Source organism: Artibeus jamaicensis, unplaced genomic scaffold, assembly GCF_021234435.1.
Source record: "Artibeus jamaicensis isolate MK-2021 breed Jamaican fruit bat unplaced genomic scaffold, CSHL_Jam_final contig_944, whole genome shotgun sequence".
Classification (NCBI taxonomy): domain Eukaryota; kingdom Metazoa; phylum Chordata; class Mammalia; order Chiroptera; family Phyllostomidae; genus Artibeus; species Artibeus jamaicensis.
Window position 1 is genome coordinate 5573412 of NW_026522020.1, and position 52935 is coordinate 5626346.

Genomic DNA, 52935 nt, shown 5'->3' on the forward strand with positions numbered 1-52935 from the left:
GGGTGCCGTGCACCCAGGGGAAGGTGGAGGGCCCCGGGCAGAGTCCCCGAGAGCACAGACGGCGCCCGGAACACAGGCGGGTCCAGAGCCATCGGGCAGGACTGCAGCCTGGAGGCCAAGAGGGGCCGGGACAGAGCTGCCACATTCCTTTGTGGCCTCTCACCCTCTTCCCCAGGTGTCCTCCATGTGACCCGTCTTTAGAGGACACACCAAGACTGAGTGTCCGGTTCACACAGGCCCGTCTGTCCGGGCGAGGACGGGAGCGGCTGAGCAAGGGTGGGAAACTCGAGCCTCACACAGGGAAGTGCCCAACTGTCCTGCACGTTCCAGGGTCCCTTCCCCTCGCCGAGAGGGTCTGGGTCGGGGGTGGCACATTCTGGTGCCCCAGGGCCAACAGGGGACGGGAGAAGGCCAGCCCGCTGAGTTCTGCCAGGCCTGACCCAGTCCCTGCCACTCATGAGCCTGGCAGGGCCAGAATGGGGAGCTGCCCCAGGGGGGCTGGGACCCAGAGTGTACAGGTGGTGTGGAGGGGCGGGAGTGACACTCAGCAAGGTTCCCTACTTGGGGGAGAAATGGTGACAAAGCCCAGCCACGGGCCACCTCCACATAGACAAGGGGAGGCAGCCTGAGCTGGACAGGCGGTGGTGGGGGGCCACAGCAACCCAAGCGCTGAGCACTCTCTGCAGCCCCAGGGAGCAGGTGGGTTCAGGGACCCTGTCCCCCCAGCAGCGCACCAGGACCCTGAGGACATCAGGACAAGGACAGAGCACAGGTGCCCCTTTGGTGAACTCGGTCTGAGGACGTGGTCCAGGCCCCGACGGGCTCCCGAGAGCAAGGCAGCACCAGGAACAGACGCGCTCCCCACTGAGCGTCCACCCTCGCTGGGCAGCCCCAGAGGGACGCACCCCACCCACAGGGCCCAATGGCTTCCTCTCATCAGGGGGACAGGCACTCAGCTGCAGGGCCCACTCCAGCGCGGCCCCTTCAGCCCAGCTGGCGTAGGTCCTGCCGACACGCATCGGGACGGGGCTGAACGCCAGCGGCCAGTCTTGGTCCAGAGGCCCCGGGAGGCCTCGGCTGGGAGAGTCCCTGCCGGTCCTTTGTGTGGCTCTGGGAAGGGTCAGGTGAGTGAGTGGAAACGACCCTCCCCTGACAGGTGTGAGGCGCGTCACCCACGATGCAGCATCCATTTGGGACATTGGATTCCAGAAGGCGAGGCCCTGGGCCAGGCGAGGAAGATGAGACCTCCCTCCCCAGCCTCACCTCACTGGGCCGCTGCCGGCCGCGCCCCACTGAACTCCAGCTTCCTTTCCAGATCCCGTGGAAGCGTCAGAGTTTGGTTCTCCAACGGCAGGAAGTGGCAGGCTGCAGGTCACCTCCACTGGACTGTGGCCCCCGGCACAGGGCTCCTCCCCGGCCACAGCCCCCTGGGAGGCGGGGGGGCCGGGGGAGAGGCCAGCACCGCCCCGCCTGCAGTTGAGGAGCTGGACAGCTTCACCAAGGGCGTGTCCAGGTCTCCGGGGAAACGGCTTCCAGACAACAGCGTTCCCTAGTCCCCACGGCAACAAGGCTTGCACTCCGGTTTCCAGGGAAACCAAGCCTTCAGTGTTTCAGTTGCCAGAGCAACACCTAACGCTGGGTTGCCTACAGTCCCAACCCAGAGGGGGCAGCTGGGAGTCCAGGACAGGGAGCAGGTGCTGCACAGGTGTGGGGCCCGGAGCTGAAGGAGGCCCTGCCCGGCCAGGTCTCAGGAGGAGACGCCCTGGCTCCAGGCGCCATGAGTTCCACCCCCAGCGAGCCTGCAGGTGGGGACGCAGCGGAGCGGTCCCTGCCAGGGCTGGGCGCCGTGATCCAGGTCAGTGGGTGGCTGCCCCCAGCACCCCTCAGGAGCCAGCGGCAAGGGCACCGTGAGAGGGAAGGGACCCTGCAGAGGCCATACCTCCTTGGCTCTGGGGGCGCTTCACACACGCTCACGTGGTCAGCACAAGTGCATGTGTGTGGGAGCCCACATGGGCACAGACTGACCCGGACGGGGCTGGAGGTCTGAGTCTGCTGGTGAGCCCCTCACGGGGAGTGGGGGACACAGCAAAGACCCTCAGCTGACATTCTGGACCCAGCTCACTGTTCTCGCTGTGGCAAAGTGTGGGGGCTTCCAGCCCTTCCCCAGAGGCACTTGTCACCTCTGCACATGGGCCAGTAGGTGAGACCGTCCCCAGGGCCTGTCCTATGAGTTCCGGAAGTTTGGATTCTGACTTTCTTAGCCTCACCTGCATAACAACATCAGCAATGACCTGGAACTGTCCCCACACCCCTCCCCTTCACCCTGACATCCAGACCCAACCTGCTACCCAGGCCTGACGTCCCACCCCCTTAAGGGGACCCCTCTGCCATCACAGCCAGGCGGCAACCCCAACCCCACTGACCCAGGGGGCCCAGTGTGGCCACGCAGGGGCTGGCTCGGAGTTGTTTGTCCACCCGGCTCTCAGAACCTCGGGGCTGCCTGGGGGAGGTGGGTCAGGCCCCGTATAAAACCCGGGTCCCCGGGGAAGAGCACCGCCCTGGGGAGGGTTCCAGGCTGTGTGCCGTCGAGGTGGGGTCACCACACATGTGCTGGCACAAGCACGGGACCAGGGTGTTCGAGCTGGGTGACGCGAGACAAGTGGTGGCCCTGGGTGGGTCTCTGCTCTCTGGGGGCCTGGCAGGGGGCTGGCCAGTGTGGGGTGGGCGCTGGGAGGGAGGCAAGGCTGACAGAGAGTTTCCCAGACTTTCGGCTGGTGACCGGGGCCCTGTCAGCCCCGAGGGCTCCGTCGCCCCCTCTGGGTCTGGGGAGATGGAGGCTCCAGGGTGCAGGCTGCCTCGCTGACAGGCCACTTTGTGGGTGGAACGCAGATCGGCGCCAACACCAGCAGTGGGCGTGAGCGGGTGGCAAACGAGGCTGCCAGCCGGAAACTGTCGTCTGAAGGCCCCAAGGAGCCCTGGCCGGGGTCTGCTCCGCCCATCTGACCCCCACCCGTCACTTGCACTGCGGTGATGGAGACCGAGGTGCCATTACACAGGGGCCTCGTGGGCAACCGGGCCTGGACCTGCTCCCGTATTAGAGAGGCCCGTGGACACCCCACGCCATCCTCTCACCCACTCCCACTCTGGCGCCCACATCCACAGGGCGACCTCGGATGCCAGGAGCCCTGGCCTGATCCTCACAGTCCTTTGAGGACTACAGCAGAATGTGAGCATGCGCGGACACGGCCTTGGTGCAGCACCAGGCCCGTGAGCCCCTCAGGACGCGGCGTGGCCGTGGGTCACCGTGCTCGCTGCTGTCTGGCTCTCCGTACCATCCCAGAGGTCTCTGGGTGCCGTGTGTGCACATCTCTGTTGGGGCCCTTCCAGGAGTCCGGACCCTGGTCCTGGGTTGGGCGTGGGCAGGTTTGGTGGACGCTGCCAAAGGGGTGTCCGAAGGGGTTGTGCCGTCCAGGCCGTGGTGTGCAGGGCTGGTTGCTGCAGACCTTGGCCGGCACTCGGCACTTCCTGCCGTTCTCCTCTGTGGCCCTTAGGCGGCCGTCCGGGTCTCAGACTGTGGTCTTACTAACCGTTTGCCTGATGGCTAGTGATGTTGAGTGCCTGCCCCTCTGTTTATGGGCCCCTTGGACGTCTTTGGTGAAGTGTCTGCTCTAAACCTTTGCCTATTTTTGTCTGGTGTGGGGCTTTCTCTTTTCATGCTGACCCGGATGTGATTGTATACACTGGAAACCAGTCCTGTTTGAAGCTGTGCTTTGCGAGTGCCTTTTGTGGGTGGTCTTTCCCCCGTCACAGCACATTTTGGGGAACAGAAGCTCCTCAGTTTTCTGCGGCGCACCCGTCCATGTTCCCCCTTCACAGTAGCGCTTGTGCGCTGTTTAAGAGACACTCTGCCCACTCCACCGTCACCGCGACATTCTCCGGTTCCCTCTGAAAAGCCGTGTTGTTTTACTTTCACACTGAAATCTGAAACCCAAGTGGAATCGATCTTTACGCGCAGTGTGACACGGAGATGACCGTGCCCTTCCTTCCATGTGCTTACCCGGTGGCCCGAGCCCCGCTGGTGAAAACCAGCGTGAGTGTGTACACGTGTATGCACAGGCGTCTGCACACATGCACAGTCTGGCGCGGACTTTGGAGACCCATCCTGTTGCTTTGCTCCCACGCTCCCTCCCCCTGGACACCGGCTCACGCCTCCCTAGTTAACTCCCTGCGGCGACACTTCTCCCCTGAAGACCCTGAGCCCTGTCATCTTACGAGTGAACGGGTGGAGGTCTCGTCTGCTGCAGCTGCTTCTCTAACTACCCACTGCAACACCTCCTCTGGCTGCTGAGCTCTTACTTACCCTTCAAGGTCCAACGCGCCTGCCACCTCCTCCGGACACCTGCGCGGCACCAGCTACCCCGGAGCAAACTCGATCGTCGGAGCCGTGGCCCTCCCCCGCGCTCCCCGATATGAATCATTTTGCAGTGGGTGACACATACCTTAGGCTGGGTTTCCAGTCATGCGTGTAGTGACCCGTCTGAGCCAGTTGTGTGCCAAGCGCCAGTCATGCTGGGGGCTGGGGTGGCAGCCCAGGGTGAGTGAGATGTCATCTCCCTCATCCCCAGTGCCTGAGTCGGTGTCTGGCCCGGGTCACCCCTTCATTATTAGGGAGGACCAAACTGCCCCCACCAGGAGCAGGGCGCCGCCCGGGGCTCCAGGTCTCAGTGAGAGATCGAAACCGCCCCCGCCTGCCTCGGCGGGGCCAGACGCTGCTGCACACACAGAGAAGCCCTTTCTCTGAAGGGATGGAGCCTGGCAGCGGCCACCCCAGACCAGAGCCCTCCCTGCAGCTGCCAAGCTGCAGGAGGATGGCAAGCAGACGGCCAGTGGCTGGGCTCGGCTGGAGCCGCCCTCAGATCGTTCCTCCAGCTGCGCCCACCCCTGACCACCTGGGCGTGAAGGGGGGCCTGTGGGCAAGGCTCGGAAATGTCCCAGGCAGCAGAGCTGGAGGAGGAAGGCTGGCGGTGGCTGGCGTGGGCCGGAGGCTGCCCCGTGCACTGCCTGGGCTCTGGGGGAGCCACACTGGGGAGGACACCTGAGGCCAGAGTGCCTGCTGGATCCTGCTCTCTGGCCCCTGGGATGGTGCGGGCCCTGCAACCACTGGGGGCACTTGGGTGCCCACAGGCAGGCCTTAACATTGCCACTTGTGACACAGAGGCCTTGAGCAAGTCCCCGACCTCCTCACGTGGAGGTGAGAAGGTGATCTTTTGGGTCAAGATAATGGATATGAAATGTTTGCTGAGAGACCCTGTGTGGAGAGTGTCCTGCCTCACCGCACTGAGGGTTCCCGCGGGGTTCCCACTTCCGTGGGACCAGCTGGGCCTCATCCTCCCACAGCCCAGCAGGTGAGGCGTCCTGCAGCGCCCCTGGCAGCCACGAGGTGGCACTGCCGGATCCACCGGCCCAGCCGCGGAGGCCCAGGCCAGCCTCTCCACTGTGACTCCCCTGCGCCCGGCTGATTCCGGGCACCTCCTGGAGGCGGCCTCTCCCAGGGCCCGCCACTGGGCTCACTTGGGCCACCCAGGGGTCTCCGCAATCTGGTTCTGGGTGTGGGTGGCCCTCATCATCCTGTCCGTATGTCACCAAGTCCCTTTTGGAATACGTCCTCCTCTGGCCCCAGAACCAGGCCATAAACTGCCTCTCCCTGCGTCCTTAGCAGCCTGGAGGTTCAGGAGGAGCCACTGGGGCTTCCAATGCTGGTCACCAGCGAACGGAGAGGGCCACGTCACTCTGACTCTGTGATTCCGTTTCTGACCTACAAGCCCACCCGCCTGCTGCTCCCAACCTCCTCCCATCCCCAGAGGGAGTCCCAGAGACCACACGCCACCCTCCATTGAGCTGCGGGGGCATTTCTCTGGGACCTTCCCCTGACACACGCATTTTCACAGAAGAGGCCACAAGGAGGCCACGGGCAGGTGGCACCACACCCCCGGCGCCACAGGGCACCAGCCCAGGTCTGCTACAAAGGTCCTGCTCTAACACGGGCCCATCCTGCTCTAACACGGGATGGGCTCGACAGGGGAGCCCACGCTCCTCCAGGTGGCGCTCTCCTTCCACAGACACGATGGAGGAGCGGGTGCCGCAGGGGTGGCCCCGCCGGTCACACTCCGGGGCCCTCTGGGGCCGAGGTGTCCCTCCCATCCCTGGGCCACCAGGTGCCCGCAGAGCTGTGACCGTGCTGCGTCTAGAGCGCAGGTTAGCAGAGGAGAGCGCTGGGGAGGAGGAAGGGCTCGGCCTGGCTCAACCCTGAGTCCGGGGTCTTTGGGGAAACAGAGTCCAGCCCGGCGTCCCCTTCGCGGACTCAGGGTCCCCAGGGGGCTCCTAGGAGTTTCCCGGTGCGCTGCCCGCACAGCAGACGCCCACCCTCCAGGGCCTGGCCCGGGCGTGAGCGGCCTGGAAGCAGGGCCCGGCCTGCCCGGTGCAGGATGCACCATGCCGGGGAGGGGACTGTGAACCCCCCGGGGGAAGACTCCCGCCGGCCCGGAAAAGGTGGCCAGCGTTGGGGTCCGAACCAAGTTCTGCGCAGGCCCGGAGGGCCCGGGCTCCAGCTCCGCACGGGCCCCACCCACCACGGCCCCTCCGCTCCTCGCCCCGCCCAGGCCCCGCCCCCGCCCGCCCAGGCCACGCCCCTCCCGCCCAGGCCACGCCCCTCCTGGTCTCTCCCTCCTCTTCTGTTTCCGCGGGGGCGGGGCGGCCTCACCCCGCGGGCCGGGGGCCGAGGGGGCCCTGGCGCCCCCTCCGCGCAGCCCCCGCCGCGCCCCCTCGGCTCCAGCTGGGCCGCGGCCCGTCGCAGGCACCCGGCCACAGCTGGAACCCATTAGGCCCCCGCGCCTCTGGGGACGCCTCGGCTAATAAGTGACCCTCTGTACACGCAGGAATGAGTCAAGTTCGGGCCGCGCTGCCGCTTTCCCGTTACGGGTGGCGCCGCGGGCGCCCGGGGGAGCGGAGGGGGGCGGGCGGGAGGCCAGGGGCAGAGGCCTTCCTGGCCTAGGAGGGAAGCTTCCTGGACGTGACCGTCCCACCCGCTGGGCCTCAGTTTCCCGGTTCGCGTCCAGGGTTCAGGGCAGGCCGCGGCTGAGCCCGGCCCCCGCCTGCCCCCCACCCCGGGCGCCCCTCCCGGGAGGACCGCAGAGGCGGCGGTGGTCTTGGCACAGGGTCCTCTTTGGCCCGGAGGAGCGGCAGGCACGTCCTCCGGCTGCGCAGTGGAGGCTGCTCACGCCCACCCAGACTCAGCTCGGGCCGGAGGGGGTCGTGTGGGGGATGTAGAGTGAGGGCGACTCCCCAAGACCTCCAAGGGGACTGACATTCAAACTCAGGGAAAAGCAAGGCTCCATCCAGCCTGCCGCGGGGAGGGGCTCCAGGGAATGGGGATCAGGGCCGTCACCCCAGTAGCATGCGTTCAGGGTGGCCCACCCTGGGCTCCCGTGGGGACCACATCAAGCCTCCCAGCTGCCATGCGGGAGCCAGGTTCCCGGTGACGGCGTCAGTCTGGTCCTGGGGGAGAGTCTGGGGGACCAGGGAGCCTTGGAGGTGGATGTGGGAGGAAGACTTCAGACAGGGTCTCAGGAGGAGGGGGCAGGGTGAGAGTGAGCCCAGGCCAGCAGGAAGCCTGCGGGTCCCGCCAGCCTGGGGGCAGGGGGCCAGTGCCCAGTCAGGTGTCTGCGCAGGAGAGGGTGTCCTGGGAGAACTGGGAAGGTGTCAGAGGACAGAGGACAGGCAGGGGGGCTGCCCTGTGGTCGCTGCCCAGTACCCTGGGCTAGCAGGAAAAGCTGGGGGGGTCACGGGGTGAGGGGGAGCAGGCCGTGGCTCTGAGGAGCACAGGGAGAAGAGTCCCGGGGAGGGGCGTCTGGGCGCACGGGGGCAGGTGGGGTGGGGGTAACAGCAGGACCCTGTCTGGCCACCCTGGAGTCATGGGAGTCGACACCCATCCCCAGGACCCCTTTACTATTTCAGCCACCGCCCCAAAACCAGATGTCCTGAAGGTGGCGGGGTGGGCGCTAAGGCCTGTCCCAGTCCTGGGTGACCTTGTCTGGCCCTACCTGCTCCCATCCAGAGGTTTCCTGCTAGTTTGAAACGGCTCCTGCCTCCACCCTGCGTTCACAGGCCCCTGATGGTCCTCCCCACAGTCGGCACCACAGTTCGACCCAGAAACAAGGGCACCGCAGGGCCAGGCCCTCCCAGGGGAGCAGAACGTCCCCGGCCAAGGCAAAGGGCTCTGGGAGCCAGAGACCCCCAGGACCTGAGCTTCCTGCCCACTTCCAGGCTGCGACCTCTTCCAAGGCAGGACAGCTGTTCCCAAGGCTAGACAGGATCACCACCCTTTCCGGCCACGGCCCACCTCCCCGGGCCACAGATGCCCACACAGCTGGCCTTGTTCTAAGCGGGGGAGCCTCTGTCCTCACACCAGTCGCCTGCCACTCCCCAACGACCCCCTGTGGAAACTGAGGGACTACCTGCTGCAGGTGGGTGGGAGGGGGCCCTGCGGACCCAGGGAGGACCCCTGCCTCCCAGCATCCTTGGACAGGTGTGAGGCCCGGCCCAGCCCTCAGAATAACAGTCATGCCAAAGGGCAGGGTGTGGTGAGAGCCTAGGCCAGGTGTTCTGTGACCAGCCCTTCTCCGTACTTCCCCATGGGTGTGACCTGCGGTGCCTAGACAGGCAGGGCTCCACCCACGGTACAGGTCGGGGAGCCAAGGCGCAGGGGGAAACCAAGGCACGTGTCTCGGGAGGCCTCCGTTTGGCCCGGTCCTCTCCAGGGCATTTTGCTGCAGTGAGAGGCCTGTGGTGAGCCCCTCCAACCCCCGCTCACCCCACTGGGCTCACACGGGGGTGCCCGGCAGCTCTCGGGATCTGACGGCCCCAGGCGTCTCCAGCTGGGTGTTTTTCAGAAGCTGGAGGACACTGTTCTGAGTCCCACGGCCAGCAGGGAAGACCGGGCACTGACCATGCACGGGGCAGGCCGGCGGGCCTCCCCCACACCCCTGCCTGCCCGCATCCGTGAGATCGTGGCCAGTAGCCTGGGCGAGGAGCCCCCCCAAGGTGAAAGGAGGTGGTGGGGGTGGGGAGGTACCGGGGGAGCTGCTCAGCCACCAGCTGGAGTGCAGCTTCAGGGAGCCAAGCCCCTACTGCCCCCTGCCTGGTCCGCTGCTGGCCACGCGGACCTTCCCAAGCCAGCCCTGCAGTTATTTGTGTTTGTGACACATTTGTGACCTCCAGTCTCGATTTCATCCACACTTGTTTTTCATTTGATGAGTGGAAACCCTCATGGTTGAGGCTCAGGAGACACAGAGCCGATCTGCCCCCCATCCCTACCCCAAAAGCTTTGCTCACCCAGCCCTGCAGGTCCCCTGGAGGTGCCGTGGAGGAACCGGCGCAGAGGCCGGGTTCTTGCCTCCAGGCCACCCAGACATGGGGTGGCTGGCCCCAGGGCACTCGTAACTCTGAGCCATTCCGACCCCCCATACGTGGGTCCCAGGTGCAACCCCTCCTGCACTGAAGGCCTGTCCGGAGTGGGCACTAAGGAAAGAGAACCCCCAGGTGTGGTTTCAAAGCCCCTCACTCCTCAGGGATGGGATCCGGTGACCAGAAATCAGCAGTTCCCCCGGGTCCCTGGGGTGGGGGCACCTCACGCCCCTGTAATTGTTTTGGGGTTCACCCAGGGCAAGGGCTGTATTTGGGTGAGGATGTTGATAAATGGCAGGAGGCGGCCCACTGACCGAGTGCAGGCCAGGCCCTTAGCATGAGGCCACCTCCACACCCAGCCCTGGGTCAGACCAGCCACACTGCCACCATGGGGACAGGGTGCTGTGGCTGGGGGGTGCAGCGTTGCCCCCGGGCTGACCCCATGCCTTGCCTGCAGGGGTGCAGGAGCTGGCTGCCGGGGCCGCCGGGCAGGAGGACAGCGAGCTCTTGCAGGAGCAGCTGGCCCGGCTGGAGGGCCTGCTGGCCCAGGTGGGCACCGAGCGGGATGAGCTGGCCAGCAGGTACCACGCAGTCAGCGAGCGGGTAGGTGTGCGTGGTGGGCTGCCGCAGGCCAGGGGTCAGCCTGGCCCCACCCAACCCTCAGACCCAGCCTGTGGAGAACTGGCTCAGTCCCCAGCCCCCACCCCTTCCCGACAGCTGAGGAGCAGCTGTGACCCTAGGCCCTGGGTCCTCCGTCCTGTGTGCCCTCTGGGGTGACCTTCCCCACAGGCTGCAGCGAGAGGCCCGTGTGGTCATCGAGGGTGGGGAGGGGCCTCCCGTTGTGAATGTGGGGAGGCCGAGGCAGGGAGCTGAGGACTCTGCCGAAAGCCTCTGATCTGAGTCTGCTCCTGAGGCAGGAGTGGGCCGGGTGGGGGGCCCGGCCCACAGTGTGGGGGGCTCTGAGACCCTGCTGGGCAGGCCCAGCTCCTGCCTTTGCTGCCTTCAGAGCCTCGCACTCTGTGTGGCAGGAGAGGTGACCCCACTTTCCAGAGGAGGAAACAGGCTCAGAGTGGGCCAGAGTTGCCCAGGGCGGAGACCACCACCAGTGACCAGTGATGGCTAAGCGCCTGTAGGCCCGGGACCCCTATACTGGGGACACCCACTCTCACGGTGGCCGGCACACCCAGGGGACCGGGGGCGGGGCTATGAGGTGAGGGTCCTTCCCTGGGGCCAGGCCCAGAGAGCACCCCGTGAGCTCCCCGCTGGCCGTGGGGGCGGGAGTGTTCCTCGCACAGGGCGGGGAGATGGTGGGAACGGCAGTGGGAACAGATGCCGCAGGAATTCTGTGGATGGCTTAGCAATCTCGTGAGTCAGACCTGAACTCGCAGAGGCCGTAGCTCGGCACACACTCGGCCCCTGGCGTGGCACCAACGGGGGCTGGGCCTCCCTCAAGTTCCCTGGGTGGCCAGCGTGACTGCTTCCTGGTGTCCCCAAGTCTGGTGGCAGCCTTTGCCCAAGCACCTGCCTCCATGGAGGACCTCTGGCCCCTCCCCCCTCCTCTCTCTGAGGAGGGGACACGCCTCCCCTCACACCGGGCCCCAGGTCCCCAGTGCCCCAGGTCCCCGGGTCAAGCCACAGGTGTGGCCTCCAGCTCTCCTGACCTTCCTACCTCTCAGCCTGCCCTCAGGGTCTGAGCCCCTCTCTCCGTACCCCAGAGAGAGCTCCAAGTACACACATCTGGGGAGGCCAGCACCCTCTTGCCCCCTCAGAGCCCCAGGGTCCTGTCTGCTCACCGCTGGGGCAGGCCTGGCCCACAGCTGGGTGTGGTCCCCACCCACCTGCCGGACGAGGCAGAGGTGTGCTCACAGGCAGGAGGGGCAGCTGGAGGGGGCACCCTACCACTCACTCGATCTCGTGGGAGCAACCCCAGGCCTGCTCTGTGACTGGCTATCCTGCCCCTTCTGTGGCCAGCCCAGACCCTCAGGGCCACCTCCTAAGCTGGCTGCACACCCTTGGCCCTCAGGCAGGGTGCGGACACCCACCCATCTGATCCATCCTGGGAAGGGGCCTGAGCTTCTCCAGCCCCAGCCCCAGCTTGACCTTGGCCGGCCAGCCCTGCTGGGCGCCCCGGGGGGCCCTGCCTCCCACCTGGTGGGCCAACGCTCTTCTCCAGCTGCAGGCCCGGCTGGAGACCACGGAGGCGCGGCTGCGGAGGTCGGAGCTGGAGCACAGCGTGGGCCTGGAGGGGGCCCTGGGCCGCTTGGAGGCTGCGGAGCAGAGGTGAGGCTGGGGGCACAGCAGTCAGGGCGCAAAGGGCTCGGCCGTTACCCCAAGGGGCAGCAGGGCCTAAGGTGCCTCGGGGCCGCTGGCCATCCTCTTCCCAAAGCGCTGTCAGACAAACTTGCCTGTAGGCCTGTTTGACTAGCAGTCACTCAGCTACAGGCTGGGGCAGGCGCATGGGGGGTGGGTGGCAGCCAGAGAAAGGAGGGGGCAGAGCAGAGCAGGGAGTGGGACCAACCCGGCATGGCCTCAGGCCCGGGGTACAGGTCCCACAGGCCGTGAGGCGCTCCCTGGGCCCTCTCTCTGGAATGTGGCCCCTGAGTGGACTGCGGCCCTCGGCAGCCCAGCCCGTGCGGGCACCCGTGGGGTTGCTCCGAGCCCAGGCTTCTTCTCACTCCAGCTGGGACTCCCGGACCCCTCGGCCTCAAGCGGCTTTGACTTCACGGTCAGGGTCTCATTTGTCTACCATGGAGGGCACGTGTGATCTCAGCCCTTAGTGGCAGCCCCTGCCCTCTGACCTCTGGCCCCAGGACGAGGCCCCAGAAGGGCAGGGTGCCCCTCCAGCTCCCCACTGGGCCACCCACAGCCCCAGGGGGCTCCCCTCCCGCACGGGGTCGTCCTCGGGGACTGGAGAGGGAGGACAGTGCTGGGAAGCCGTTCGAATCCGGTGTTTCCGGGGGTAACCCACGTGCAGGATCACGCCCCAGGAGCGGGGAATGCGCTGCTGCAGCCTTGCGGGAGGGTGCTGGCTCTGGAGCGTGGGCCACCCCGAGTAGGCGGGTTTGGTGTCCCTGAGTCCGGCCATATGCAGACCCGCCCTGGGTGGAGAAGGCCGTGGCCTGGGCACTGCTCCTCCCTGTCCCCACCTGCCTCACTGCAGGGATACACCTCCCCCCAGCCTCGCCTCTCTTGCTTGTCTCGGGGTTCACTGCTGCCCCCAGGACTACAGAGCCGGCCTCAGTTGTGGAGGCAGAACCAGGAGAGCTCAGGGAGGGAGAGGAGGGTAGGGTGGCACCCAGATGCTCTCCCTGGCTTGGCGACAGTGGGGACCCACTGCAGATTGCTGCATAGGGCAGGCAGGGGCTGCACACAGAGCTGGTGTCGGCGGGGTCTCGGAGCTGCCCCGAGCAGAGCCACCACCCACGCCCCGCCACGCCCCGCCACGCCCCGCCACGCCACGCCCCGCCACGCCCCGCCACGCCCCGCCCCGCCACGCCACGCCACACCACGCCGCTGTGGTGCCTGCCCCTCCAGGAGCACCAGCCTCTCCCAGGTGAACAGACTGCTCAGGGAACAGCTGGAACACATGAAGAAAGCCAACGACGCGCTGTCTGCGGAGCTGGCCAGGACGACGGGCAGCGTGTTCCACCTGCAGGCCCAGCTGGAGCTGAGGGAGGCTCGGCGCTGGGCCCAGAGACAGGTGCTCCTCTGCCACTGCCCACTGGCGGGGACACCTGCTCGGTGCCAAGGCTGCTGCGGGTCGGGGGTGGGCCACCGGGACCAGGATGGGATGGGCAGGGGAGCTGGCTTCACTGCACTTCCTCCCTGGGCACTGGCCTCCTGCCTCCCCATGTCCTCTACTCAGCATGGCCACAGCATATGGCGTAGGGGGCCCCAGGGTGGGGAGACCACCCCTCCATTGACAGAAGGAGGGCAGCACCCTGAGGCCAGATCCGGAAAGTAGGGACAGGCGGGAGTCCTGCTCCAGGGACAGCCAGGGGTGTGGGCAGGCGGCCTCCTTGTCAGACCACGGCAGTGACGCCCGCCCCACCCCTGGCCAGGGCAGCAGGACCCGAAGCCTTGGCGGGTCACTTTTCTGAAACCCTAAGCCCGTCGGCGGGTCAGAGTGCTCCCAGGGCCAGGCCGCACACCCGGAGCCCTGGGAGCCGTCCCAGGGGAAAGCTTCCCTGGGCGAGCTGGGCGCCGTGGAGGCGCCTCTCCCACGTGGAAGATTAGCGGGTGAGGGGCGGGGGTCGGCCAGCGCCACTGGAGGAGCAGGTGGTGGGAGGCAGACGGTCCAGGGCTCCTCACCCCCGGCCCCTCCCTGTCCCGCCTGCAGCATCTGCACCCAGGGGCGCGGCCCCGGGACTTCCTCCTCCTGTGGCAGCAGGTGACAGCGCTCCGAGCACCCCTGGCTGAGCTGCGATCGACCGCGGAGAGGTGAGCGGCCGCCCGCCATGGTCGGGGAGGAGGGGCACCCGGTGGCGCCCAGGCTGGGGACCTGGGGCCTCAGGCCAGCCCCGTGGGACCAGAGGTGGGGGGCTGGAGGGAGGTCGGAACAGAGGAGAGAGGAGCCTCGGGGTACAGCTCCGGGCCCCTCAGGGCTTTGTCCTGGGCCGCTGAGCATCTGTCGACCCTCGGTTTGTGCACGTGGAAGCTGGGCTCCGAGGGGCCACGCACTCTGCGGCCTTGCCCAGCGCCCGCCCGCCCCGCCCAGCTGTGACGGGGCGGGGAGCAGTCCATAGCAGGTGGTGGGGGCCTCGACCAGACCTGTCCTGCCCAGCCAGCCCGGCACCCCCTGGGCCTGGAGCCCACAGCTGGTCCTGAGGCTCGGCTGGGGCACTGCCATGTCCCCAGGGGCCTTGCTGACATGCGAGCGGACGCAGCCAGGACCGCCCGGCGCCTGCACATGGCCTGCCTGAACCTGGACTCCAACCTGCGGCTGTCGGCCGACAGCGCGGTGGGAGCCCTGGAGCTGCAGCTGCAGGGCAGGGAGCGGAAAATGCTGCACCTGCGGAGCCGCTGGGACGCAGAGAAGGTGGCGCTGAAGGCCAGGTGGGCACCCGAGCCAGCGACTGCAGGTGAAGGGGGAGGCACCGCACGCCCCTTCCCATCTGCCAGCTGCTGGGATTCTGAGTGGTGGGCCGCCGTCACTCCAGGGGCCACGTGACGTTCCCACGGGCTGACTGATGTGCCCCAACTTTGCAGCCAGCCCTGAAGGCCGCAGTCAGAGTCCCCACTTGGAGGGTCTCCGTGGGCACTGCCGTGGGCATGTGCACTATCCTTGAGACTGGCTCCCGAAAGTGGAGGTTTCAGGCCTAAAAGCACAGTTTTCGGGGGCTGGCGCTGATTTGGGGTCAACTGTTTAAGGAGCAGAGGCGCCAGGAGAGGGTGTGTGGGAGGTTCTGCCACGGTCGGGGCTGGAAGTCTGTTTCCTTCAACAGAAATGGGGAGATGGCCGCAGGGCCTGATTCCACAGCACCCAGGGGCCCGGGGCTCCCCTGGCCAGGGCACCTTGTCAGGCTGACGGGCTGGGGTCCTCCTTGCCCTCAGGGGTCTGGAGCACAGTGGGCGGCGGGCGGCCCGGTGTGTCCTGCAGGGGCAGCGCCCAGGGCCTGAGCGGAGCGCCCGGAGCCCCGGGAAGGGAGGCCCCGGTGCCACAGGGGAGCCCATGGACTCAGAAGGAGGGAGTCCTGGGAAGGAAGGGACCAGAGCAGTGCCGTCACTCAGGGCTAGACCTGTGCCAGCAGAAGCAGCAAAGGCGAGTGAGCGCCACACCTGCAGTGTCACAAGGACAAGCAAGGCCCCAGAAGCCACTGTCCCTGAGGCAGGAGAGCTGAGTCGGCATCAGCAGCGGGACCTTGGATGCTGACCTTGGGGTCTGAGCTTTACTGCCAAGTCAGTGGGAGTCATGGAAGGTTCTAGAGTAGGAGAAAGGCCAGGGACTGAGGCCCACTGAGACAGGCGTGGCGGGTGCCCGTGGCCCAGCCGCACCCGGGAGGAGCCTGGACCCAGCCGGGCACCCTCAGGCCTGTGGCTTGCGCTCTGCGCTGACCCCTGTGGCCCCGGCCCTGGGTGTCCTGCAGACTCTCTGAGCAGACGCTGCTGGTGCGGAAACTCACGGAGCAAAACTCGGAGAAGGAGAGAACCATCTCTTCCCTCAGGGCGGATGTTCGGAGACTGGTGCGTGGGGCTGGGAAGGGTGGCTCTGGGGCAGGGGGCGTCTGCGCTCCGCTGAGGGCTCTGCCGGCCGCAGGAGTCCCGGCGTCTCGGAGGCGGGCGGGCAGCGGAGGAGCTGGCGGACCGAGTGGAGTGCCTGCAGCGCACCCTGAACATCATCGCAGAGGTGCGGCCGTCTCTGCCCGGGGAAAAGCCTGGAAGGTCCCGCCAGGCGTGGCCCTGAGCGCTGTCCCCACACCTGCAGGTGGCCTGGGCGGACTCGGGGTGCCCGGTGCTGGCATCGACCAGCGCCACTGACGGGGAGGAGGCACCGGGTCCACCGAGGAGCCCCCTGCACACCTCGTCCCCTTGCTGGAGCCGGTCCCCACCTCGGGCCCACTCCCCGGCCGCCCTGGACCCCGCGCTGTGGGCCGTGCAGGCAGCCATCGAGAGGCGGCGGCGGCAGGAGCAGGTGGGGGCCGGGCAGGTGCTGCCTCAGGGCCTGCCCCTGAGCCCCACAGCCCCGGGAGGGGGCTCCGTCCACAGCGCCTGCTTCCTGGGGAGTCTGTAGTCAAAGGCCGGAGAGGGCTCATGCCACTCCCCACCCCCGAGCAGGAACTGCGTCTGCAGCTGGAGTCTTGCCAGACGGTGGTGGCCGGGCTCCGGGAGCAGCTGTCGGAGAGGCAGCGGGAGCTGCGGGCCTCCCAGAGGGCCCTGCGGGAGCAGGAACGAGAGCGCGAGGGTCTCCTGGACAGGCTGGAGGCACAGCGCCAGGAGGCGCAGAGCTGCAGGGCGGCCAGCGACCGCCTGGGAAGGTGGCTCACGGAGGGCAGGGCGGGCAGTCCCAGCCCTGGGCACCTCCCGCTCCAGGCTGCCTACCACGGCCCCCGGCCCACCCCTGGGCCCGTCCCTCGCCTCCCGCCAGCAGCCAACACCCAGCCCCTTTCCCCTCATCAGGGCTGGCCGGGCTGCCCAGGACTCCCCTCCTCACCCCCTCCGCTGCTTCCCGAGCTCTCCGGGCCCACCCCATTTCGCACGCCCCCTGCCTGGAGCAGGCTGTGTCTCCCTCCTCCCCCAGCCCCCAGGACTTCTTGGGGGCTTCTCCATCCTTCAGAAATGAGCCACACAGCCTGTGTGTGTCCACGGGGGCCCCACACGGCTTCCTGGTGTACCCTGTGCGCTGGTGGCCCTGGCGACGTCGGCCTTGCAGCTCTGTGACGCTTATGCCGTGCTAGTGTCCGGGGTCAGTGGGAGTTGGGGTTGGGACCGGAGTCCCCCTGAGTGAGAGGCCCAGTGGGGCTTCCCGACCCCACACGCTGTCCGAGCTGGACATGGGAGTCGCCCTAGGCCGGTCGCGATGTGCAGGGGCAGAAGGCAGGCGGGCGCTCAGGAAGCCGTCCTGCAGGAGCGCCGCAGGGGCAGGCCCCTGCTCACCCTGGGTGCCTGGACTGAGTGGCCTGGGGGAGGGTCCAGCGCTGGGACAGGAGGTCCGAGAAGTCGGTCCCAGTCCCACCTGGCAGGGGCACCGGAAGGAACACGGCAGCCGTGGGTCAGCACGACTGGCCCTGGGCAGGGGAGCAGAGGGACCAGGGCTCCCCCGGAGGGCGGAAGGGTCTTTGCAGGGGAGACAGGAAGAGTCAGGGAGTGATGCGTGCAGCGTGAGGAGTAGGCAGGCACCCTGGGGGGACTGTTAGCAGGGGCACCGTGGCTGGGAGGGCCAGTCTGGCTGCCAAGGGGACAAGCTGCAGCGTCCCGGAGACAGGTGGGCAGGCCTGAAGGGGAGGAAGGCCAGATTCAAGGGGCGTTTGGGGAACGGGGGCCTGAGGGGCCAGGGTCCCAGAGGGTGCAGCTGTCGTCCAGGTCCCAGGCTGATGGGCGATGGGCTGCCCAGCGCTGAGTGACCAGCGCTGAGCTCAGCCTCACACAGGGAGCTGGCTCTGGAGGGTCTGCCCCCCCCCCCGTCAGGACAGGTGGGCAGGACCACCAGATGTGGCGCTGCGGAGGGCGCTGGTGGGGAGGTGTCCCTTCCTTCAGCAAGTTCCACAAACACTGGCTGAGCCAGGCCCGTGGGTGGCAGAGGGCTGAGCGCAGGGACACCCCAGGAGCAGCAGCCTTTCTGTTTTAAGGACTCCCATGGGGCCACCCCACCTTGCAGGCTGGCCTGGGACCGGAGGTGGCTGCACTTCCCTCCCCTCCCTGCACTTCCCTGAGCACCTGCCCTGCCTGCCCCGGCACCCAGAAAGTGCTCAGTGAGTGCTGCCTGAGTGCTGCCCCAGCCTCGGTCTCCCCTGGCCCCAGAGAGAAGAAGGCTCTGGAGGTGGAGGTGGAGGAGCTGAGAGGCCAGGCGGGTGCTTGGGACTCGGACTCGAAGAGGCTGGAGGCAGAGAAGGCCGAGCTGCAGGGCCACTTCCTGCTCTGGGCGCAGCAGAAGGAGGAGCTGGAGGCCAGGTGAGCTGGGCACGGCCTCTGCCTCCCAAGGGCCTCAGCGTCCTCATCCAGGAAAGGGACCCCTTCCTTGGCAGCCTTGTCTCAGGGGGCGGAGGTGACAGGCTGCCCCCAGGCTCCCTCCTGGCTGAGCCATCACCCTGATACCCACCCAGCATCTGCCCAGGGCCCATCTCAGCAAACCCACCACCCAGGCTCAGAGAGGGGACGCCCCAGGCAGGTAGCACCCACCTCATCCAGGCAAGTCCACTGAGGCCCAGGCAGAGCCCCCCCACCAGCCAGGAACCGGCGTCTTGGTTTGGTGCCACCTGTGAACTCACAAGTTCAGGCCTCCAGGGTGACCCTGGGCTTGGAGAGAGCTGCAGGCAGCCCCTGCCCCCTGGGCCCTACGCCGACCTCACACCTCTGACCTGGGGGGACCTCAGTCAAGGGCGTCTGCAGCAGCTGGAAGAGAAGGTCTCGGGGCTCAAGAAGGAGCTGGTGTCGGCCCGGGAGGTGCTGACCACTGCCCAGCTGCAGAGGGACTTTCTGGAGAGCGAGAGGGCGGCCCTACACAGCACCCTGGCCCGGGTAGGCCTCTGGGCCCTCCGCCTCCTACCTCCACCAGCCTCCCTGCCCCCAGGCCACCTGTCACCTCTCCTGGCTGCAGCCTCAGTGCCCTGTGGGGGCCCCTCTGCCGTCCCACCCAGACCTCCGGCTTGTGCACCTCCGTGATGGCGGGGCTCGCTCTCTCCCTGGCACCGACAGCTCTGCCTGTGATCCTGAAAGTCCCTTCTGGCATTCCCCTCAGGGTGACCGCTGTCCTCCCCTCCCCAGGCCGAGTCCAGCAATGCCGCCCTGGAGCTGCTCGTGACCCGGCTGAAGTCAGAGGGGGCACAGCAGCGGGATGCCCTGGCCCGGGTGGCCGCCCTGACGGAGGGCTTGGCACAGGACAAAGGTGCCCTGACCCGCCAGGTCCTGCAGGTGAGGGGGGGCCCAGGTGGCCGCGGGACTCAGTCCCCGCTCTAGTCCCTGAGCCCAGAGCCCTCCTTGTACCCGCCTCCCCCCATCTTTTCCATTCTCGGGTGAAGTGCAGGTTTGGGGGAGCGGGGCCCACACGGGGCCAGGGAGCCTGACCGGCCTGGACTGCGGGAGGGAAGGTCACACCCACTGGGGCAGGCAGGGAGGTGTGGTCCGCTCATGGGGTGCGGGGGCCTGGGGCATGGTGCGGACACTGACCCCTCCCACTCCCACCCTGGGCAGCTGCAACGGGAGCGGGACCAGCTGCGGGACCAGCTGCGGGAACAGGAGCGGGTGCTGAGGCAGGAGCAGGCGGGCACCCAGGAGCACCTGGTGCGGGCCGAGCAGCGGCTGGAGCAGCTGGAGGGGCAGGTGGGCCAGGTGAGGGTTTTGCAAAGGTTTCTGGCTCCACCCCCCCCACCCCCCCCACTGCAGGACCATCACTTCCTCTTAGGGTGTGGACCTGCAGGGTCACAGGTCGCCTGACCAGGTCTCGCTGGCTCTGCTTTCTACCTGCAGTGCTGCCTGACCTGTGTGCAAAGGGCAGGCAGGGCCCCGCGGTGGGAGGTGGAGGACGGGGAGGCTGCACAAGGGAGGCCCTGGACACCACGCCTGTCTGCCCTCAGCAGGCGTCCAGGGCCCAGGGATCTCCCACTCGGGGTGGCGGGGTGGGGGGCACAGGGCCTCTCTCCCTGCCCCCTGCCTTGCTTGCTCTCCGAACCCCCACCTTCCGTTGCTATGAGTCCTGTGTTGAGGCGGAGGACACACTCGGCTGGCGGTGGGGACATCACACTGAGGGCGTTGTGCTATTTCTGGGCCCCAGCGGCATCCGGACTCCCTGGCTCTTGTCACCTCTGGGTCTCGGCGCAGCCTCTCCTGGTTTCTCAGACTCGGTCCCGCCCCTTTTTGGGTCACCAGTGTCTGCACGTTTAGTTCCAGCGTTAGTCAGCTCGCCGCCAGGAGGCAGGACAACTGCACACGCCCGCGTGGCCGCCGCCGAGGCCCAAATGTGGACCCCAGCCCAGCGGGCGCCCCCACCACGTCCCTCGGACTCGCCCTGCCCGGCAGTCGGCGTCACAGGCGCCTGGCGCCCAGCCTGCCTCTCAGTGTCTCTGCGCGTCATCGTGCCCGCAGATGGATCGAGAGCGTGTCCTTTCCGTGCACGGTGACATTCCCTCATGGGGACGAGCTGCGTTCCCGTCCCTGTCCCCTGTGGCAGGACGTCTGGGCGTTTCTGGTTTGGGGCTGTCGCGTGGGCCAACAGCGGTGAGGGTGGCCTTCCTCCCTGCAGTCCCAGCTCGGGAGGGGGGTCCCCAGTTCACCCCCGGAAGGCGTTCTCCGTGGGTGTTTACAGACGCCCTTGGGCATCGGCGATGTTCCCTTCCACCCCTGCTCTGCTGAGAGGCGTTCTTATCTCGATCATGAGTGGGTTTGAGTTCTGCCCAAGTTCTTTCCGTGTCTGTAATATGACCACATCACTATTCTCATTCTGCTCCTGTGGTGCATTACACTAGTTAATGTTTTAAGGTTGATCCAACCTGGCGTTCCTGAGATAAACCTGCTCAGACGTTAACAGATATTTTATAAATTTGTCCGTCGAATTTGATACTCTTTTTTTCTTAAGGTTTATTTATGTCTTTTTTAAAATATATTTTATTGAGCCCTGGCTGGTGTAGCTCAGTGGATTGAGCTTGGGCTACCAACCAAAGAGTCGCCAGTTCGATTCCCAGTCAGGGCACGTGCCTGGGTTGCAGGCCAGGTCCTCCAGTGGGGGCCACATGAAAGGCAACAGAAGCATGATGTTTCTCTCCCTTTCTCCCTCCCTTCCCCTCTCTCTAAAAATAAATAAATAAATATTTTAAAATATCTATTTTATTTATTATGCTCTTACAGTTGTCCCATTTCCCCCCTTTATTCCCCTCCACCCTGCACACCCCCTCCCACCCACATTCCCCCCTTTAGTTCATGTCCATGTGTCTACATATAAGTTCTTTGGCTTCTCCATTTCCCACACCACTCTTGCCCTCCCCCTGTCTATTTTCTCCCCACCGTCTACGCTACTTGTTCTCTACCTTTTCCTCATTTCTCTCCCTCTCTCCCTCCCACTCCCCTGTCAATCACCCTCCATGTGATCTCCATTTCTGTGGTTCTGTTCCTGTTCTAGTTGTTTGCTTAGTTTGCTTTTGTAGTTGTTTTAGGTATATTGTTAATAACTGAGTTTGCTGTCATTTTACTGTTCATATGTTTTCTCTTCTTTTTCTTCGATAAGTCCCTTTAACATTTCATATAATAAGGGCTTGGTAATGATGAACTCCTTGAACTTGACCTTATCTGGGAAGCACTTTATCTGCCCTTCCATTCCAAATGAAAGCTTTGCTGGATAGAGCAATCTTGGATGTAGGTCCTTGCTTTTCATGACTTGGAAAACCTCTTTCCAGCCCCTTCTTGCCTGTAAGGTCCCTTCTGAGAAATCAGCTGACGGTCTGATGGGAACTCCTTTGTAGGTAACTGTCTCCTTTTCCCTTGCTGCTTTTAAGATTCTTTTCTTCTCTTTAATCTTGGCTAATGTAATGATAATGTGCCTTGGTGTGTTCCTTCTTGGATCCAACTTCTCTGGGACTCTCTGAGCTTCCTGGATTTCCTGAAAGTCTATTTCCTTTGTCAGATTGGGGAAATTCTCCTTTATTATTTGTTCAAATAAGTTTTCCATTTCTTACTCTTCCTCTTCCCCTTCTGGGACCCCTATGATTCTGATGTTGGAATGTTTAAAGATGTTCTGGAGGTTCTGAAGCCTTTTTTTATATTTTTGGATTCTTGTTTCTTCACTCTTTTCTGGTTGGATGTTTCTTTCTTCCTTCTGGTCCACACCATTGATTTGAGTCCCAGTTTCCTTCCCATCACTATTGGTTCCCTGTACATTTTCCTTTATTTCATTAGTGTAGCCTTCATTTTTTCATCTAATTTGCAACAAAATTCAACCAATTCTGTGAGCATCCTGATCACCAGTGTTTTGAACTGTGCCTCTGATAGTTTGCCTATCTCTTCATTACTCAGTTGTATTTTTTCTGGAGCTTTGATCTGTTCTTTTCTTTGGGCCATTTTTTTTTTTTTTTGTCTTGACACACCTGTTACGTAGTGAGGGGCGGAGCCTTAGGTCTTCGCCAGGGTGGGGCAGCTACGTCACCGAGTTGGGATGCTGTCTGTGGGGAAGCCTCTGAGAGGGCGCGGTGCCGCTCGCTCAGCTCTCTGCAGCTTTCAGTCAGTTCCCCGGCTGCCCACAAGCAGAGTGGGCCCTTCTGATGCTGGTTTCGGGTGCGTGGGTTTGTGTTTGTTCTAGGACCCAATGGGTCTCTCCAGTGAAGTCTCCTGTGAGTCTGGGAGCTTCTCCCACCACTGCCTCAACCCTCACAGGTTTTTATAGCCAGAGGTTTTGAGGCTTTAGGTCCCCGAGCTGGAGCCCTGGGTTGTTCAGTGTTTTTCTCTCCAGTTGTTCGTCCTGGTTCATCGGCACACAGATGTGGGACCACTCGGTCCACAATCTGCCACCTGACCGGGCCCTCCAGCTGCCACCTGGCCGTGAATCCTCTCTGCCCGGCCCGTCTTTGCCTTTCCTACTGGTCTGGGTGAATGTTTCTTCTTTAACTTCTTGGTTGGCGGACTTCCATACAGTTCAATTTTCCATCAGTTCTGGTCATTCGTGTTTTTAAATTGTTGTTGTCATTTTGGTTGTGCGAGGAGGCACAGCGTGTCTACGTACATCTCCATCTTGGCCACAAGTCTTGATACTATTTTTCAAGACATTTCACTTATTTATTTTTAGAGAAAGAGTGAAGGGAGGGAGAAAGAGAGGGAGAGAAACATCAGTGTGTGGTTACCTCTCATGCGCCCCCTACTGGGGACCTGGCCCACAGCCCCGGCATGTGCCCTGACTGGGAATCGAACCAGTGACTCTTCGGTTTGCAGCCCACACTCAGTCCACTGAGCTACACCAGCCAGGGCTTGATACAATTTTTGAAGGATTTTTGTGTGTATATTCATGAGTAATACCAGTCTGTAGTTTTATTTTCTCATAATGTTTTCGTCAGATTTGGAGTCAGGGCTTCATAAAGTAGGTTGGGAAGGTTTCCTCCCCTCGTTTCCTGGAAGTGTCTGTAAAGGGGTGTTGCGTCCTCCTAAATGTTGGTAGAATTCACTGGTGGCGTTGTTTGGATCTCAGTGCCCTCTGCGAGAAAAACTTCAGCAGTGAATTCGGTTTAACCGGTACAGGCCTCCGGGTTTCCGGTTCGCTTGCGGCTCCTTCTTCTGCTGCGTGGGCCCTGGGCCCCTTGGTGGCTCTGGTGCTGGCGGCCTTGGCAGAGACGTTGGTGGGATATTGTGCAGATTCTCTAGCAGCCCTAGGCAGGAGGGGTGGTCTTTAGCAGCCTCCTGCGCCATTACCAGGAGCAGGAAGTTCTGGTCCTTCCGCCGAAGGACGTTTTGCGGGGTGTGGAGCCCCGGGGCAGGCATCATCTTCTGGAGCAAGTTGCTGGATTCGTCCCACCAGGCTTGGACTGTCCCTGCTGCTGTTTGGGGCTCAAGCATCAGCCTTGTCGCTCACTTAAATGCAACGTCTGTGATTTTTTTGGCCCCTCTGATTTGTAAAGATATTTTCTCTTATTTTAAGAGTCAAAAACTTAGCATTAAGATATATCTATGTGATATTTTCTTTGCATTTACCTTTTTAGGGTATTACGGCTCATTTTGAATCTAAGGCTTGACGTATTCTATTAGAATTGCCAAATTCCTCTCCAGTGTCTGTTCAAATATTCTCTCCCCTCTCCCCAAGACTGACCATGAACGTGCCGGGCCTTGTCCTGTGCACCCGTCACACTCTTTTCTGTATTTTCCACCCTTTTTCCTCCTCATGATTCAGTCTGAATACATTGTTGTCTGCTTTCCAGATCCTTAGTCTTCTATCCTGTCCAATATGTCATGAGACACTGTATTTGTAAGTCACATGGTTTGTTTGTTTCTGGTTCAGTGGTGAAACCACACCTTGCCATTCACCTTCCCGGACGTTTATTTGCTCATGGCTGTTAGAGTGCGTCCGTCAGCCCCAAGGAGGCGAGGGCCGTCTGTGTTCATTTGATGTTTGTCTGCCCTGTGATCTTATCCCCTGATGCGCCCGGCGAGCTGATTGGATGTCAAACACCACACACGTGAACACCACGGAAACGGTTGGACAGATGCCATCCCCCGGGAGGGTTTGCGCTGGGCTCTGACCGGCAGCGAGGGAGAATGGCTCTGCTCAGTCCAGCGGGACACAGCCGGAAACCTGGGGCCTACTGGGGCCCTCTTCCCCTGCAGTGGCTCTGAACTTGAGCTTCTGGACCTTGAGGCCACAATACTCTCCTCGGCTGTTCCGTTTCTCAGCAAAAACGTTGAACTCAGCACACGCTCTGAAGAGAGACGAGACCTGGAGTGGGGGCTCGTTCCTCTTCCCCTTCTCCCCGAGGTCCAGGCTCCTTCAGTCCAGCTGGCCTGGCAGTTCACAGGGTCTTGGTCAGCCTCCGTGATGGGTTCGGACCAGATCTGTGTGACGTGCTGGGTGGAGGTGTTAGTCTGGAGCAGGCCGGTCCTCTGCCAGCTTCTGCTGCCATTTCTGCACGGTGTTTGCTCGGCCCGGACACCTGCGGCCCTGCCTGGGTGGCTGTGCAGGCTGGCAGCCGGCCATACCCGGGGCTGCCACTCTGCCGTCACGGCCACTGGCCCGGAGGCCCCCTCTGCTGGGACAGCACACGAGCCCCCTGAGGTCCCATGTGTCCCATTCGCCCTCTCTTCCACCTTTTCCTCCATCCAGGTTGCAGGGAAAAGGCTTCTGAAGTCCGTTCCCTGAAGAGGCCCCGCCCTCTCTCCCCCCCGCCCCCCCCCTGCTGGTTGCCCCTCCCACCCCCGCTCTAGGTCACTGGTGAGAAACAAGCCCTGGAGGAGCAGCTGGCCCAGAGCCTGCAGGATCGAGAAGCCCAGATGGACACTCTGCAGAGGGCCCTGCAGGAGAAGGCGGCTTGGTCTGAGGAGCGGGCCCAGCTGCTGGCCAAGCAGGAGGCCCTGGAGAGGCAGGGCCAGCTCACAGCTGAGGAGGCAGCTGATCTCAGGTACCCAGCGGCCTTCGGGCTGGGCACACCCTCTGTCTGCATGGCTCTGCCCTCAGAGAATCGGCAGGGGGCGGGCGGGTGAGTTGTCCGCCCGGGAGAGAGGCTGTGGTGAGGGGCACATCTAGAACAGGGGGGTCTGGTGAGAGCCCTGGAGTGGCCTTCCTGGGCCAGGTAGCAACTAGTGGGGGGAACAGGTGGAATTTCTTGTGTGTGGAAGTGAGAAGTTCAGGGTACCTATGGCTTCAGGCAAGGCTGGATCCAGGCACTCCCACAGTGCCACCAGAAACCTGCTTCTACCTCTCTGGTTTGCACGCTCATGTTAGAGGGGGCCAGGGCCCAGTGGCTGCTCCAGGGCCCACCCCTGGCAGACACAGAGTGCCCCTTCCCCACAGGGCCCGAGAGCCACAGCCTTTGACCATCTTGAACTATGTCATGTCCCTGAACCAGTCCTGGGAGTTATGGGGCTCAGATTGGCCAGCTGGGGTCACATGTCCATTCCTGGCATCGGCATGGGGGATGCCAACCCCAGGCAACCCTGGGGCCGAGAGCAGGGGCAGAGTGAGCTCCAGTGACCACGGGGCCACTTCCAACAGACGTGGAATGGACACTTCAGGTCACACCAGGGGTGCTCTGCTGGCTGCCACCAGTGAGCTGTGCTGGTCCCATGGCCTCTGGACATTCGGACGCCATTGGCCTTCTGGGCCTCGAGGGCCCATCTCAGGAGCATCCGAGTGCTTCTGTAGAAAAGATGTCCTCCTGGAATTCTAGAACCTGGGGGCCTGAAATTGTCTCCACAGAGTAACAGCTTCTGGGAAGTCCAAACAGGAAACCTGGCTAAGGCTGCTGCGGGGTGTCGGGAGTGGAGGGGTCCTGGGGCCCTGCCCGTCACCGCCCCCAGGCCCACGGTGCTGGGAGAGCAGGGCGGGGCCCTGCCCATCCTGCCACCACCTGCCGCTGGGTCGGGGGCCCTGGCCAGCGGTTCCGGGAACCTGGGACCCTCCCCTGACTTAGCCCTGACCACTGGGCCCAGGACCCCTGAGCATGGCCACACACCCGCCAAGCAGCATTTCAGGGTGACAAGTCTGAGCTTCTGGTGACGGGGCTGCTTGGGACCTGCCCTGAAACCGTGGCTGCCTGGCCCCCACAGTGCATGTCCATCCCGATGGGCCCAGACAGTCCGGCCACCGCCATTCCCAGAGTTCCCAGAGCGTGTGGGCGGCCAGCTTCCTCCACAGTCCGCCTGACTTGGGAGGACCCCAGGCCCGGGGGACATGCCCTCAAGTTCACAAGGTGCCAGCGCGCTGCTCAGCCAGGGAGGTGGACCCGGGTCCACCTGCACCCCACACACTCGCCCGGGCTGGTCTCGGGGGCTGAGCTGCCCTCGGGCTCCTGGAGGGAGAGACTGGACACGTCCTTAGCCTCCCGGCCTCCAGGTGCTGACTCTGTGAGGCACAGGCATCTCTCCCAGAGGGGACCTGGAGGTGGGGACAGCGGTCCAGGCAGAGAGGGTAGGGAGCACGTGGGTGCTGACCGGGTGGGGACAGGGCAGGGGACCGGGATATCAGAGAAGTGAACCTTCTGGGCTCTGCGGATATCGGGGTTGTGACGTGCCTAGAAGATGCGGACGTGCCCAACCCCCTGCTGAGGTGGCGGGGCCGTGCTGGGAGGCAAGACCGCACAGGGCCCGCACCCGCTCTGACCCACTGACTCGCGTGGGCTGGGTGCCGGTGTGTCCGTGTTCGTGTGGGCACTTGTGTTCGGTGTCCGTGCTGCACCCGTGCGCACTCTGCCGGCAAAGCAGGGCACCGCTTACCACGTGCCCACGACTGGCCAGTGCTGACGGGCTGGCTGTCAGAATTCAAGCCAGAGACGGGGCTGCTGTCAGGTGCCATCCCCGTCCCGGGTATTTTCTGAGTTGCACACTTGTGCAGGGGCGTTCCCTGCCTGTGACGGAGCCACGTGTGTGCGGTCCTGCTCCTGCTTCCAGAGAAGCTGTTATGCGACAGGGGAATGAGGAAGAGAGTGTCCTCATCCTGCTCACGACAACACACATGCCCTGATTTCTAAAACACTGTGCCGTCCACCGGCACCCCACCCCAGGGCGTCGTACGGCCACGGCACACCCGGTCTGCACGCTGCTGGTCCGCCGTGTTTCTAAGGACCGAGCCCTGGGCGGCTCGGCTGCTGGTGCGAGGACAGGCAGGCGTCAGCTCTGAGTCCCCTCCCCAGGAAGGTGGCCCTCGCACCCCAGCCAACCCTGCAGGGCATCATGATTTCGGTCTCTGGGCAAATCTAGCACACGGTTGTGACTTTTAACCTCGCCGAGCAGTAATAAGGTTGAGCAAGTCCCATAGGGTGTTGACCATTGGTGGGTTTTGTGGGTAACAGTCGTTTTTCTCACTTTTCTGTAGGGTCAGCTGACTTTCTGTCATTGATTGGTAGGCGCTCTTTGTATATGGTGGCTACGGACCCTCTGTGTGTCCAGTGCGGAGTTTGCCTTCCAGCCTGTGCCTTGTTCCTCAAGTCGGTCGGTGGGCTCTGTTCTGCGTGAAAGCCGCCCCACCCCGTCTCTGTGTGGGCTCAGGCCCGTCGGCCTCTGCGTCCCTGTCTTCTGGGTTTGGTGTCTTCCCTAAGGTTATAAAACACCCCTCTGTGTTTTTTCTGCTACTTTTATAGTTCTGAGTTCTTTAGTGGTTTTGTTTTTGCATTTAGCTTTTAATCCACGTGACACGTTTTTGCGTAGGGTCCAGGTGGTCTGTACGGATTTAACATGAAGATGTCCTCTGTTTACCCTCTGTCTACCTGCCTGGCCCCAGCGGGCAGGTGACTGGCCTGCCATCCGACCGTTCCCCACAGGGCCCAGCGGGACACGCTGGAGAGCAGCCTCCTGGAGGCCCGACAGCGGGCACAGCAGCTGCAGGCGCAGCGGGAGCAGCTGGAGGGAGAGGCCCAGAGCGCCCAGAGCGCCCGGCAGGCCCTGCAAGGTGCTCCTGCAGCTTCAGCCCCTCCCCAGTTGTCCCAGAAGGGCTCCTTCCGCAGAGCTCAGTCGCACTGCCGGCCCCCCAGGAGGAGCTCCTGGGCCTCGGGCCTGGAGCTCCCAGGGCTGCACGGGCCCTGCCACTGTTGTCCCTGAGGAGTGGCCCTGCCCAGCCTGCTTCCCTCCCTGGCCCGAGGCTTAGCTTTGGGTCAGTGCAATGGCCCTGCCCCATCCCTGAGCCCCCAGCTTAGCCCACCCTGCCCCGGGCACCGAGTGCGGCCTCCCCAGCCCCTGGGCCTGGCCTCAGCCAGGATGCATGCCCTGCAGTGGGGCTCTGTCCCTGCAGCTCGAGCAGTGTCCTCAGAGCAGGTGGCTGTCACTCCACAGAGAGGCCACAGAGGGTTCCAGGGAGTGGGGCCCTTTGGCGGATCCTGGATGCATCGTCACTTTGCAGTGGAACTGGAGCGGCTGAGAGGCGCCTGGGAGGCCCGGGAGACGAAGCTGGAGCGGGACGTGGGGCGTCTGCGGAGGCAGCTGGCACAGCAGGACCAGGGGGCGCAGCTGGCCCTGCAGAGCCAGGCACGGGGCCACCACGAGGACCTCGCACGGCTCCAGAGGGAGAAGGTCTGTCTCCCTGGGCTGCTAGCTGCTGCCCCTCCCAGGAGCCTTCCATGTCCCGGAGACTCTGGACCCTCGGGCTAGGGGTCCTAGGAGACCAGCCAGCAGGCAGAGGTGCCGGCCACACTGAGGTGGGGCCCAGAGGAGGTCAAGTGGGCCGATAGGGTCTGGGGTCATGGGGCTGAGCCAGGGTGTCCAGTCCCCTCCCTCACAGGAGGGACCAGCCTCAGCACCAGATGGCCTGGCCGCACTCGGAGGATATCGCTGAGAGGAGCTTCGTCACTGTCCGAGCCGTCCCCTGGCCACAGGCCCCTGCAAGACTCACTGGATGCGTCCTCGTGTCTCATGCATGACAGTGGCGCTTGGCCCACCGGGGAGCGCAGGGAGGCCCATGCACTGTCAGCCTGGGTCAGACAGAGGAGTGGGGGTGGGGCCCGGCAGCCCACTCGCAGCCACACTGTGTGAGATGAGGGCATGCGGCCGGCTGCACAGGACACTCCCTGGGCATTTCCCTGCCCTGGTGCCCCCAAACCAGGTCTCATTCAGGACCACAGGCACCTGCCGTCCTCATGGCCTGTCCCTTTGTCTCGGCCCAGGAGGCCCTGCGTCTGTCTCTGCTGGAGGAGAGGGAGGGAGCGGCTCTCGAGTTGGAGCAGGAGAAGCAGCTGGTGGCAAAGACTACGGCCAAGAGGGAAGCTCTGGAGAAGCAGATTCGCAGCCTGAAGCATGAGCAGGAGGAGCGCCTCCTCCAGCTGGAGCATGAGACGCAACAGGTGACGGGGGGGGGTGATGAGGCAGCGGAGCGCCCTCCCATCCACTGCACCGGGCCTTCCTGACCCAGAAAGAGGGCTGGGGGGCAGCCTCCCCAGGTCACCACCGTCGGAGTGCAGCTGTCCTTCCACAGCAGCCGTGGGGGAGGCTGTGCACCCACCCACCCATCATCCATCCACATGACTGTCCACCCACTCGTCTGACCACCCACGTATCTAACCACTCATTTGCACGCATCTGTTCCTTCATTCACACAGCCTTCCTCTGCCCTCACACTCAGCTGTCCATTCATACCCACGATTCATCCAGTGGAACCACCTGCCCACCCTCCTCCCCTGGCTGCTGGGCACAGACACTGGACATGTCAAAGTCACCCTGTGGGTCCAGGCTCCAGCAGTTCACCGTGACCCCGGGAGGCACTCACTAGTAGTCACATCGGTGTGTGCTGGGACGCACTGGGACGGGGCTCGGGGGTTGGCACAAGTCACACATCACCGGGAGGGGCGACAGGAGCAGGAGTGACCATGGCTGTGGCCAGACTCCCTGCATTTCCCGTTGGGTTCTCACAACTCTCCGAGCTGCGTGCCCTCATCAGCCCCTTTTACAGAAGAGAAAAGGCAGGTTCACGCGTGGCACCGGCCTTGCCGTGGGCTGCACGGTGCCTGCTGCCCCCGGGCCGGTGCTGTTAGCTGCCACGCCCTCCTGCTTCCCGAGCAGGAGGAGGAAGAGGACCCGCAGCTGTATGGCACTCGGGGGAGGGGGGGTCGGGGGGGTGCATTTAGGGGAGGCCAGGGGTAACGCGAAGGTCTGTGTAGAGCCCCTCAGTTCATCCGCTCCCCAGAGCGACTCAGAACTCAAGAAGGTGCTACCTGCATGTTGCTAGCGTCCTTGTAAAGGACACAAGTGAGACCAGCCCAGTGAGGAGACACATGAGGCGCAGTCTCTGCTGCCAGAATCGGAGCCCGTCGCCCCCTGGACCGTCACCCAGTGCATGCCGGGTTTTTACTGGGGTCCTCACGTGGCCGTGATTGATGGCACCCAGACCCCACGCCCTCCCAGAGGCCGGGGCAGCTCAGCGGCCCACACGGTCCCACTGCGCCAGTGCACGGTGGGCGGGCCGAAGCCACCCTCCCCAGACCATGTCAGCCCAGAGTCACCTTAGGGCCCGGGGCCCCGGGGTGCCAAGGACACTGCTCACCTGGGCAGGCGCAGGGTCCAGAGGCTCCTCCCAGGACAAAGCCACAGACCAACTCCATCATGAGACGGGGCGACCTGCGCATGCAAGGCAGGCTCACTCTGTCGCAGCTGCTCCAAGCCCCCGGTGCCGGGTCAGAACGGTTCTGCTGGCCCCCCCGTCAGTGCCTCTGGGCGGCGCCCAGGGCGGGGCTGTCAGAGCGGTGCTCAGTGACCGGGGTCCCCGAGGCTGCCTCCCCGGGGCCGGGGGGCCCCCAGAGCAGCACCTGTGGCCTTGACAGTCACCTTCTGCAGCCCTCTGGGGGGCAGGGGGCTGGGGGCTCTCACCGGCACCCGTCGCCCTCAGCGACACAGCATTTTCAGAGGTTCGGATTCCTTAGTGGGCCCCACTTGTGCTCCGTGAGAAGCAGAGCTGAAGGGGCTGGGGGGGGCTTCGTGAAGGTCCGTGAAGGCCCTGAGTGGCTCAGGGAGGGGCGGCTATCCCACAGGCGTGTGATGGGGTGGGGGGAGGGCGCCCGGCATGGGGAGCTGCCTGACCGCAGGCTCAAAGGCCAGGCCATACGGGATGGGGCGACAGGCTCCCCGACCCTCTCGGGACGTGGCTGTGTCTGGGGTGCGGCCCCTCCAGAGCGGATGGGGAGCTGGGCGCACACTGTGTCCCACCAGGCCCTGTCTCGGGAAGAAGCAGAAAAGAGCCTCCTGCAAGAGCAGCTCTGCAGGGCCGAGCGGGAGCTGGAGCGGGTGCAGCAAGAGGCCCGCGGCCGGCAGGAGCAGGCGGAGGTGAGCGCCGGGCTCCCCGCCAGCCAACACCCCAGGTCTCCTGCTGGGAGGGGGTACTGTCTCCCCCCACAGGAAGGAAAGGCCGGTCCCCGCCCCCACAGCACTGGGGACCAGAACAGGGAGGGCCCGGGCCACACAGGAGCCGGCCGCAGAGGGGACCGAACCCAGGCCGAGGCCCCGGCCCCCAGCCCTGCCGGCCCCAGTCAGCCAGTCTGAGTGTAACTGCAGGGGACCTTGCTCGCTGGTGGGGCCCCTTCAAGAGAGAAACTGAACGGGGGGTGGGCAGCATCCACCTGAGGCAGGCCCTCCCCGCCAGGACACCCCCCCTCCGTGGGGGGTCCCACTGGGCCTGGGGAGAGACCCTGAGAGGTGGCCGCCTGCCCTCAGCTGGTGGACAGAGGCCACTGCAGGCTGCCAGCCAGGGTCACCGGGGCCAGGACCTCTCTTCAGGAGCTCGTGTCTGGGGCAGGGCAGGGAGTAGTAACTGGGGCTGTGGGGCCCCATGTCCCCAACCCATCGCTGACCGCTGGCCTCAGCCCCTTTCGGAAGTGGGCCGTGCGGAGGCAAGTGGCCAGAGCAGAGTGATAGGACGCAGGGACAGGGAGCCCAGGGCACTGCCTGCAGGCGGGCTCGGACAGCTGTCCCGGGGTCTGGCCCTGAGCAGGCACCGGCTGCAGGTGTCCCCCAGGGAACGGCCTTGCGGTGCTGGGAGGTCCCCCGCTGGGGGCCACAGCCACGCCTGCAGCCACACCCACGTGGCCTCAAGGGCCAGCCCATCTCCTCAGCTGCTGCCCTTGTCACCTCCATGCGGCGTTGCTCTTTCACTGTTAACCCCAAGGCCCCTGTTCACCTGGTCCCTGGCAGGTCCCCACCCAAGGGCACAGCCAGCTGCACCCAGTGCCGAGTGAGTGACTCAGGGTGAAGGAGAGAGTGGACAGGCAGAAGCGAGGGACCAGAGGATGTCGGGGGCTCTTCCTGTGCCCCACAAGCCCGAGAGGGCAAAGACCCAGCCCCAAGCCCCTGGGTACAAAGGCCACCCCTGTCCAGCTGCAAGAGCCCAAGTCCAGCCTCACTCGAGGGCAGGGCCTCTTCCCGTTTGCTGAACAGCCTGGCTCCTGCCCCAAGCCACTTGGCCCAATGGGCCCAGCGGCCAGGTTTCGGGCAGGAGAGGGGTCCGTGCTGGAGGACCCTGCCCTGGGCTGGCTGCCTGGGACCCCGGAGGGAAGGCACGAAGGCACGGGCTCAGCCCCTCCCCACAGGGCTCCCCTCTGGGGCCTCTGCCCCCACCCGACACCACTGCCTCCCCAGCCCTGGCGTGGGTGACCCAGGCAGTGGCCAGGACAAGACCCAGGCCCGGCCCTGGCACCCCCCCCCCCGCCTGGCACCATGCCGTGGGCGGCCCCTTGATGACTCAATGGCCCGGTGCCACCCCCTCCCCCCCAGGCCACGGCGAGCACCTCGGCCGCGGAGCTGAGGGCCCTGCAGGCGCAGTTTGAGGAGGCCATCTCGGCCCATCAGACAGAGGCCGCGGCTCTGCTGGGGAGCCTCCGGGAGGTGGCGACAGAGCGGGGTGTCGCAGGCAGAGAGGTAAGGGGGTGCCAGGAGCAGGGAGAAGGCAGGCGTGACCTGAGAGTGAGGGGAAGCTGGACCGTTGGCACACGGCACTAGGCAGGGGCCCCCTGGGACCGAGACTGGCGTAGGGAGAGGCCACCCTGGAGGTGCCTGGGGTCGAGGGGAAGGGGAAGCGCAGGGGGTCCTGACACAGGCCCCAGGAGCCCCAGGACGGTGTCCTGGGTAAGGACAGGCTTGGGCAGGGTGACGAGAGGCCCTAGCTAGACCAGGTGGAGCCCGGCAGGCAGGCAGAGTGGGGAGGTGTCCCCGAGGCAGGTTCGAAGGGACTCGGGGTGGCTGGGGGAGGGGAGGGAGAGGGGAGGGCAGGGGGGCATGGGAGCCGAGCTGGGGGAGGGCAAGCGGCGCCCAGGTGGGGCCTGCAGGGACCAGGCGGCTCTCGCGCACCGGGCAACGCGCCAAGGCTGGCAGGCGGAGCTGACCCGCTCACACACCACACGCCCGGCGGCCGCGGAGGAGGGAGGAGAGGGGCTGGCGCTCCCCCGGCACAGGGAGGGGGCGGGCGGGGTGGACGGAGGAAGAGAGCGTGATTTAACATGACAGGCTGTTTACTTTGGCCCCCAAAGAGAAAGGTCTCCTTTCAACAGATTTCAAAGTCAGGCCGGTCAGCGACCACACGGGGAAGCAAAATGAGATTTTAAAACTGGGGGCCGCAAGGGGAGGAGCTGGGAGGCTCACAAGTTCAGGTTCTCGGAGAGGGGCCCCCAGAAAGGGAGTGGGGGGCAGAGAGCCGGGGGGTGAGGGGGCAAGAGGAGCACAGAAGCACCCTCACTGGCGCCAGGCTGGCCAGAGTCGCCATGGAAACGGCAACATTTTCACAGCCCTTAAACTGGAGGCACATCCAGGCCTCTGGCTGAGTCCACACATGTGTGCATGTGAGTGCACCCCATGCACCCACGCACGGCTCACACACGCACATCCCACGTACTCATTCACTCTTGCCGACATGGAGACCACGTGCCCCCACGCACACACGATGCGCAAAAGTGGCCACACACATGCAAATGCATGTGGGCCCCATGAAGTTCACATGTGTATGCAACAGGCAGCACGTGTACCTCCACACATGCTGGCACACGGGTGCGGTGTTGCCTGTGTGTTCACACATACATGCACACAGATGCATGGCCACATGCTCGCCATGCTGCGCGCACACACATGCACACCAAGCACATGTGTGTGCTCTTGTGTGCCTACACATGGACGTGCCACACACAGGCCAGGGCCCCTCGACACCCCTCCCCTCCTCCGCACAGAGCTCTCAGCCAACCCCCCTGCAGAAGATTTCAAAAGAGGCTGTTTATACAATTTCTAGTAAAGAAATAATTATTATAATCACATTAAGCGATTTGGCCGTAAAATTCCTGTAAAAGGGATGGTTGTTCTCAGGCCGAGGGCGGCGGGTGGGGGCGCGGGGGAGGGGCCGCGTTTGTTTTGCTTGTTTTCATCTCCCTGTCCTGGGAACTGAAAGCAGCTTCTTTTGTGACGGATCGGCCCTTTCCCTGGTCCTTGACCTTCTGGGTGGGTTTCTGCTGAGCTCAGCGGAAAATCCTCTGCATGGCTTGTGGCTCCCACATGTGGGGGTTGGGAGGGAGTGGAGCGGGGGCTCTGGCCCTTCCCAAAAACAGAACAACAATAACAGCAGGCTGACGCGGGAGCCAGGCCGGCCGGGGGCCTGGACAATGTCCCGCCGAAGCGGCCAGCGAAGTGGGGCTTGCTCTTGGCACACTGGCGCCTGGACACGGCTCCGAGTTCCTGTGGCCTCCCCGCTCTGGCGCGCCCCCTCCGGCTCCCTCGGCCTCCCCCAGGGGACGCGAGAGTCGGAACAGAGCCTTCTCCAGAGTGTCCGTGCTAGGGCCACAGCCTGCCTGGGAGGCAGGAGGCCAGAGGCCCTGGCTGCGCCCTGGCGAGCACCCACCCCCAGGCTGGGCACTGAGGGCCCGGCTGCCCTCTGCCTGCACTCTCCCCCGATCCTCCCCACAGGGGCTGAGCCCCGAGTGAGTGGGCGCCCTGACCCCCACCCCCATTTCAGTGTCAGCAGCCTCTGCCTGGAAGCCCCCAGCGTCCGGTGCCCTGGTTCCCGGGGACGTGTCCCACGCTGGGCCCAGAGCTGGTCTGGGGGGCAGAGGACTCACATCACAGCCTCCCATCTGCCCTGGGTCAGCTCCCAGGGGTGCAGGATGGGCCCGTTCGGGAGGCCCACACTTCCTCGCTCCGTGACAAGCACACGTGACAGCAGGAACCCCCAGCCCAAGCCACTGGACGGCCCAGCCCACGTGGGTCCTGGTGGCAACAGAGGACTCCAAGGACACCAGGGACCCGCCCCCCCCGCCAGCTCCCACCCCAGCAGCGGACCAGGGTCCGCCACCACGCACGGGCTGGACAAGGCCCTGAGTGCTGGGCCATCACTGGAGGAGGGGAGTGCACGCCAGGGCCCAGTGGGTGGGGGACCATCAGGCAGTGGTGACCGGACCTGGCTGGGGACAGTGCAGACCTGTGGGTGAGGCCAGGGCCCACACAGGCCCTGCCAACCAGTGGCCAGCAACTCAGGGGCCCGGGCTGGGAGCACAGGGCAGGACCAGGGCCAGGAGCGGTCTGGTGTCCCCAGCCTGTGCTCCAGCACTGGCCGTGGTGAGATGCTCTGCAGCCTCGGTGGCAATAGTTGACCACAGACTGGCACAACCGTGTCGTCCGCAGACCAGAGCCCAGGGCCGCGGCTGCCTGACCCCTCGTTCCTCACCCCCCACCCGTACAGGCCCCGGTGCCTGCAGCTGCCTGTCCCTCTTCCAGGTCGAGCGGCTGCAAGCGCAGCTCAGGGAGGCCCAGGAGGAGCTGGCCACGCTGCGCAGGGAGCTGCAGGGCAGCGAGGACAGCCGCGAGGGGCTGCGTAGGACGGCCGAGGAGGCCCACCGGGCACTGAGCGCCGAGGCCCTGGAGAGGGACGTGCTGCAGAGGGTTGGCGCCGAGCTGAGGGCCGCCGTGCACAGGGCGGAGCAGGAGAAGGCCAGGTGGGGCAACCGCCGCACAGGGGCTGTGTCCTCCGGCCCGGCAGCTCTGCCCCCACGCCCAGGCCTCGGGAGGACAGTGGTGTGCCCCCGAGCGGGGCCAGAGGAGGCGGGCAGACACACCCGGCAGACCCAGGGTGCCGCTGCCCATCCGAAGGGGCGGCACTGCTGGTCGCGGGAGGGGAGGCTGGGACACAGAAAGGCCTGTCCCTGCCCTCAGGGAGTTCCCATCCGGCAGGCCACGCCCTCGGGGGCTGGAGTGAGGGCAGTGGTAGGGGAGGGGCTGGAGAGAGAGGAGCCAGGGCTGCTGGGCACTGGGACCCACTGTGCCCAAAGGGGACGGGCAGCCCCAAGGAGGCTGGGCTTTGGGACACCACAGGGCGTGTCTCGCTGGAATGAGGAGGAAGCCCTGCTGGGCAGCCTGTGACCGTGACCGTGACCATGGGAGACGCCAGAGGCCCCAGGAGGCCCCCGACTCCCAGTCAGTGACCCCCCGCTTAGGTTTCAGCGGTCCAAGGAGGAGAAGGAGCAAGAGCTGCTGGTGCTGCAGGCGGCCCAGGCCGCAGCCCAGAGGGAGGCCAGCGAGCTGCAGGCCCGGCTGCAGGAGGCAGAGCAGGCCGCGGCCGACGCCCGCCAGGAGCTGCAGGAGCTGGGCAGACGGGTGAGGGGCGCAGCTGCCAGGGCACCCCGGGCTGCTCAGACTCACGGTCCCTGGGGGGTCAGGGTCTGCCCCGTAGGGTGCAGATGACAAGCCTCAAAATGCATGGCATAAAAACTGTTCTGAGACCCGTGGACCCTGAGGGTCGGGAATCCAGGCTGAGGACACAGAGCGCAGCTGGGCTCTGCCCCACCGCACAGGCCCCGCCGGGGCGGCCCCACCTCGGGGCGGCCCCACCTCGGGGCTGGAGTGCGGGCCTGGCTCACTCGCAGGCGCCTCATCCTCACAACCGGTGGCTGCGGCCGGTGGCCAGCTGGGGCTCGGCTGGTTTCGGGCTCCGAGCTCCATGGGGTCCCGGCCTGGGGAGGATGTGCCAGGGGTCTGCGGAGTCTGGCAGAGGGCCAAAGTCAAGGGCACCGCACGGACCCGTGTGCAGAGCTGGACTGAACCTGAGTGTGGGGAGCTGGCCAAGAGGAAGGCTTCCTCCCAGGACAGGAGAGCGGAGGCAGGGGTGCAGGGGCTGCCTGGCCCCCATCAGTGGCCCCGCCCCCTCCAGGTGAAGACGCTAGAGGCTGAGAACCGGCAGAAGGGCCGGGAGGTGCACCACCTGCAGGACCGGTGTGCACGGGATGCTCAGAGGCAGCAGCGGAGCCGGCAGGAGGCCCTGGAGCTACAGAGGCAGGCGGCGGAGGTGGAGGCCACCTGGGAGGAGGCCCAGAAGGAGGTAGAGGACCAGGGGCCTGGAGGGGGGCAGAGGCCTTGCGCCGCTTGGTCCTCACTCTCTCCCTTTGCATGACCCCCTGCAGGGATCTGAGATTCAGTGAAGGGCAGAGCCCCCCAGGTGAACAGAGTTCTGAGTCCAGGGACAGGCAGGGCCCTGAAAAGTCCAACTCATGAGCTCTAGGACTCTGAGCTCACTCCCACACCCATGGCCGCACACATGTCTGCACGCCTCAGCCCATGACCCCCCCATGCCTTCACACACAGCCCCAGGCAGCTTGAAAGACCCTCTGTTCAGTCACAGGCTCCGCCCCCCAGGTTCTGCTTGCTGCCAGGCTGGGCTGCACGAGGCTGGTGGCCCCAGACGCCCCCCTGCTCACAGCCTGAGCCGGCCTCCCCGGGCCTCGGCCTGCATGGGATGCCCTGGTTCAGACCCAACACCACGCCCAAGGGGCCGTTGCCAAGCACCTGCCGTGCCCAGAAACATGGGTTCACCTCCCCTGGCCCATGTGACCCCCTCGTGACCTCACAGCCCCTCACCTCCAGCTGTGAATGGGGTCCTTATACAGCGGCCACCCAGGGAGGGCAGTGAGGAGGCCCCTGCCCTGCCTGGTGGCGCCAGACCTCCTGCCCCGGGGCTGAAGCTGGGGCCCGGCTGCCCCTTCCCCCAGCCCCTGCACTTCTCCAGGGGTGGGGGGCCCCATCCATTGCCCTGGTCACTCGTGTGAGTGGAGGGCTGGGGACAGGCCCTTCCTGGGGTCTGTGGTGGCAGATAGGTGGCCTATGTGGAAGCGAAGGGACCGGTGGCAGCAGAGGGATGGGGGGGTCAGGGTGGCCCATCCACCCTCACGACCCAGGCGCGGGTTGACGACATTCCATGTGCCCATGCTGTTACCCACTGGGAAGCCTGTGGAGGGGTGTCGGGCACCCTGAGGGTCCCCAGCCTGGTCTCGGGTGACGCTGACCCAGACCGGGCCACCCCAGGCCCTGAGCAGGCAGACAAGCGTGGGCCCTGTCTGGCCCCAGTTTTCGGGAGGCTGCCGGTGTGGCTGTGCTGCCCACCAGCGTGTGCTCCATGGGCCCGGGGAGCCCTTCCCCACTGGGGCTCAGGTGGCCCCATCGCCAAACATGGGCTGGGAAGCAGGCCCTGGGCCCCCCTATGCCGAGAAGGGGCTGAGGCAAGAGGCCCAGGGAGAAGCTTCAGAGGCCCTGTGTGCAGCCTGCGTCTGAGCCTTCACGGCCTGGCCGCAGGTCCTGAGGCTGCAGCGGAAGCTGGCAGAGGTGGAGGCCGGAGCGGAGGCCCAGGCGAAGCAGGTGGAGGCACACCTCCTCGAGAGCCGGGGGGCCGAGCAGACCCTCCGGGCTGAGCTGCACATCGCCAGCAGGAAGCTGCAGCAGGCCAACGGCGTGGCCGATGGCCTCCAGGCTCGCCTGGACAGGGCCTGCCACCAGGTCCACAGCCTGGAGCAGGAGCTGGCCCGGGCCAAGGGCGCCAGGCAGGACACACAGGGCCAGCTGGACCAGCTGTGGGCCATGCTCTGCCGCGAGCTGGGCCTCCGAGCACAGAGCCCCTGTGCCCGCCCCGGGCGGCCCGGCTCCCCCCGCAAAGGTCAGTGTCCTTGGGGGCTTCGGGGGCTCCCATCCCGGCTCCGCCACCCACCTGGGCCTCACAGGCTGCACAGTGAGGGCCTGGTCACTGGGCCCCTGTGCCCTGTGGGCGGGGACGGGACGCCTGCACGTGTCATGGAGTGCACCCCACGCCCCCTCAGCCCTTGCTGTCCTACAGGCCCGAGCGGCTCCCAGGGCCACACTGGGCGGCACAGTGGCAGCCCCCCTGCCCGGCCCCACTCACCACCCCGATGGCCCCCACCTGCCCTGGGGCAGCACAGCCCGGAGGTGGACGTGGCCACCGTGCAGCAGGCCCTGCGGGACCTGATGCGGCAGCTGCGGGACGCCCGGCGGGAGCGGGTAAGTGGGGTGGGAGGCCCTGCCCTGTCCGCCTGTCTGCCCTGTCCGCCTGTCTGCCTGTCCTGCATCTGCTGAGACCCCAGCAGGGCCCTGCAGGTTGCTAGGCCCCTCAGGGCCCAGACCCTCCTTTGTGTGAGGAGCCCCTCAAAGCCTGGTGGCCCCAAGTGGGCTGTGCCCAGCAGCAGAGGCCCTGAAGCCGGCCCGGCAGGGACGCACTGGGCCGGGGGCTGGGCCTTCTCCGCCCCTGCGTGCAGCTCCTAGAAGGGCTGGCTGGGCCACCTGCAGAGCGACCCCAGTGACCACTCCCAGCAGCTGCTCACGTGTTCTCCCCATCCCACCGCCTCGGGGCTCCCCCAGAGCCACCCGCCCACAGCTGGGGGGCCTTCTGGACTTGGCCCACGGTCCTCCCTCCCCCAATGCCAGACCCGGGGGGCAGGGCCCAAACCCACTCAGTCCCAGGTCGTGGCCGGTGTTCAGTCCCTGAAAGTCACCTTGACCCCACAGGCTATGGGTCACCACCTGCCACTGCACACCCTGTTCCCCCACTCTAGGTCCACACCCTGAATCTGGACACACGGCCCCCCCTCCAGCCCCTCCACACCCTTCCAGGATCTCCCCCGAGTTTCCATGGGTTGCCCACCAGACCCCCAAAGCCTCTCACATGACACCTCGGCCCCGCACTCACCCTGGCAGCCTGTTGACCTTGTCCTTCTCCCAGGACACCTGGCGCTCCCAGGTGGCCAGCCTGAGCAGCCAGCTGAGGGAGGAGCAGAGCGAGCGTGCCCGAGCCCAGAGCCGCGTGGGGCAGCTGCACAGGGCGCTGGTCCGGGCAGAGGAAGGTGAGGTCCCTTCCCCACCTTCTCTGGGGATTCCAGGGAGACACCCAGACCAGCACCCATCAAGTTGGGGGGACACACTGCCCCAGAGACCATGAAAAGCCCTCCCGCCGCGCCGGCCTCCTGCCCTTCCCACCCAGGGCCTCGGCACTGGCTGCGCCCACCCTTGGAGTCTTCTCCCCCCCCGCCCCCCCACCGTCACCTCAGAGAGGCCCCCTGCCCTGCTGGCCACCCCCACCGCATTTCTGTCCCCCTGTCCCCGTTAGTGGTTCACACGGGGGCTGGGCCCAGGACCGGACCATCTGGAAGGGAAGGAGGCCAGAGGGAAGGATGGGGGGGAGGGGCCTGGAGCTCAGAGGCAGGGAGGAGTCCCCCGGGGGCCTCAGCCCCCACCCTCTGGGTGCAGGTGCGGTGGGAGGGGACGACCCCTTCCCCTAGACCTGGGAGCCAGGTGGCCACCCCACTCACCCCACAGGCTGGCGCCAGGCAGAGGGGGAGGCAGGCGGCGCCCAGGCCACAAGGGCCCTGCAGGAGGAGGCGCTGCGGAGACTGCAGGCAGAGCACCTGGCGAGTGTGCGGTCTGCGGGCCAGGAGAGGAGGTGGCTCCAGGTGGGGCCCCGCCCCGGGGCCGGGAGGGGGAGGGGCCGTCTAAGGTCCCCGTGGGCGGGTGGCCTCCAGGGGCGCTGGGTCCCTCGCTGTCTCTGAAATGGTCCTAGCCCTTGTTTTACAGACTGGGGAAACTGAGTCCTGGGCAGAGAGACTTGGTCTGGAGGCAGAGCCTGAGAAGGGCAGACCCCTGGTCTCCTTCTCGGGGTCCCACCTCTGCTGCCGGGGGACCGCTTTTGGCCCCGTGTCCCTCACATGGGGAAGGAGGTGACGCAGCACGAACTCACCCAATGTCCCCAGTGTGAACTCTGTGCTGTGAAGGTGGTCTGGGGTCTGCGCTTTTCAGGTGAGGAGTCCGGGCCCAGAGAGGGGCTGGCCCCGGCCTCCCCACCCCGCCCAGCCCAGGCCTGGGGGCTCGGAGGATGGGGTGTCCGGGGCCGAGGCCCCACACCAGGAAGCTGAGGCTGCCGGCTGCCGAGTGGGGACTCGGCTCTCTGCCCGGGGCCCCGAGAGAGACTTGTGAGGCAAAAGGCCATTTCTGTTCAAGACCCTTGTGGCCGAAGCCGCTGGGGCGATGATGGGCCGGTGCGGCGGGGGGCAGCAGGACTGGTGAGGTGTGGACCCGAGAAACAGGGGAGGCGGGCGGGGCCGAGTTCCGTGTTCCACATGTGTTCGCGTGTGCACCCCATGCACGTTTGAAAATGAGGTTGAACTGCACCGTCCCATCAGCCCTCGCAAACAGGACACTCAGACGCTCCGCACTGGGTCTGTCTCCCGAACGGACCCGCGTCAGAGCGCCGGGCGGGGCTCCCCCACGGCCTCGGGTCCTGGCGGCAACCGTCTCCTCTTCCCGAGCGTGTTCGGCCTGTGGGCTGCGACTGCCTGCTGTTCAGAACTCAAAGTGTCTCGCTGCTCGAGCTTTTCCAGGTCCGGGGGCCTCTGTGCCCGGTGCCCACGTCGGTCCCGAGCCCCACGTCACCTGATGCGGCACGGCCCACCACCCACCCTTTCTGACCCTCCTCCCACCAGCCTGGCCGCATTTCCGCTCCACCGCGGTGCGTGCCTCTCCCGGGGGGACTCGTTCCTCTCACAGCCGTCGTGGACATTTGTTCTGCCCCTCTGCTTTAACACTTCCTCACGACCTCCACTCTGTCCTCGATGTAGGTCTGTCGCTCTCCCCTTCCCTGTGGCGCCCGCATCCTGCCCTCGTCTGTCTCCCTGGTCTGGGGGGCACGGGAGCCTTACGGCGGTGAACTCGGCAGCAAAGTCACGCTGGGCTCAGGGACTGTGGGTGGCAGCCGGACCCCTTCCTGTGTCCTGGCCTCCCCCAGCTGCCAGGTCTCTGCACCTGTGTCCTGGGGGCACCCACCCACCCCCCTCTTTCTGCTCAGTGCCGGCCAGTCCCTGCAGAGCCGGCCCCAAGCCTGCATTTGGTGCGCTCCCACTCAGCCGTGGAGGCCCAGGGAGCCCCCCGACTCATGCGCCCCCAGCCCTGCAGGGCGGGAGTCCCACGTGGGTGGCTGGTTCTCTCCTGGGTCCTCCCCTGGGGCTGGAAGAGACCCCTTACGGTTCACTCAGGGTGTGGCAGGGTCCAGCGTCCTGTGGGCCCGGGACCAAAGTCCCGTTTCCCAGCCATCAGCCAAGGATGGAGCAGCTTCTAGAAGTTTCTCCCAGCCCCTGCTGGGCCTCCACATAGGCCCTCCCTCGGAGCCCTCAGCCCAGACCTCGATGCCGCTTGGCCCACCCGGAGAGCCGCTTGCTCTCCCTTGGGTCGGTCGCCAGCCTTCATCACATCTGCAAACCCTGTTCCCACGCGATGTGACACCACCCCAGGGTGACCTCGCGGCCCGTGGTCCTGGTCCCTCTGTGACTGCCGACTACCGGGCCCAGTGGTGGGTGGAACATGCCAGCTGAACCCTGGTGCACGCAGGCGTCGGGGCGGGGGGGGGGGGGACCAGGGGAGCCCCATCCCTGCAGAGGGCCGGCCCGTGCTCAGATTCCAGGCCGTCAGTCCGCCCGCCAACCCGGTCTCAGCCCGTTCCGGGAACGGGTGGTTGCGGCAGGGTACTTGCCGAGGGGGGGCGCCCAGTCACTACTGAAATTTGGGACGTAGCCGGCCCGCACTATTCGGGCCTGCGCTCCGCGAGCCTGCTCTGCAGCAGCGCCTGGTCCCGGCCCACCTGGAGGACCTCTCTCCTCCCCACGCTTCCCCGCCCACTTGTCCTGAAGTTCACAGCAGCCCGGCTCCGCTCTCCCGGCCCGTCCTCCTTACCGACCTTGAACTGCCCCCTCCCAGGTTCAGTGCCACTGACCCGTGTTCAGCTGCGCTTGCGTTTTCGTCTCGTGACAGCTTCCCCGCAGGCTCCCGCCCTGAGAACGTCAGTCAGCCCTTCCCGACACGCACTCCGCTCTGTCCCTGTTCCAGACCCTCGGCCCCGGTTCCTCAGGACTCGGTCTCTTGGACCACAGTTCATCGCCCCTTATGTCGTGTTTCCCTCCTCCACACGTCTTCAGAGAGGGAGAGGATCCCTCGGGGGCTCCGTGTGACCCTGAAATGTCAGGCCCAGACGAAAGGCAGAGAGAAGTTCTAGTCTGGGCTGTGGGGGCTGTGGGGGGCCAGCTGCTCCGTTCCCTGAGCGAGGTGGGAGGGGGCCGCCTTGGTCCTGGCCCCCAGGGGCCTCCCCTCCACATCCCGCAGCCCCTCCGGCCTGGCCCTGAAGCCGGGGTCCCAGGGCACCAGTGGTTTCCACCTGGGGTCTTCATGCGTGGGTGCTGCGGGCACTTCCGGGTGCCGTTCAGACCTCCTGGGCCCATTCTCGTTTTTCTGCTTGATTGAGAATTCATTCAATCTTTTAGGGAAGTGTGTACACTAGAATCTATCAGTATCATGTCAAATTTTTCGAGAATTCTGGCAATTGCCATTTCTTTTATTTGTAGGCCAGCTTGCTCTGACCGCTTCTCCTCTCCCAGAAGCCCTACTCTCCAGGTCCAGGGGAGGTCACCCCGAGTTCTGTGACCTGCTGGCCGTTGCAGTGGCGTGGGGGGCGGGTGGAGCCTCGCCTGGGTCTCCGGCAAACCCAGGCGGACGCGAGTGTGGCCGAGCCGCTGCAGGACCCTCCCCGCACCGTGAGCCAGAGCAAGGTCGGCATGCGGCACGTCCGCGAACTGGGCTTCTCTCCGTTCTGCATAAGCCAATGTGTTTGTCAAGAGAAAGCTAATTAAAAACATATTTTTCTAATTAAATGGTAGGCTGTGCTATGCAAACAGTAAGATTCTTGTTTGAGAGCAAAGCCCTCCCGTCTCCGGGGATTCACTGGAGCCACAGTGCAGAGGGAGCCCGGGCGTGAGGACCCAGCCCTGCATCCCGCCCCCGACCCTGACGCGGAGCCAGGGCACAGTGACCTCCTGGCACCTGGACCTGCCCCAGTGCCGGCCCCGCCCCACCCCGCCCCTCCTGACAATGCTCCCCCAGGCCCGGACTGAACTCAGTCCCCGGGTTCTGGAAGCAAAGCCAGGGAGCCCTCGGCCTCCTGGGCACAGGTCCACGATCTGTCTCGGCACCGCTTTGGGGTGTCGTCTGCATCGGCCTCTTTTGTTAAGATGACCTTCCCTTCTCGAAGTGAATCCGTGAGGCATCTTTTTCCATCACCTGGAGTGATCCGAATAGTCTAAGCGTTCAGCATTTTAGAGGCTCAGGGTGAACTCGCCGGCACCCTCACGCCCTCTGACACCCGGGTGCACTCCCCTCCGGCTCTGTCCCATTTCGGCTCGTCTCCAGTTCGCCGCCCCGGCGTGGGTCAGCTGTTGGCACCTGGCCGCCGCCCACCTCTGCCGTCACCGTGGTCACGTCTGCAGTTAGAGCTGTTGTGGGGGTTCAGTTTGCTTCCCCGAGTCCCGCAGGCCGGCAGTCTGCCTCTCCTCCCGGTCTTTCGGAGAATCAGCTTCCGTCTGTTCTCGATTCCGTCTCTGTTTTCCTTCCAGCTGCATCTTCTTCAGCACCCTCTTCGGGTCGTTGTCGTTCTGATTTCCGACGGTGACTAAGCTGTGTGCCTCTGTCCGCACATTCTCTCTCGCTTGCAAGTGTCGGTGTCCCCGGGTGCGGTTTGCTGCGGGAGCCGTGGCTTTCCGATGAGAGTTCTTTTCCTTTCTACCCGTTTTCTAGCAGCTTCGTTTTTATTTCTCCTTTAGTTCAAGGGTGGTGGTTGCTTCTGTGAGGAAGATTCCACTGTGGCCCGGGTGCTGTGGGTCCCGTGATCGGCTCCCAACGGAGTCGGGCTCGGCTTCCTGATTTGTCGGGTGTTTACCTCTTGCTTTCTTGGTCGGCTTTGGTCCCTGCGTTTGGAGGCAGACCAGCCAAGCTGACTGCCGAGTGCACGGAGAAGAATGGAGGGTCACAACCAATTAGACACCAGTGTGGTGGCGGCGGGAGCGGCAGCACCGGCTGCACAGGGAGGCCAGCGCGGCGGAGGGGCCATCTTCCGCTAACCCGCACCGGGCCCCCGGCTGGGCCGCCGCGGCTCACCGTGCAAAGTGAGGGACTCCACGCCCCTTCTCTCCGAGCGGCCCTGGGCTCCCTGTGTCCTGGGACTGGCCGGAGTGTGGAACCCGCGGCGATGGGTGGACACGTGTCTCAAGCGGCTGAAAAGGTGTCAGGCTGAGGACCCGACCCCCGGGGCCTAGAGGATGCACTGGCCAGGGTCTCCTCCTCCTCATGGCACTGCAGGCTGCTTGCTGAGACCCGCCCACCGTGGGGGCGCAAGGTGCTTTCCGAGCTTCCTCCCGCAGCCCCCTCAGTTCACAGCGGCCCCTCCCACCCTCCTCCTGGCTCCGGACCCACGGACAATAACCCTGTGAGGCTGCACCGCCCTGTGCCACAGATGGGGAGACCGAGGCCCCGGCCCGAGCCCATCTCCTCCCCACCCGGCCCCCAGGTTGGAGCCACAGGGGCCAACGCTCGAGGCTGGGCAGGGGCCGGGGTCGCACTTTCCGGTGGCCACGGGGACCCTCAGAGTGAACCTGGCTGTGCGGCTTGCTTGGCCAGCGCCCATCTCGTGCCGGACCAGGACTCAGAAGCAGCGCAACACAGCAGATGTGACGCGGCCAGTGCTGTTCAGTGTGACGGCAGAAGCTGGGCCCGGTGCCCCATGGGAGTGGTCCGGCCCCGGTGCAGGGCCAGGGAGCGCTCGAACCATAGTTGAAGGAAGCCTCTGCTTTTCTGCTGGAAAAGGCGTACGAACAGAAAATTGTGATGTTCAAAGTTGCAAGGGAGGGTGAAATGTCACCGTTTCAGGGACAGGCATGGCCCTCCTCCCTTTCCTCTCACCAAGTACTAAAGTGTGTCCGGGGCTCCGCCGTCTCCAGCCCCTCCAGCAGCCCTCGGCGTCAGCGCCGGCAATGACAACAAAGTGAGAGGCGGGACTCAACGGGTTGTGTCCCCTCAAACCCCACCCCCGGAACACGACCGCTGGGGCTCCCGGGGGCCCCCACCCTCAGGCCCCACCCCGACTCTGTGCCCTGTCTCCCTCTCACCACCCCCGCACCCTCGCCCACACTCACCGAGGCACCGGCAGTGCCTGGTCCCGTGCAACTGGTCCTTTCCAGGCCTGTGCCCCCTGACCCCTTGGGGCACCCCACAGAGGGACCGGCCCGTCCCCCCGATGTCCACCAGCGCCCCCCCTGCACAGCCATCTCCTCCGTCCCTCCGCCCGATGTCCGTGTGGTGGGGCCCCTGCCTCCCCTTCTCTAGCCTCCAGAGCCACACTGTCCCCGAGTTCCGTGACTCCTGAGACCCCTCAACACCGAACCCCAAACCTTCACCCCCAAACACGCCCCCCCACCTACTTTTCTGTCAGGTGAGTGGGTCTGGGACCACCCGCAGCCCGTGCCTGGGAGCTCCCAGCACGGCCCCTCCAGGCCCCTCTACCCCCCGCCAGAGTCCAGCCACTCTGTCCGACATCAGACCCCACCCAATCGGAGGCACTGGCCACCTCTTCCACGGAACGTGTGGGAGATCCCAGCTGGAGACCTGCCCACCTCTCAGAGCCGTGCTGGGTCCCAGGCCAACCCAAGTTCCTCACAACGGAGCCTGTATAGAACTCACGAGAGGTCCCCGGGGACCCCCGAGGGGTGGCTAGAGGCCCAGGGGACAAGAAGGCTCTGAGCAGAGGGGTGACGGGGCAGGGCAGGGCCGCTGGTGTGAGTAGTGTCTGTGTGGGGCCCAGAGCCATCCACTGGGCTCAGGGCTGAGCAGGGCTCAAGGTGGGGGTCCAGGGCTGGGCAGCGGGCACAGCCCTGAGGCGGGGGAGTAATGGCTGGGGTGCGGTGCCGCCGCGCAGGGCCCGAGCCTGTCAGGCTCCAAGGGCTCAGAGGGACTCTGGCCTTCGTTCCAAGTCTGGAGGCAGCGAAGGGGCACCAGGTGTGTCTTTGAGGCCACTTGGGCCACAGCACAGAACTGGGACCCCCGAGGCTGCACCCAGACCGCCGGTCTGTGCACGGGACACATGGCCAGTCATGCCACCTTGCACCCCAGCCACCTGCTGCGGGCCACACGCAGACACCCACGTCCCCTTCCCCAGGAGCAGCTGGACGTGCTACACTGGGCCCTGGACGCGAGCAGGACACACAGCCAGGGCCCCGCCCAGAAGAGTCACCTGCTGGAAGGCCAGGTCCCTGGCCTGGAGCGCAGGTGCCCGGCGGCGGAGAGAGCTCTGGGGGCCCCTCGGCAGGTGAGAGCCCCAGACGGCAGGCCCCGCACCCCTTCACGGAGTCATCCCCAGGGCGTGAGCAGGGGTCCCAGTGTCCAGGCACCGCCCGAGGCCCCGCCGACAGACCAGGAACCGAGGAGGGTTCCCTCCCCCATATGACCCTCTCCCTGCCCGAGGGGGCCGCCCGCAGGGGGAGCTCAGGATGCTTTGCACACACCCGGCTTGGACACAGACTCCGACGGGTGGTCCCTAGAGAGGGGTCAGGGGTCCCGTGCCAGGCTGAAGCCCTGCACGTGTGTCCTGCTGCCCAGGAGACCTAGCAGGGGGTGGCCCAGAGCCTCTGTGAGCACGCCTGGGCCGCGTCCGGGCGGAGGGTCGCTGCCTGTCCCCCAGGGCAGGGATCCGAAGCAGAGTTGGGGCCCAGACCGGGGAGGGGCTCAGGGACGAGCGCCTGCCGACTGGGCACAGACACCCACACAGCTGCCATCCCTCCCACAGCGGCACTGGCCCTGGGCGGGGCTCACCTGTGCAGGGAGATCCAGGTGCCTGCCACACCCAGCTGTTCCAGGCAGCGGTGGCCAGCTGCTCAGAGCAGGTGGGGGAGGCAGTGTTAAGTGTCGCCCCCACAGACATTGCAGGGGCCCCCTCAGGTCCAGGGGATCCCTGGGCTTGTCACTGGGCCACCTGCCCACCGAGCCCTGTGAAGACTGGCGCCCCGGCGGGGCAGGCTCCTCTGGTCTGGGCAGTGCGGCCCAAGGGCTCCGCCCCACTGGCCGGCGGTGTGAGTGCCTGGCGCTCGGACTCTGAGCAGAAAGGTGCCCACAGGGCGCATGGGACCCAGGGAGGAGAGGAAGGGGCGGGCAGGGCCCTGGGAGAGGTGCAGGCCACGCTGCTGGGCAGGAAGGCGCTGTTCAGTCCTGTCGGGGACAGGCCGGACCAGCAGCAGCCGGGGTCCCGGGGACAGGTTGGGGGTGATGGCTGCCTGTGCGCCGAGCACACACGGCCCCCAGGGGGGGGGTCTGTCCCCAGTGCCAGGCAGGCCCTGGCCACCAGGCCCACACCATTCAGCTGCGGGAGACTCAGGGACGGGAGGGCTTTCCAGAGGGGAGTGGCCAAGTCGGGGTTGGGGGCAGGGACCCTGGGGACAGGATTGGGTTCTGGATGGGGGCAGAGTCCCGCGTAGGTCAGGACAATCACTGGACAGCCCTCAGCCCACCCCAGGCCACCTGCCCATCCAGGAAGGAGGGCGGCCAGCAGGGCACAGTCACCAGGACCCCTCGCTCCTCCTGCAGGGCAGGCCCAGCGCTGAGCTCCGGAACCCCGGTGGGGGCAGGCAGGCGCGGCTAATGAGCTCCAGGAGGTCGGCTGTGGGGGCTGCAAACCCACAAACCCCGTCCCGGTGTCTCAGGAGGGGAAGCCCGGCCGCGGCCGAGTGTTTGCTTTGGACCCACTTCTCTCTGTTTCACACGCGCTGCCAGGACCATCTGTGGGGGCTTCAGGGGCAGGACTCCCTTGCTCGGCGGAGGGTGTGTTTCTCGCAGTCCTGGAGGAGGAGGGAGCCCTTGCTTCTGTGGTGCTCTGACCACCGACCCCACAGTTTCTCCCCACATGGCCCTCCCTGATTGGGGGCCCCCGTGGCCCCAGATACGACCCTGCAGGGGCGGAGGGCCTGGGCCCAGCTGCTGGCAGGCTGGTGCCCGAGAAGCAGGAGCCGGTGCCCAGCAGCACCAGCGTCCGGGGCTCAGTTCCTTCCTCCAAAGGGCTCCCCCGGGGGCAGATGGGGCCCCAGCCAGAGCGCTGCCTCCTGGCACTGGGTGTCGGACCCCAGCCCACTCCTCCTGCCCTGTGCCCGCAAGCGGCAGGTGGGTGGGGGGAGCGGCAAAGAAGGGGGCTCCGCTCAGGCCACTGGCAGCTCTAAGGACAGATGGTGGGGACAGTGACACAACAGGTCACTTGATAGGACCGGGTGCTGTGTGTTCGGGTGGACACAGGGTGCCGGGCCCCACAAGGCAGGGAGGGCAGCCGAGAGGCCCCGCTGAGGACAGCTCTGAAGCAGATGGCGACTTGGCCCCGTTCCCTTCGGCTTCCGTCCCGGCTCAGCTGTCGGTGTCCCTGGTGGGGCTGGAGGTCCTGGCCCGGGCAGCGCCCTGACCCCACCCCACCAGTGCTCTGGGGACCCAGGGCCCTTCCCAGAGGCACCTGCATGGTCACCCGAGAGAAGGCCGGTCCGACCACCGTCAGCTGCCGCTCTAGGCTCCGCTCCCGCAGCCGGAGCAGGACCGGTCAGGGCGAGGGGAGGAGCCGCTGGGCCAGCCTCTGTCTCAGAGCACAAGGACAGATGCACAGACGCCGCCCCAGACCACAGTGGCGTCTGACCGGCCACACCTGGGAGTGGTGCCTGGTCAGGGGACCTTGTGAGCTGGCGCAGGGGGCAGAGTGGGAAGAGAGTGGGGAGCCCGGCTGAGCAGGGCCAGGCTGCTCCCTGTGTGGGGGGAGGGGTGGAATCTCCCCTTTTCCGCTGGACGGAACCTCCACCCCCAGAAAAAGAACCTGCAGCAGGTAGGAGGCAGCCAGACCCAGCCTGTGGCACCTGCGGGAGCCAGGGTAGTGCCGTTAAAACGGACGCGAGTCTGCCCTGCAGGACCTCGGGTGGGACTCTCGCCCAAATGAGGCCCCGGCCCACTTGCCAGTCCTGGGCCAGGTGAGGGCAGGATGACAGGATGGAGACCCCCAGGGGCAGTGAGGTGCCCGAGTTCTCACCCAGGTCTGGACATCGGAGCTGCTCCAGGCCCTCGCCCAGCAGCCCCGGGAGCTGGCTGACCAGCACCAGCAAGACCTGGCCGGGGCGGGCCCACCAGGGGCGGGTGAAGGTGCTGGAGGGGCAGGTGGGGCAGCATCGGGGGCAGAGGCAGGGGAGCGGCGGGCCTGCCAGCCCTGGGTCTCAGCACTGCTGCCCCTCCCCCACTCCCCGCCAAGAGCCTCACTCAGCGAGAGGCTGGGCAGGTCTCCAGGGCGGGCCACCACCCTCTGCCCCCATCACCGCCCGCAAGGAGAGGCGGTGAGGATGGTCCCTTGCTCAGAGATGGCTGCCTGGGACCTGTCCAGACCGTGACCAGCAGACATGACCCCTGCACCGTCCTTCGGAGTCAGGAGGGGAGAGCAGCATGTGGGGGACAAGGCAGTGACACGATGTGACAGAGCCTCGGGCATGTGGCAAGGAAACCAAGACCCAGAGGTGACGTCACCGCCCAGTGTCACCCCCAAGCTAGTGTCCCTGACCCACCGAGCTGTTGATTCCTTATCACACTGAGCAAGTTCACGGCCTGAATGGAAGGGGGTCCTGAGCACATCAACTCCCAGGGAGACGGGGCCCCCAGCCCCTCCTGCGACAGGGCTCTGGGGGCGCTGGCCCAGGACCAGCCACCGGAGCTCTCGTCCGTCCCCAGGTGGCCAGCAGGAAGGAGCAGCTGGACCAGAAAGTGCCGCGGCAGCGACAGGCCCGCCTCCACCAGGCCACCCCAGCCAAGAAGTGAGCCCTGCGGGCGGCCCCCGCCAGGGCTGACGGGGCCGAGCACGCACCCTGACCAGCCGGGGCGGAGCACGGCCGGGGAAGCGGCACTCGTGTGGCTCAGGGGACCCCGCTGCACAGGGCGGGCCCGGTGCTGGCAGAGGGGCCAAGGCCGCGGGCAGCCCAGGCCACGCTCACCCCCAGGCCTCTCCTGGTCCTCGACCGCCGAGCTCCCCTGGCCCGTGACTCGGGTGTTCGCTGCCGCTGGACGGCTCCTGTGGGTGCTCCCACCAAGCAGCAACCCCAGCCACACCAGGTCCCCACCTGGACATGCTGATCGGAGTAGACCCTGGTGGCCAGGCCCCGCCAGGCCGGCTTTCTCGGCCAACGGCTGCATCCGTGCCCTTGGCTCTGTAAACACGGGGAAACACGTGGAAAACATTTCCACCGGCCGGAGCCAAAAACAGAATGTCCCACGAGGCCCAGCCCCACCTCCCACGTCCAGAGCCTGCGGAACCTTCCGGATCCAGGAACTGCAGGTCTGTCACGGTGGCAGGTGGCTGGAAATGACTCAGTCTTCCCCGTGACTCACTCACTGGCCGGGGAGGCGCAGGGTGTAACAGTCAGGCTTGCACAGGCTCCCACTTTCCCAGCCTGTGGCCCGGGCCGGTCCCTGGGATCGGCCCCCCCCCCGAGACGGGGCAGCGTCAGTGGTCCACCTGCCGGTGGTTTTCCTCATTCCCCCGTTAACGCTGGTCGGAGTGGTCGTGTCCTCGGCAAATGGCCTCCTTGCTTCTGTGAGTGACTGGCTCAGCACCGAGGTCCCTGTGGGCCCAGCTCATCTGGGAACCCCGTCATACCCTCAAGGACGGGGGCGGGAAGGGACGCACGCTCAGAAAGTCCCCCATCATGGTCACAGTAGGCTGCGGCCCACGAGTCTGGCTGTCTTCTGTCTCTTTCGAGACGGATCCGGCTTGTTTTCTGGTTGGACATAGGAGTGCAGTGACCACATGTTGAAAACTGACAAGAGTGACTGCTGGAAAGAGCTTCTTCAACGGTCGGCACTGCGCTGAGGAGGATCCGAAGCTCAGCACAGGCTCAGGGGGGACAGAGGTGGCCCTCGGCGATGGCTGCTTGGGGCAAAGGACAGTCAGTGGGGCGTGTGTGCACCCTGATATTCGCCCAGCTGGGGCGAGTAGCAGCCCTGCAGGTCTGTGCACCCCACTCCTGGGGAGTGTTCCCCCGAACAGGGACGGCCAGGGCCTGGCATTCGGTGGCCTCTGCCACCCTTGAACACCAGGTGTGCCCTTCCCCTGTGGGCCTTCTGCTGGGGTGGGGGCGGGATGGGGGGAAGGGGCCGGAAACTGGAGAGCGGAGTCAGGTCACCTCCCCTCCCCTCCGTGGAGGCCTGGCGGGTCCCTCTGCAGCCCCGCAAGGCCAGGCTGGCTCCCTGGCCTCCTCTTTCTCCTCTGTAACTCGGGGCGAACCCGCCCCAGAGGGCTGTTATGGTGAGTGCCACACAAGGTATGGCCCGGGCTGACGCCAGACGCCCCATCACCCCGTGGCTGCCGTGGCACTGGGCCCCGCCAGGTGTGGGGCACCAGTCTTCCCAGGTGTCAGAGGACCAGCCTGCAGCCACAGTGGGAGGGGCTCACGTCCGGAGGGAGCGGGAGGGCAGAGGGCCGTCCTGAAGCATGGCCCCCGCAGGCGGAAGGCAGCGAGGCCCCAGGACCACGGGAGTGTGACCGCTCTGAGGGACCGG

The 52935-nt window shown here is 65.5% G+C and overlaps 1 protein-coding gene across 1 annotated transcript; it reads left to right on the forward strand.

Annotated features, from left to right (window-relative positions):
* The first annotated feature begins 454 nt into the window (after window positions 1-454).
* Window positions 455-51826, forward strand: CROCC2 (ciliary rootlet coiled-coil, rootletin family member 2). The gene is made up of 32 exons (XM_053655173.1): window positions 455-1124; window positions 1316-1855; window positions 8949-9099; window positions 9920-10065; window positions 11636-11742; window positions 12997-13178; window positions 13815-13902; window positions 14320-14517; window positions 15549-15645; window positions 15719-15808; window positions 15887-16093; window positions 16237-16436; window positions 17920-18069; window positions 18492-18636; window positions 18883-19029; window positions 19321-19441; window positions 24581-24600; window positions 25006-25199; window positions 28056-28183; window positions 28631-28800; window positions 29391-29524; window positions 31416-31539; window positions 32983-33126; window positions 35959-36176; window positions 36675-36834; window positions 37388-37555; window positions 38803-39160; window positions 39338-39519; window positions 40238-40358; window positions 40831-40964; window positions 47537-47686; window positions 51112-51826. The coding sequence occupies exons 2-32, from the start codon at window positions 1778-1780 to the stop codon at window positions 51196-51198; spliced, it is 4599 nt and encodes a 1532-aa protein (XP_053511148.1). The 5' UTR covers window positions 455-1124; window positions 1316-1777; the 3' UTR covers window positions 51199-51826.
* The last annotated feature ends 1109 nt before the right edge of the window (window positions 51827-52935 follow it).

Coding starts and splice junctions, on each gene's coding strand:
- CROCC2 (XM_053655173.1), top strand. CDS start 1,778: ATGAGTTCCACCCCCAGCGAGCCTGCAGGTGGGGACGCAGCGGAGCGG. Junction 15,646..15,718: donor GGGCGGATGTTCGGAGACTG/GTGCGTGGGGCT, acceptor TGCCGGCCGCAG/GAGTCCCGGCGTCTCGGAGG. Junction 16,094..16,236: donor GGCGGCGGCGGCAGGAGCAG/GTGGGGGCCGGG, acceptor ACCCCCGAGCAG/GAACTGCGTCTGCAGCTGGA.